Source organism: Furipterus horrens, unplaced genomic scaffold (genome assembly GCF_987537825.1).
Source record: "Furipterus horrens unplaced genomic scaffold, mFurHor1.1.pri manual_scaffold_17, whole genome shotgun sequence".
NCBI classification, from domain to species: domain Eukaryota; kingdom Metazoa; phylum Chordata; class Mammalia; order Chiroptera; family Furipteridae; genus Furipterus; species Furipterus horrens.
The window spans coordinates 9,685,162-9,756,039 of NW_028327187.1; the positions used below are offsets into that span (position 1 = coordinate 9,685,162).

General features: G+C 52.6%; 1 long non-coding RNA gene across 1 annotated transcript; it reads right to left on the reverse strand.

Annotated features, from left to right (window-relative positions):
* Window positions 1–42,705: 42,705 nt before the first annotated feature.
* LOC149990469 (uncharacterized) lies at window positions 42,706–53,377 on the reverse strand. The gene is made up of 2 exons (XR_016508617.1): window positions 53,055–53,377; window positions 42,706–43,811 (listed from the first exon to the last, which is right to left on the reverse strand). It is a non-coding gene; the product is annotated as an uncharacterized LOC149990469 (long non-coding RNA).
* Window positions 53,378–70,878: the final 17,501 nt, after the last annotated feature.

The following is a 70,878-nucleotide window of genomic DNA, read 5'->3' on the forward strand; positions in this document are numbered from 1 at the left end:
TGAGAATGTGGAACAAGTGCAGAGCTGGATTGGAGAGGATTAGATAATTGACCTCATAATTGACCTAATTAGTGAGTGGCTGCGTGGAGAGCCCTTGGGGATGCGGGGCCCGCAGGTGGCACAAAGGGCAGGCAGAATCACATAGGGGCTGTGAGAGCCAAAGCCTGGGCATTTGCCAGCAATGGTGGAGGGAGTGCAGTACAGGATGGGGGCCAGGACATGGGGACACCAAGCAGAGAGGGGTAGGGGTAATGGGAGTCACCGAGAGGACAGGGACAGGGGCAGGAGAGACCTTGACAACAGCAGAATAGCAGCTGTGGGGCCTATGAGGGGAAGGATCAAGATCTGGGGACACCTAGGCAAGAGGAACAGGGACTGAGGACACCAGTGAGGGGAGAGTGCAAGGCCTGGGGACCCTGTCAGAAGGCAGAAAGACAGAAGTCAAGGGTCTGGAGAAGGAAAGGGAATTATTGGGGTTACAGGAGTAGCAGCTGAGACAAACTTGGGAGGAAAGGGCAGGGCCAGGGGCTGTGTGGAGGTTGGTGGGCCAGAGATGGAATCAAAGCACCTGACCCCAGTGCCCACATCTGAGCAATGTGTATGTGCACACATGCGTTTCAGTGCATGGTCACTCGAATCCCATGTGGGGATTCGAGGAACTTAACAGCCTCTTACTGGGAGAAAAGAGGGTTGGGTAGCATTGGGAATGAGGACTGGAACTCCTGGATCCCAAAGCAAGCTTTGGGAAGAACTTGGCCCTTGGGGCTTTCTCCTCAGGATGCATTCTTAAAACAAATGTTCATTGTGTGCCTACTAGATGCCAGAAAATGTTTTAGGAGCTGGGATACATCAGCGATTAGATCTGACAAAGATTCCATGGAGCTTACATTGTAGTGAGAGGAGACAGACAAATAATAAACACAATAACTGAGTAAACCATGCAGTGTGTTAGAACAACATGGTAAGTGCTATGGAGAGTAAAAGGACCAGAGTACAGAGGAGAGGGAGTGCCAGGGTGGGGTGGGCAGTGATCTGCAATTTTAAATAGAGTGGTCCTACAGGCCTCATTGTAAACGCGACAGGAAGCATCGGAGTATGAACATGAAGGAGCGGGAGTGAACTATGAGTTTATCCAGGGGAGCATCCTCCAGGTATAAGGAGAAGCAGGTGCAAAGGCCCTGAGACAGGAGAATGCTTGGTTGCTAGGAAATAGCATGGAGGCCTGTGTGGCTATAGGGCAAGGGGGAGAGGAGGTCAGAGAAGGAATGGTGGGGCAGGAGGAGGGCATATCTTGTGCTGTGGTAAGAGCCATGAAAAGGACAATGGCTTTTCCTCTGAGTAAGATGGGAGCCACTGCAGGACATGTGGCAGAGGGGTGGCAGGATCTGATCTACATTGAATGGGCCTACTCTGACTGGTATGTGGAGACAAGGCCTTGGCAGGGCCAAGAGGGAAAGGCAGAGAGTGGTGAGGAGGCTGTATGATAATCTTGCTAAGACATGAAGGGGGCTCAGCTAGGATGGCAGTGGAGAGACAGGCAGAAGGCCCCATGATCGCCAGCCCCCCACGCTTGCCTGCCTTGGTGAGGGTTAGTCAGGGGCAAATGAAGTGTTCTGTCAAAGAAGAGAGTAGAATCCAGGCCCAGGAGTTCCTGCTTATCAGGGATCTGGCACATTCAGTGCAGATATCCATCTAGGGGTGCTCTGCTGGAAGTTGCTGGTACACAGGGCTTGGTCCTTGGCACTTGGAGGACAAGGAATTTACAAAAAACATGGCATCCCCAGTCCCTGTCCCTGGGAATCTGGCAGTGTGGTCGAGAAGACTGACATACACACAGACATAGAAACTAAGGAAGAGCCTGTCCCCAGCCCTAATGTCTGCTAGGAGCAGAGGGGCAGTGAGCAAAAGAGATTTTTGGAGATGGCTCAGGAGAATACAGGAAGACTTCCTGGAAGAGGCAACTTTTGGACCCACCTACCCGCACATATGCACACCCTCAGATACAAATGCTCATCGTGAAAGTGACTGTCATCGCATATGCACACAACCAACACACACATGCAGGGCTGTGCACACATGGACATTCACTCATGCCTGGCTCCCACTGCCATATACAGGCATGCGAGGGTGTGCACACGGACACTCATGCATGGCTCCCACGGTCACATACACACACGTGGGAGTATGCACACGAAGATACTCCTGCATGGCTCCCACTGCCATATACAGGCGTGCAAGGGTGTGCACACGGACACTCATGCATGGCTCCCACGGTCACATACACACACGTGGGAGTATGCACACAAAGACACTCATGCATGGCTCCCACTGCCATATACACATACAGAATCTTCACCATGGGCCACAGCGCACTCCTAACCTTATCTTCCACCAGCCCCTGCCTCTTTCTGTCCCCACCCCACCCAGGCCACTTTCCTTAAACAGGCCGCCTCGTCCTGCTTCTGCACATGTGATCACACTCCCTCTGCCTGGAGTGATGTTCTTCTCTCCTCTGGCCTCGTTCAACAATCCACGGGCCCCTGCCGCTGCACAGAGCATGCGGAACTGCCAGTACTTGCATGCTCCCTGGGGCCTTGTCGGTTTTCTTCACCACTAGACCCCAAGACTGGTGCCTGACACATGCTAAGTGCTCAACCAATTGTGGAATGAATGCAGATCTTTAAGGAGCAGAGGAGAGGGTCTGATGCGGGTTGAGGGGAAGACAGGCCCAAGGCAAGGTGACCAGAGCAGCCTGGGACTGTTCTCAAAGAGCTGGCATTTTTCCCTCTCCAGGCCTGAAGGAGCTGCTTGGGGCTGGGGGCACAGTAGAGGGGAGGTGACAAGGAGAAGGAGCAGATTAAGCTGCGGATTAATTGAAGGACTTGGCGGCCTGGCAGCACGCGTGCTTCGGGCAGCGGCTCTAATGGCTTAATCAGATTACAGGCCTCAGCACATGGCCTGTCCCCACCATGCCCAGCTCACCCTCAAAAGCAGTCCCCACTCCAGGGCTCTCCAGGCTAGAACCCAGACCTGTGCTTGGGATCCACTCTACAGCCTGGCATCTGGAGCCCCTGTGGTGGTGACCACCCTGTCTGTCCACTTTAGCCGGCACTGAATGAGATTATTCAAAGAGCACAGATCTGCAGTTGAGCCAAAAAGGGCTTCAAAGCTAAGCTCCACAATATCTTAGCTGTGTGACCTCAGGTAAATTATCTAACCTCTCGGAGCCTCAGTGTCTATATTTGTGAAAGGGGATAGTAATACCTCCCTTGAAGCCCTGATGTGGTGATAAAACAAGATGTAAGTGAAAGCACTTTGCAAGTGTTCCTTGTTGCTAGTCAACCCTCTGTCCTACTGGAACCATCTAGCTAAGGCCAGAGGTGAACGAAGAAGACAGAATAATAACAATCGTAAGCAGCCATCCCAGCAATCAACCCATATGTGGCACTTTAAAATTGAGGCAGCACCTTCCTGTCCATGACCTTATTTGATACCTAGGACATCGTAGGAGGCAGCTAGTGGACAATTCACAGCCTCCAATGAAAGATAAGGAAGAAAGCAAGGCCGGAAGAGAGATGATTTGCCTGTCGGTGGCCGGAGCTGTGCCCACAGAGGAAATCCTGCCCACAAAGATCCTGGTAGGATGGTGAGGAACCAAATAAGTTGGGGGCCTCCAACCTGAGCTCCCTGACCAGAGAGCCTGGGGGTGGGAGGGCACAGCCTTGCCACCTCCCCTTTCATGCCAGGCAGAGCTGCGCTGAGGCCCTGGGTTCAGTGAAGGCAAGAACCTCCGATGTGGGGGAGTCCTATGGTTCTGAGGCCCAGGAAACCTTGAATCCCAGGGCGAGGGCTGCTGGGGGTGCTGGAGAGGTGCCCCATGCAAGCCTTCCTATGGGAAAGCCTGTGGCTGTTCTGGAGCGGCCAGGCCCACGAAGACCAAGGCACAGATGAAGGTGCTGCTTTGGGAGCGGGCTGCCTTCCAGCCTCCCTTCTTCTCGCCCCCAGTAGTTTATTAGGAGTAATTTGTTAAGCTGTTCCAACTTGTCAGCAGTCACTTCAATGCCTCTGCCTCCTGCTTGCTTTCTGGGTGGTGGCGGGGCAGGGGGGGTGGGTGTCCAAAATTGTCAGGAGCTTAGGGATAGGCTGGAGATGGGGGAGGTCACCTGAGAAACAGAGCTCTGGAGGAAGAGGGTGTCCAGGCCTCTTTCCACCACAGGGTACCACGTCTGAAGGGAAGAGAGTTGGGATCATGAGTCCCTTGCCCTCACACCCCTGCCCCGCCCAGTTTTGCTCTAGTCTCAGGGAGAAGAGAGGTGTCCAGGGAGAAATTGCTGGCTGGGATGGGGCAGGCAGTCTGGGGGGCCTCTGGTGGATAGGGGTGGGGATTGGGCCTGGAAAGAGGTGGAGCTGGCTGGGGCAGGGGTGCTGTTCTGTGGTGCTCGCCCCAGGGAGATGGCAGGAACTTTCTGTGAGAAGGGAACTAGAGAGGGTCACATTGTGCCAGGCACTGAGCTCCAGGTTTCACTGGAATTAACTCATTTTACCCTCATAGCCTTATCATTTTACAGGTGGGGAAACTGGGACTCAGCGAAGTCCAGTGACTCACCCAGAGTCACTCGGCTAGGAAGTGAAAGGGCTGAATTGGAACACAGATCTGGCCAAGGCCTTCAGAGTCCCTAGGACTGATTTGGATGAAAAAGAAACAAGAAGCTCTCAACTGGGCAGATGAGGGACTCACTCACTTGCTCGCCAGGACTCTGGCCCTGGGCCTTGATTTCCTGCCTCTGTCAGAAGCAGGAGCTGGACTGGAGGATCCTGGAGGACGCTGCTAGCTCTGGTGGTCAAGGGTCTCCCAGATGTGTCTTTCACTCCTCGCCATGACTGGTCTGCCAGCCAGGCAGGGCTGGGGGCAGAAGAGCAAGCCTGAGGAGCTTGAGCCACCGACCAGGTGTGGCTTTGAGCAAGACTTGGCAAGAGGAGACAGGTCTGAGGCGAGCTTTGGCTCTTAATCACCGCTCCCCTCCCTCCTGCACACCCTGCCACCCTCCCAGGAGCTGGGCGCCATGGGGGGCTGGGAATGGGAAGGGCCTGCCTGCCACATCCCCTCGCCCTGGCCCTGCCCCGTGGACTCTGGGGGAAGCTCATTAGCTCGAGGGGCGCCCTGGCCCTCCCCTCACAGCTTGTCACACAATTAGCCACCCTCTCTGTACAAGTTGCTGTGTAATTATTGGGTCTTGGCGGCTTTGGGGCCATGTAATTAGCCTGCCCCAGCCTCCAACCAGCTCTCAGGGTCATTAGTGGGCCCACTGGGGGTGGGCGGGTGGGCAAAGCATCTGCATGACAATGCACACATTGTGGCGACGCTGCCTGCACCCAGGGCAGAGGGGGCAGCTGGTACCACTGTGCGGCCCGGCTCCTGGACACATGTGCCCCTACCTAACTGTCTGCTCAGAGGTATCTCCAAACCTGGCCAGCCATTGGTTAGAAACCCTTTCCCATGCTGTCTTTTCTGTGAGTCTCACCACAACCCTGCAGGTAGGTACTCTGCTTAGCCCCACTTCACAGATGAGGCAACTGAGGCTTAGAGAGTGGCAGGGATTCCCACAAGATCCACCAGCTCACAGATGGGCGAGCCAGGACTGGCTCTCCCATCTGCCTCACTCGTTCACTTTCTCCATGCGGTCAGCCTGGGAGCAGACTGGGTCCCGAGGGCAAGTGTTTGATGCTGAGCTGGAGGTTGCCCTGAGGGGCCTTGCTCCTTCCTCGGAGGGGGACGGTCTCTGGGGGACCTCTTTACCCTGAAAGCCCTCTAACAGACTGCTCCTGGGCCACCCCAGCCTCTTTCCTGACCTTCCTTCAGAAGTTCTGGGATTCTCCTACAACTTGGCAAGACATGTGACTTCCATAAGCATTTGGACTTCCAAGGGAAGAGCCTCAAAGATCCACTTACTACCTCTGACTGTCCAGAAATGCCTTTCCGTCTGTAACCAGTGGCATCCTTGGAGGGCACCGTCCCCCATCCTCCTCCCAATCTGCTTCTCCTGCCTTGAAAGGTCTTTCCCCATCTCACCCTAATGCGCTGTCTGGGAGCCTAGGCTGGGCGACCCTCCATGGGGACCCTCTGTCCCATCAGTGCAGGTGGGAAGGGATGTGGTAAGGATACCTGGATGCTTAAGACACTGCTCCTGCTTCACAGAGGTCTCAAGGGACATTGACCATGGGACCTTGCTATTAAGCTTCCCACTCTGGCCAGTTAGAACTAGACCACTTTGAGTGGGTTCCCTAACCTTGCTGAGCTTCCCAGGAGCTGTTGGCAAGTGCCTGGCTCTGCTAGTGTGGGGCACCAAGTGACACAGTGAGTTCCCTTCCCAGTTCCCAGCAGCTATTGGCCTCCGAAGCCAATCCCATCTCCCATTTCTCCCAGGGCCCCAAACAAAGTCCCCACAGAGCCCCAGTGTTCTGCACCTTGCCCCCTCCCCTGCTGCCTGCCCCTCGTGACCTGCAGCCACCTTCCAGCTCCCCCGGAGCCCTCTCCCCATTTTGAAGGCTGCATTATCCTGGCAGCAGGGAAATTAGTTGTTCCCTTCAACCCCCCTGCCCCACCCTCCCTGCCCCCCTTCCCAGGGCTGGTGACAAGTCTGTGGGACTTAATTGGCTGGCATGAAAGGCAGCACTGACATTAATTGGCTACATTTGGCAGGCAGGCCCCCAGCCTCCCCCTCCTTTCTCCAAACCCCCACTGCTTCCCAGGAACCTTATCAATCCCACCACAGGGACCAAGAGCTTCGAGGCCCCTGCCAATTAGGCACTTTTTGCTCCTTTTCTTCCCCTGATGGGGTTTCCTTAGAATTTATGACACTCTATAGGGCTGAGGGTGAGGGGGTGGGAAACAGGGGATGGGAAGGCTGGGGGGGCATTCCTATGGAGGACAGGCTGGGGGAGGGGAGGGGGGTTGGATGTGAAAAGGACACTTGGGATTAGGCCCTGAAGCTGAAGGGGAGGGGGTCTGTGATGCAGGATGTAGGGTTTGGGGGAAGGGGAGGAGGGCTTTGGCCAGGCCGAGAAGACCGATTTAATAGGCACTGGTGCACACTTGGAGGAAGGTTTGAGAAAGTTTGCACAATTCAGGAACATGGCTAGAGGACAGAGCTGGAAGGCCAAAGACCTGGTCCTTCTTCCCAGCAATCCCTGTGCGCCCTTGGGCCACTCACTTGCTCTTCCTGGGACGTGAAGGGTTGGAGCAAGATCCACGGTCCCCATCCCAAGCCTGTGCCCATGAAGAGAACAGGCAGAAAGGCATCTGAGAGTCAGCTGCAGCGCTTTAGAAGGCCTGTCCTGGGTGGGGGCTGTCGTGACTAAGGCAGCTCAGTGCAGTCACAGCCAAGCCTGTGCTGGCCTGAAGTTTTGACTGATAGCCCGGGATGTCTGTGTCTGTACAATAAAACTAGGAAGACAAATTAATTGTCATTCCACAAATTCTGTGCGCTTGGGAGAATCAATCTTTCAAAGCCCTAAGAAGCTGGTGAAAGAGGTTTCTAGCGATGCTAATGGAGACCTGCTAGCCTGGATGGCTTGGCACAGGTGTGGGAAGAAGCAGGGACTGGGGACCACCTCTTGTCACCCTATGAAACCAATCTTGCAGGCAATACTGCTGCACCTTCCACTGATGCAAGGCCCCAAGTCCACCCAGGGACAGATGTGCTCTTTCGGAAAAGGAAAGCCTCAGGCATTTTGGTGTTGACTAGCAGATCAGAAACTATTCTTACAGGCCCGGGTCGTTTGCCACTGTCACATTGGCCTATCCGTCTCTTCTTCCTTGTTCTTTAAAAACACACCTGCTTTCATATTCATTCCCCTCTCTCTTTCAGGGCACACGTGAACCTCCCATTCTTCTTGCAGTCTTGGAATCACCTCTCCCAACATCGAACTGTCCCTCAATCTTTTCCCTGGCTTCTCTGAACTCTGTGTGCCTGGTGCCCAGGTTTGGCGGCCAGCCCTGAGCGGACTGCTCACTCCCTCCGAGGGCACCCAGCACCTCCCCCTGCCCAGCCAGGCCCCTCTTGTGGGCCAGGATTATGTCCAGAGCAGCCACTGACCTTACCCTCCTCCCTCTGTTAGGCCTATGGTCACCTAGGGCAACCAAGGATGGGGCAGCCATTCCCCTTCTAGCAGCGGGAGCCTGAGGCCTGCAGCAGACTGGAGAGGGAACGCTCACCCCCAATACCTCACCGTTGCTCTGTTTTAATGAGGGATGACTTTCAACTAAGAGAAGAGGGGAAAATAGGTGCTGTGTCCCCAGGTTTTCAGGTCCATCACTCGGGTTTCCAGCTCACTTGAGACTCATTCTGCATTTTGTCTGATGGTCTCATTGCCCACCCTGCATGGCTTGGCAGGACTGTGCAGGGGCCCTGAGGGACCTTGGCAGGCTCCCTTCAGACACACGACTCACCTCTCACATGTGTCCCTTTGTTTCCTTGAACAGATCTTTCCCTTCGCCCAAACTCATCTCTGCTTCGACTGAAATGGCGCTGTTACCACGACTAGGAGCACTACCAGGTAATTACAATAACCACTGTTTGGGAGAGGTGCAGTAATAACCACCATCTGGGAGAGGTGCATACAATCCTGTCTGAGCAGTGTTCTCACCACCTTATTCATATTCGCTCATTTAGTTCTCACAACAGCTCTATAAGGTGGGAATTATTATTATTCATGTTTTATAGACAGAGGCTGAGAAAGGAAAGGTAATTTGTCCTAGGTCCTACAGCTAAGAAGATGTACATGGGGATTTCATATGTAGGTCTGTGTGACTTGGAACTCTGGACCTCTGCCTCTGGGTCGCTCCTCATAGTGCTGGTGAGCAAAGGCTGCTTGGGGTGCCTGTGTGCCAGTTGGGGCACCCATAGGGGACACATGTCTTTTCTTTGTTCCTTGGTCCCATGACACTGATGTCCCTCCAAGGCCTTGGACCCTCTTTATTCCTGTAGGACACCTAAGAATTCTGGGTTCCCTTTGATGATGACTTGTATTCCATCTAAGAAAGTTGAATCTACCCTGCAGATCCTGGGGGGTTGGGGGTGGGAAGGGTGGGGAGAGCCAGCAGAACACACACTTGGCCACAATCTTCAGGCCCCAAAGCTCAGGGACGAAGACTTCAGTGGCCACCAGGGTTGGGTTTTAAGACCTTTAGAGGCCTTAAGCTCTGAACAGACTGCACAGCCCCTGCCCCCCACTGGCCATATATAATTAAAATTAAAAACAATACTAACCCATAAAATACGTGTAAGGAAGTCCAACAAAGTTTTGATTTTTCCCAAGATACTACTTGGATGCTTGAAAAAATATATCAAATTCTTTCAAAAATTTTTGCTCTCTCTCTTGTGTGCGCACATGGACACGTGTGCACTGCTGGCTGTTAGTGGCTTCAACGCAGGCCGCCTGCCGGTCCAGGGATCCAGCCCTGCCTGCTGCCCTCACTCTTGTCACCTCTTTGCCGACAAAGTACTCCATTCTCACCTCCTCTCTGACACTGCTTTTTTGCTGCATTCCTGGCTCCTGAGCCCTGTCCTCCCCTCCCGGGTCCTTTTACCTCTGCTAACCTGCCATCCTGGTGATTGAGACAGACTAGTAATGAGCTAAGTGTCAACCGCTCCTCAAAGCCTTGCTACCAAGGTGTGGTCTGTGGAGCAGCAGCCAAATCACCGGGAGCTTGTTACAAATACAGAGTCCCAGGCCCCACCTGGGCCCCGTTAATCAGAATCCACCATTGCTCAGCTTCACTCCAGGTGTCCAGGTGTGTGTGACAGTTGTTGCTCTAAGTAGTTCGCAAGCCGCAAGGTGGGCTGCCCAGACCAGCAGCACCAGCTCCCCTGGAAATTTTAACAAATCCACATTCGCAGGCCCACCACAATCCTACTGAATCTGACACTCTAGCGGTGGGGCGCAGCAATCTGTGTTTCAACAAGAGCTCCAGGTGATTCTGATGAACTCTCGAGTCTGAGAAACACTGTTGCTCTAAGACGCACCCAGCAAGGAGCTCTTGCAGAAAAGTCTCAGGCCCTTACATTTCCCTAACCCCCCACCAGGCAGGCTGAAGCATTGGAAGGGGACCCTGCAGTGTCCCGGTGATTAAGTTAGGGATCTCGGGAGTGGTGCTAGATGAGTGGGAGATTTTATAAGGCTGCCACTTATTGAGCACCTACTACGTGCTACAGATGGCCAGCCGGAATCATCGACATTTTTTCATCTAATTTATATGCCACCTTGTGGCCTAAAACTCAGCCTACTGCTCCCCTTAAAGGTGAGGAATCTGAGGCTCAGAGGTCAAGTGGAAAATAGATCCAAGTCTAACGCCTTTTCCGTAGAACCTGTGCTGCCCGGACTGTAGTGCTCTGCAAACACTGGGCACTAACTCTATGCCAGGCGCCTTTCTAACTGCTTTACCAATCAATCACCGAATTCCACACACCCCATTTTTCAGATGAGGACACTGAGGCACAGAGACATTAACTTACCTGTCTGAGTCCGCACAGCTAGTAAGTGGGTAGACCTTGCATTCCAAGCCAGGCGGAGCGGCGCCAGAGGCCTCGCCTGAAAACCAGAGTTAATTTGCTGTCCCTTCAAAAGCCAAGTACGGGTCAGGCAATGGGAACAAAAGAGGGAGTTTGCTGGTCCTGACAGGTTTATTGAGGTGGTTTATGTTTGATTTCCCCAATTTCCAGCTCAGCTGTTTCACTGACATCCCCTCCCTCCCAGGCAGTATCAGCCTGGAGCTGCAGGCCCCTCCCCTGCTCACTCCAGTGCTTCTCCCACTGCATTCTCTAGGCTCCTTGGAGTCCTTATAACGATCACCCTCAGATCGGGATGGTTCTCTGGACTTTCTGCCCCACATCCAGTTGGCCAGCCCAAGGCCCCCAAATATCGCGGAAGGCAAGAAATGGCAATCATATGGGTCCCGGAGTCCCCAGGGGACAGGCTTTTAGCTGGAAGTCAGATGGACGCTTCCTCTTGGACCCTCTCCATATTTTGCTCTCCCCATTCTGGTTTCCCATCCCTCTCTCCACTGCACCTCTACATGCCCGGGAGCAGCAGGGTCCCAGCTGGGCACAGGCCCTTGGCTGCCAGCTCCCTGCACTGACACGTGGGGAGCTGGGCTGCAAAGGCAGACAAGCTGATGGGTCCACTGTTGTTCATCAGAGTGTCTCGGACCATGGCCCTCTTCCCAGGGTTAATGAGGTGCTCCCAGCTGACAACTCCGCTGTGACTGATGATTTACGAAGACTTCTCAGAGCATTCTCTCGGTTAATCATCACAACCGTCTTGTGAGAAAAGCATTCTTTCACTGGTTTTTCAGATGAGGAAACAGAAGAGGTTCAGAGAGCAAAGCAACCAGACAGAACTCACAAAGGGCTTGCTTACACGGTCCTATGCCAGTATGGTGCTCGGACAATGCCACCAAAAACCTGACCTCAATTCTGTTTAGGAGATATTAGGGCTAACTTCTTCACAAGTAGAATGGAGTGGCTGGTCTAGCTGAGGAGCCTCCAGGAAAAGGCAGCCGGCTTGCCATGCTTTGTACTGGTCAGCCTCAGGGACTTGGGCAGCCCTCCTCTCTGCTGTCTCTCCCATCCAGCTCGGCTGGGAAGGGGGTTGATCGGCTGCTGTGGTCACACTCCCAGAGGCCAGTCTTGCTTCCCTGATGGTCCCCTTCCCCGACTTCTGGTCCTGTGGTGACTGCTCCAAGGACAAAGGGCTCTATCAGGTGCCACCAAGTCCCTTATTCTTCTCTCCCAGGTCTGTTGTTACCCAGTCACCACCGCGAGGGTTCTCCACAGGAGCTTGTTCTATTGGAAACAAGGCCACCAGCCTCCACCTTTTATGTGAAAACATAGTCCCGTTACCTGCAGATCAGAACCGAAACCTGCTGTCTGCCTTTGGCAACTCTCCTATGGATGCCCTGCTTTTATATCTTTGCCTAGATTGGCTTCTAGGAGCAGTAGGGGGACTGGGGTGGTTCAAGTGCACAGTTGCTGCTTATGGCTCAAGGACCCTTCCATCTACTTCCAATGCCCACTCTTCCATAGAAAGCAACGCTATTTGACCACAGTCCTCTCTTCCCTTTCTCAGCCCCACTGGCCACCTGGGCCCCGCGTTCTTCCTCACTGGCTTCAGCATCCTTCTGGATGTCCCCGCAGCCTGACACCCAGCCGTCTGAAGCTTCTCACCGGCTTGGTCACATCTTGACCTTGGCATTCCTTGGGAAGACTTTAGCTCAGACGTTTCCAGTGCTCAGCTCCTCTGCTCCCAGCGCCTTGGATGACTGTCTCCTTCATTCCTCCTGGACCTAGTCTTGGTTCCAGTGCTTGGCACTGGGCTGTTAAGTAACCATTTGTTGGACAAATGAAAAAGGAAAAAAAAAAAAAAAAAGAATTCCACACACCCCCTCCAGAGCATTTCAGTCCCTCATTTCCATTCCCTACCCTGTTCTTTCAGGCCTCCCTCACCTCCCTGTTTCATCTGCTCTAGATCAGCGATTTTCAACCAGCGTGCTGGGACACAGCGATGTGCCACAAACATTTGTAAAACATGCATAACCTGACTGTTTAGTCAGGGGCACTGACCTCTTTTCCCTTAGATTGTCAAATAAAAAATGACAACAGCCGACACAACAACAGCCGTCCAGTGTGAATGAATCAAAATTACACCTATTTTTTTTTTTTCAGGTTGGCAAAAGATATATTTTTTGATAGGCTGCAGAATTTTCGTTATTAGTTTGTGTGCCATCAGATGAAAAAGGTTGAAAATTGCTGTTCTAGACCCTGGTGCCAGCCCATGACCTTCATGACTTGAAGCCATGGAAGCTTTGTGTACCTTCTGCCGGTTCTGCCTTCTGCTGTGCCCGGCCCTGGCCGGTAACTGGCTCCCGTCCCTTACAAGTTCGCCAGCCTCAGCAGGAGGCCCTTGCAGACGCTGTTGGTCCACAATCTTTAACTCATCCCATAGGGACTGCTGTTCCCGTCTTCTGTGTTTCTTACATTCCAGCCTCATGGCTACACCCCTCCTAATACTTGGCTTCCAATTTTGCTAAGATAAAGGCTGTCCATCTGAGACTCTCTCTGAGTGTCCTCCCTCCCAGTCTCTCTCTCCTTCCACCCTCCCTCCCTCCCTCTCTCTCTCCCTCTCCCTTTCGTCTCCTAGGAAGACATGTCTATCCTCCTCTCCATACCTAACCTCTAACTCCATCAATTATTCTCTTTCTCTTGTATCGTCATCTCTCCCCCTCCTATGAGTGCTATTTCCTCCTCAGCCTACACGGATTTTCAGCTCTCCCCTATCCTTCAAAGAAACCCTCCCTTGACCCTGCCTCCCTCTTAAGCTATCATCCCCTCTGTTGCCTTCCTTGCTCGGTGAAACTTCTTGGAAGAGTTGTCTCCTCGTGCTGCCTCTGCCTCTTCACCTCCCACTCGCTCCTCGGTCTACTGCCTTCTGTCCGGTCTCCCTCTCACCTGGAATTGCTCCTGTAAACGTTACCAATGACTTCCTTGTCACCAAATTGATTAGCCTTTTCCCATGCTCACATCTGAGCCTAGCACATGTCCCCTCTCTTTCACTTGGCTTTGGGGAAACCCAATGGCCCCAAGTGTCTTCCATCTTGTGGCTCCTTTCCTCCCCTTCCTTGCCATACATGGGTCGCTTTTGCGGTAGCATTTGCCTTGGGTCTTCTTCTCTCTCTGTGCTCTCTCTAGGGCAGTACTGTCTACTCTCCTGCTTTCAACCATTCCGATCACATGCCATTATGGATGGTTCGCCCAGATTATTCACTCAGCTCCAGACTCAAGTCCCAAATGTACCTACTGGGCATGTTCATTTTCTGTCAGACATTTTATGTCTGGAACTCAATGGATCAAGCTGAAGTCACTATCTTTTCTCCCAAACCGGCTCTTTCTCTTATTGTCCAGTTTCATAAACGGTACAACTCTACACTCAGTGAATAAAGTCAGAAACCGGGAGTCAGACTCTTTCCTTCCCTTCACCCCTCCATATCCAATCCATCACCAAGTCTTATGTCTACTTCCTTAATATCTCTCTAATTTTTCCTCTTCTCTCCAGCCCCATTTTCTGTTTTGCTTCATTTATCCATTTCTCCAGGAGTTATTGGATTATTTGTGATAGTCACTGTGCAAGACTCTGGGGAAACCATGGTGAACAGGATGGTCAGGCTATCTGCCCTTGTGACACTTGCATTTAAGTGTGGGAAACAGTGAAGAAACAACCAAATAGAGACAGAAAGAGACACAAAGGGAGTAAATAGGGGCCGTGATAGAGAACAACAGGGAGCCTGTTTTAGATATGTTGTTCAAGGAAGGGCTTTTTAACGCGGTGATACTTAAGTTAACGCCTAAAGGCTGACAAAGAGCCAGTAATGTGAAGAGCCAAGGAGTGAACTTCCCTGGCAGAGGGAACAATACCTGCAAAGATCCTGAGGCCAGAAAGAGCCCACGTGCACTAAGGAGCAGACAGTATGTCTGTGCGGCTGAAGTGGAGAGAGTGAGGGGGGCCAGCGGGACAAGACGTGGTCAGAGAGAGGGGCAGGTACCACATTTGGGGGACAATTGCAAGCCAGAAGAAGAAGAAGCTTGCATTTTATTCCAAGCACTGTCCAAACCCACCGCCAGGTTTCAAATTAGGGAGTGACAAAGTCCGATATGCACTTTGGAAATTACTCTGGCTGCTGTGAAGAGACTAGACTATAGCGGGGTAAGAGGGGAAGCAGGAGAGTAGAGAGGAAGCCTGCGTGGTTGTCCACGGGAAGGAAGACGCTGACAGTGGCACAGATGAAGAGACGCGGTTGGAAGACGTACGTTCCAGGCCCGACAGAACCGGTCGGCTGGTTTTGCGTGGGGAGTGGGGGAAGGAAAAAATCAGGGAGGGCTCCTGGGGTTTGGGCCAGAGCAACTAGCGAATGTTGTCATTTACTGAGATGGGAAGAGTGGGGGGGGGCGGGGAGCAGGCTTCAGGATGAATTTAGACTATTTCTTCGGACACATTGAATTTGGGTTGCTCTTTAAGCGTTCAAGTGAAGCTATCAAGTATGTGGTTAGTTAAAAGAGGCTGCAGATCACAGAGGGCTGGGATGCACATGGCCATTTGGGACTTACAGACATATGAACGGCAACCGAAGCCACGGGAATAGATATGCTCACATAGACAGTGCAGAGAGTAGGAGGAGAGAGCCCAGGATGGGGCTCTGAGGGACTTCCGTATTTAGACATTGGATGGAGGAAGAGAGAATAGAGGGGCCATTGAGGTTATGTAAAGCCAAGAGAGTGTGTTCTCACTTGGGTGACCGAAGACGGTTTTTACAGAAGGAGAATGTCACTCAACACTGGGCATGTCTGCTGAGAAGGCAGGTCACAGAGAAACTGCTGATGGAACCAGCCTGTGTGGAGCACCTGCTGGGTGCCGAACCCTGTGCCAAGGTGCTTAACATGTATTATTTACCTCGTTCAGTCCTCTCATCAACTTTATGATGTAGGCACTATTATTATCGCCTCCACTGTACAGATTAGGTAACTGAGTCTCAGAGAGGTTAAGTATCTTTCTCAAGGTCACACAGTGGCTTAGTGGGGTAGAGCCGGGGTTCAAACCCAGGCAGGCTGGCTCCAGAAGCCCTGTCTAAACCACTACACTGGCCTGCCTCTCATAATATTAGCTTCTAGAAGTGTCTGCGCGATTTGGCAATCTGGTAGCTGTTGGTAATCTTGACAAGAGTGATTTCAGTGGAGGGGTGAGGGCAGAAGCTAGAATGTAGTGGTTGACAGATGAATGGAAGGTGAAGAAGCAGAAATGGAGTGTAGATGGCTCTTTCGAGAATTTTCCCTATGAAGCATCAAAACGGGGCCATACCTGGAGGGAGATGTGGATCAACGGAAAGTTTTGTGTTTAAAAATGTTTCCTTTTCTCCTTTCCTCTCCTTCCCTCTGCTCCCCTCCTCACTCTTCCTTTCCCCTTTTCTTTTTTTTTTTTTTTTTTGGTAAGAAAGAAGATACTGAACTTGGGTCTTTGTGAAAGGGAGTGAGTCAGAGAGTAGAAGGAGCTACTCAACAAACGCCCTGGGAAGGTGAGAAGGGTGAACTCCTGAGTGCGGTTTGAGGAGCTGCTCTGATGTGGGAGAAAGGCTTCATCCTTCATTGTGATGGGAGGGGGGGTTGGGATCACGGGGCTATGTGATTTGTGGGCATACAAAGAAGCGTCAGTCTCATGGCACTTGTTTCCTCAATGCATGACGAGGTGAGGTTATTAGCGGTGAGGGGTGGGAATTGGGGAAGAAACAGAAGGACTAGATCATATGCCCATCAATGACCCCTGAGCTATTATAATAGTCCCCAACAGGCCTTCCTGCTTCTGCGTTTCCCTCTGCCCCCCGCCCCCATGAGGCTATCTTACTCTTCCTGAAGATTAGAAAGCTTAAGCCCTGCTCCCAAGCCTTCAATGTCTTTACCAATGTCTTCTCTTTTGCCTGGAAGGCCTTCTCCATGGCCCACCTTGGCCTCTTGAAGCCTTCTCTAGAGCTCTCCAAGTGGATACAGCCTTTCCATCCAGATGGAACTGACCGCTTCCAATCCTTTGTGAGTAACAGATCTGCATGCCCAGACCCTGGCCCTCTTGAGAGGACAGACTTGACCATATTCAACCCTGTGCCCCTTCCGTGCCAACACAGGTCCTGGCACATAGACCCGAAAGTCAGGAGACCAGGTGTCTACTCTCTTTCCCATCCTGCACCTCATTTCCCATCTTTGTAACATGAGTGGATGGGACCTGCTTATTTCTCATGCCTCAGGTCCTGGTGCTTGATACCTCTACCATCCATGAATTTGCCTGACCTTTCTGGAAAGCCTCTGACATTGCCAGCCTGTAACCTAAAAGCTGACAAGCCTTTGGGTGAAGAGGAATGGCTTTTGACCCATGTCAACCTCTGCCTGAATCAGCCCTGCCAGCTAATAATAATAACAGCCAGCAGTTGTGGAGCACTTACTATGGACCACGCCAAGATCTTCGTATGCATTTTCTCTTTGAATCCTCACAACGACTGTGGAGGTCAGATTTGACAGATAAAGAAAGTGAGGTTTGATGAGGTGAGGTAATCAGCTCAGTGCAACACAGTGAAGGTGGCAGGAAGTCCAAGCGAGCTTGGATCCCAATTCAGGCCTGTCTGCTCTTAGAGTTCCTCTTCTTAACCACCCTGCTGAATGCTGACCTCTCATAGCGGTCTCAACCTGGGCTGCACATTACTCACTTGGGGGAGGGTGCTTCAGATTATGGATGGCTGGATCCTACCCACAGAGGCCCTGACGCAACTGCTTTGGGGTATGGCTTGGTACTTGGGGAATATTTCAAAGCTACCTAGGTGATTCTACTGTGCGGCTAGGATTGAGACCACTGATCTAGCGGCCCAGCTCTCAGGTCTGAAGGTAACCCTTACCTGGACCACCTCAGCCCCACTGGATTTTTGGAATAGAGGTGGGAGTGGAACTTAGGATAGAGTCAGGACCTAGGGGCAGGAGGGGGGCTGGTTGATGGGAGAGCTATCTGTAAATGTTCTGGTTATATAGGCTGTAGTGTGTGGAGCTGGGCGAGAATCCTGGGCCATACTTGTGTCCGTTGTGACTTCCTTGCCAGTCTTAGTCATACACAGATCCCAACCACATGGCTTGTCCAGCACAGCACGTCTCTTCTTCACAGGGTTGACTCTCTGTCCAAAGCCCACTCCCCACCTAAGCCTTAAATGCTAAATGCTATCTTCTTCACACTCAGGCCCTGGCTAGAATGTCATTGTCGATGTGGAGTATTGACAATCCTACCACTCTGCTACCAACACATGGTCACCCACCTTCTGGCTTCTTGCCACTGAATCTGCCCCAACGCTGAGCCTGACCAAGGTCAGGGGCCACACTCCATTGGATCAAGCTTCCTGCTCTGGATTCAGGGCTTTGGCCTCAGTTTCCTTGGGGTCTGGCTTCCTCCTTCCCTACTCATCCTGATGGCTGAGATCACAGCATACCTTATGCACAAGCCTGCCCAAGTTAGGACATGGTGAGGTCAAACAAGCTCTTTCCAGAAGACCGAGGTGCTCTTTTGAAGGCAGTGCCAGTCTGGGGTAGTGCTGTGCACCCAGAAACTGGCCTCTGCCTGTCTGTGTGCCAGGGTGGAGTACCCCTGAGGTGGAGAGGGCCTGGTCGGGGGAGGAAGGCTGTGAGCTGCTGGGTGGGCCAGGTGGGTGTGGAGGAATTCTCTGTCCAGCTGCACATCTTTATTCATAATGCTTGATTGTTCCTGGCTAGGGAGCTGATCGTGCTGTGTGTGTTGGGGGGTGGGGGGAGCCCCGGGCAGGCGGTGGGCTCACTCTGCTCCCTTCTTCTGTAACTGCAGTGGGAGTGGGGGTGGCCATGAGCCCGGGGCTCTCAGGCTGCTCACAGCTGGTCCCGATTTGCGGACAATGGGAACTCAGCTCACAGTGCATCCCATCCCAGCCCCAGCTAGGTCTGGGACTGCTTGAAGGCTTGCACAGGAATGTGGGGCGGAAAAGCTCAGAGGGCACACTGCAGAAGAGGCTGCAAGAAAAAGCTCTGCCAGACAGGGGAGTGAAGAAACACAGAGGGAGGAGGCCCGAATGAGTGTGCCGCTGACCTTACTGAGCCTGGCAGGGCCTTAGCTGTGACCTCTACACCTGCATCCTGGAGCCATTAAAGCCTCACTGCTGGGGCAGAGTGTACCAACTGACACCCTTGTGGATCAGGGACTCAGGCAAGGACACACAGAGTCCCTGGCAAATCTGGGACTGGCAGCCAGGCCTCGGGACCCCAGGCCATGCCCCTCCTGCTCTTAGAGCCAACGACTCCCTGTGTTGAAGCCCCAGTGCCTGGGCCAGCCTGAGCCCTGAAACCCCCCCCCCCCAGTTCTACCAGAGAGCACAGGGAGGAGCCCAGGGTGACAGGGACCCCCATAGTCCTGACTCAGCTCCCTCTGAGTGAGACTCCCTCCACCTCCTCTGCCCTCCCACACATGGGGGCCCTTGGGTTGCTCTGAAGGGATTTGGGTCTGGGCTGGGCCAGGTGGGGTGGGGTACTGTGGGGAAATGGAGGCAGGGGGATACTAATAGCCCAACATAGTCTCACCACGAGAAAACAATGTTAAAACTCTGTGTCGTGATAGATGTTAACTAAACTTATTGTGGTAATCATTTCACAATATGTATATGTACATAAATCATTATGCTGTATTCCTCAGACTAATACAATGAATTTGCCCTGGCTGGTTTAGCTCAGTGGATTGAGCGTCGGCCTGCGAGCTAAGTGTCGCTGGTTCGATCTTCCAGTCAGGGTACATCAGAGAAGGAAAACTCTGACTCCAAAAAACCTCCGCTGCCTTGCGGCATACCTCTTCTGGGGAAAGGCTAAGGGAGTAAACCCCGACAGAAAATCCGGAGCCGGAGTCCCTAAGGCGGTTTGACGTTGTAGTCAACACCGGCAACTCCTGCGGCGCACCTGAAGCCAAGCTGTATGGACTCCGTCTTTCCCTTGGACCCTTCAGCTGCGAAGAGAGGGGGGGTCTGCTGCATGGGCAACAGCAGACCCTCCATATCACCCTGCCCAGGCTCTGTAGCTTCAGCTCCACTGGAGAGGACACTCCAGCGTCATCGCAAGATGTCAATTCAACACGGGAGGAGACAGATGCCATGTCACTCCCGAGTCGGACTGCACAGCCATTCTCGGCGGTGCAGATAGACACTTAAGAAGCTACACCATCGTCTCTCGAGACGGACGGCTGCCGACGACGGAATACAATGAATATGTCAATTATATCTCAATAAAAAAATAATAGCCCAACGAATTGAGCATATAGTATGTGCCAGGCACAGTGCTAAGAACTTCGCACACATGATTTCATGTCACCCCCACTGGTACCCTATGGAGTAGGTATGTCATGAACCCCATTTTACAGAGGAGGAAATCAAGGTTCAGACAGGATAGGTAACTTTCTCAAGGTCTTATGACCAGTAATCTGCAGAGCAGAGATTTGAATCCAGGACTGTCTGGCTCTCAGATGAATGTTCTTGCCACAAAGCTGTTTTTTATGAATGCTGTGTGCTCAGAGACCTTTTGAAAGGACATCTTAATCCACGCCTTTGAACACAAGCAGGAGTGTAAATGCCAGCCCCAAAGGCAAGACTGAACCTAAATCTTCCAAAGAGCTGTCAGGAGCTGGGAAATGCCTCCTCTCTCAGGGTGGGAAGAAGTACTATCCTGCCTGGTGGTGGCAGCCCCTTCCCTGGGACAGGTGGGTGGGCATGGGAGGCAGGTTGCAGCTCACAGAGCACAAGGCTGAGCTCAGCCAGGATGGATGGAGCAGACATTCCAAACCTTGGTCTTCTCATTGTCTACACTGGCTCAGCTGAAGTGGTGTGAGAGGCGAGCTTGGCACCGAGCTGGGCTCCTGCCTTGGGAGATGTGAGTTACTAAGAGACCAAGAATTCTGAGAGGGAGAGAGAGAGAGAGAGAGAGATCATTAGGGATACTGGGGACCTTTGTGAAGGCGCAGAGGCCTCCCTGCCCAGGACAGCTTTGTTTGTCACCCAAGCAATAATCCATTAAAGCAGCCTGGGCTGGGGCTGGGGCTGGGGCTGGGGGCGGGGCACGGGTCACCAGTGGCAGGAGAGGAGGGAGCCCTGCAGGCCCCAGCTCCAGGGCAGTGGTACCCTGGTTTTCAGAACAGCTCAGCCCGGTCTGACCTGGGAGGACACAGGCCAGAGGCAGAAGCCTGCATCGCGTGGGGAGCTCCTGAGCACAGTGGCCTCTCTGTGCCCACTCACTCCACCGGGCTCTGTGCAGAGAGGGCTCCTCGTGCTTCCGCAAACCTTGCAAACAGGGGCCTGAGGAGTCTCCTCGTGTGACAAATGTAGAACCCGAGGCCCTGAGAGGGGATTACCTGAGGCCACAGTGCTCCTGAATTGCTAAGACCAGATTGGAAGCCGGGCCATGACTGGCCTTAAGGTCTGGAAGCTGTGGGCACTGGAAAGAAGGCCAGGTTTTCCTGTCTCTGTGTGACCTGCCTCAGCAGGGCCAGGGCAGGGCTGAGCACTGGGAAGGGGGTATGCGGGATGTGAGGAGAGAGAGCCCTGTGTGTTTGCGTGTCTTGCTGTGGGTGCGTGCATGTCTGTGCGTTTCTGTGTTTCTGTGTGTGTCTCCCAGGCGGCTGTTCTGCTTCCTCAGCAAGCCTTCCCTGCCCCCTCCACTTCGTTTCTCTTTCTTCTTCTCCTTACTCCTCATTGTCGTCTTCTCTTTTTTAATGAGACTTAATTAGCGTCGAGTTCCTCCTCCAGCTCCCTCTCCGCCCCCTCCCCGCCCCTGCCCTCCCCTCCCTCCTCTCCCTCCTTCCCGAAGTACAGGCCAAGCGATCTGACAAATGCACTTGAGAACAAAGCGCCAGGCTAATTCGGGGCCTGCTCAGGAAGCAGGAGCTGAGCTGAGATAATGGGTCTGAAATAGCCCAGCATGATTATGCTTCCTCAGCCTGTGGCCAGGCGGGTGCAGGCTCAGGCGGGCAGGCGGGTGGCGGGTGGACGGGCGGGCGCCTGATGCCTCTTGCCTCAGTCCTTTGTGGGACCAGGCCCCGTCCTGTTGCCTTCCTTAAAAGCCCTCCAGATGCCCCGGGGGGTGATGGCTGTGCTTCAGCACCCAACTCAGTCCTCTTCTGGCCTCCAAAGAACTGCAGTACCTCCCAAAGGCTTCCAGACTCCGGCAGGCACAATCCTGGCTCAGCTAGGGCCGCACACTCAACCACAGTCACCACCGAACAGATTGGTGACAAAGCTGCGTCAAGAACTCCAGAGGCCAGCACCCCTCCACCTTTCATTTCAGTTCGACTTGCTTGGTCATGCTGTTCAATCCCAGCTCAGTGGGCGGGCAGCGGAGAGGCAATTCAGAGCTTGGCCTGGGCCCTCGGGTCAGGGCCCTCTGGGGGCTCGAAGACTGAAGGGAGATGGGGCCTCCCAAGGTGGCCAGAGGAAAAGGGGTAGCTGGGTCTGTTCTGGCATCGCGAACAAGGACATTAGTATGGTGTCCACCAGAGGGGTGGGTCAGCTGTCACTTGGATATCCTCTGCCTTGGCTTCCTGGAGCTTGTCTAGAGCTGGAAGCCAGACTGAGGGAGGAACAGTCAGGAGGATGGGGAAGGATGAGTGGGAACTGCTCTTCGCAGGCCAGTGTCCCATTCCATCTCTGCCCCTGCTGCCATACCTTCGTCTTGGTCCAGACAAGGCCTGGGGCCCCGCAGTGACAACAGTCATGGGGCTTCGCTCTCTGGCCCAGTTGTCAAGTTCACTGCCCTCCTCAGACCCAGTGCACAGTGACTTGTGTGTGGACATGTGTCCATTTCATTTAATTTCATTCATCCACCCAATATGCATATCTTAAGCTCCCCCTGGCACCAGGCTCAGTGCCAGGCCATGGGGACTCATAGGCAAATCAGACAGAGGCCTGCTCTCAGGGCCTTTAATCTGGTGGGGGTGACAGACAAAACCTAGAGACACAGTGCAGTGTGATCTGCATGGTGACAGTTGGAGTCCAAGAAGCTATGGGAGCTGAAAGGATGTCAAGGCAGAGGTCAGGGAAGACTTCACAGAGGAGGTGACATCTGAGCTAGGCTTGAAAAGCTGAATAGGGCTCTGCCAGGGTAAAGATAGACGGGGCTAGAGACTTGCTCCCTTCGAGGCACAAGGGAGGAACTGGTATGTGAAAGTGCTTAACAAATGTGTTCTGCTGTTCTAATGATTATTTACAACCTTGGGATCCTGGGGCTAGAAAGAGGCAGAAGAACGGGAACTGCGGGGCTGGAGAATGGGCCCCATTTTCACACAGACTTGGTGGACCGCTGCCCGCTGCCCCTACCCCGCAGACTGGGACCTGACCTAACCCAGGGCCGAGGGCTCTCTCCACAGCCCTGCAATACTGGCCTCTCTCTCTTCCTTGATCAGCTCTCAGCCCTGTCCACACCGATGGATGTCTCTGGTCCTGTTCTCCAAACAGACCTCCAGGCCTCACATCTTTGGTTTTTACTTTGAACTTCATTTCCGAGCCCATGGTGCCAGCCTGCCCTCAGCCCTGCACCCCCTCCCTAACCACCGGAATCGCAGGGATGATCTTGCCAGCTGCGTCTTTGCTTTGGAGGTGGCCAGCTGCGGCGAGAGCAGATTGCCTCGCTTTGGTGACTTTCTGTCTCTTGAGCTGTTCCAGGACTTGATAGAACCTTCCTGGTTTTCCTGCAGTAAGGTCTCTAAAGTAGCCCGTCCAAGCTTTCTGAGCATGCGTTAGAGGGCTCAGGCTGTCTCCTAGACATCTTCCGTGCAGTTGTCCAGGTTGTGAACTGCACAAGGGCGTCTGGCTGAGGGTATGAGTGGGGACTGACATCCAGCCTGCCTTCTGTTTACACTGGTGCAGGGTGTGTCTGCCTACAGGGGGTGCACTTTTCTAATTAGCACAAAGGTGCTGAATGAGTGGGAGGGGCCCTGGCTCCCCTCCCTTGAGTCCCACCCCCTGACAGAGCCCTGAGGGAAGGGGACTGGAGGTGATGAACTCTGCAAGGCCCGCCCAGCTGAGAAACCTGCGTTTGTGAGTTGCAACAAATATCTGCTGAGCAGAGCCAGCTCTGGGACAGAGGCCATTCCGGGCTGTGCAAAGGGACTGAGTGAGGATTACTGAGAGGAAATGAAAATTGGGGATGGCCCTCAGGGGAATTGACTGCAGATGATGTCAGAAAGGAGGCTGCCTCTGGAGGGGCGGCAGGGAGGTGTGGGAAGGAGAGGGCTATCTCCACTGTCCCCAGCAGCTAAGCAGGCAGCCACATTCAAGGCTCAGGGCCCAGTCAGCCCACCTGGCTTTCTGACCCCAAGCCGCCTCCTAGTTCTCCTGACACCTTGGGAGCTGAGAGGGCACATTTCTGTGGAGGGCCCCCAAGGACCTGGGCTGGGAGGACAGGGTGGAGGGAGTCATCCGGACAGGGTCTGACTGCCTGGTGGTACATTTCACAGCATGCGAAAGGGCTCATTCTTCCAAATGTGTCACTATCAATTCTCTCAGCCACGTAGCAAGGTATTGGGTTGGCCAAAAAGTCCATTTATTTTTTTTTTCGTAAAATTAAAGACGCATTTTTCATTTTCACCAGTCACTTTATTGATCTGGATATTTTGAGCATGTCGGCTATCTCCTGCTATTGGCTTCTAGTGCGAAGAGGCTGGGGCGCTGCTAAACATCTTCCAATGCCTAAGGGAGCACCACAGCAAAGAATTATTTGTTATTTGTTCAAAATGTCAACAGTACCAAGAAACTTTTAACATGTTTGATCAGTCACGGCACCTTCCCCATAAAGCGCACAAATCTTTTTTTTGAGTTTCAGTTGTGTTTTTATCTTTCTTGATATAATAAAGCACAATATGCTGAAAATGTTACTTATTTTCTTCCATGTTCAATATTAAAATGGCTACACAAAAATTCACCAATTAAGTTTTTTTAAATGCACGCTGATATGACAGCTGTCACAATACAATGTAACAAAAGTGTTTCCAATGAACTTTAAGACAACTAAGCACTACTAGAGCCATCTTAAGGGAAAAAGGAAATGAACTTTTTGGCCAACTCAGCAGGTGTTCTTATTCCCATATAATAAGTAAGGAAACGGAGATTCAGGGAGACAGCCAATAGTGACCTGCCTAAGGTCACTCAGCGGTAAGTTGCACAACCTGTGTGTTTGAGCATCACTCTGCTGGGGGCAGACAGGAGCTGAGGGCCCAGCATTGCCTATTAATGGTCTCAAAAACTCAAACATTCTGTTTTGGAACGATTAGTTTCATTTTCAAGAATAAGAAAACTGAAGTCACACAAGGCTATTAAGTGGCAGAGTTGTGAGTGGTGGTGTTGGAGTGGGGCAGGGAGGCGGGAGTGTTTTGAGAGAAAGAGAAAATGTCTATGTGCATACGTGTGTGTCGGGCAAGGGCCAGAATGCGTCATGGGGCATCCACGCCTGCTGCGCAGAGGCACAGAGATGGAAAGGCTCATATGGGTGTGGCTTTGGGATGGGTAGGGACGGGGGTGGCTAGAATGTGGGTTTGGTGATATGGCTAGAAAAGGTCGTGCCATGGAGAAGGGCAGGCTCCCCTTATCGAGATTGGTGCCTGCATTCGAAAATAGCTCTTTCTTCTCTCTTGGGAAGGCTGGGCTTTCTCTCCCAGCTCTGTCACTGAGTGTCTCCCGCCCTCTCTGGAGGCTCTGCCTGCTCCCAGGTCCCCAGCTGGAGCCCCCAGCCCTGCTCCCTAATTCCAGCAGGGCAGGCAGCGTGCTCGCATGCCCGATTGCTTCTCCCAGCGCACACAGGTAATTCATGTCAGCTTCTCTTCCAAGCGCCCACCCCCAGATGTGTGGCCTTCCCCTTCCCAGCAGCCAGAGGCCAGTTCACCCCACCCACACGGGCGGCCAGCTGTAGCCCCTCATTTCCCGGGGAAGAGAGAACTAATAAAGGACAGTCTCTGAGCCACAGACCGCCCCCCCGCCCCCGGTTCTTTCTTGCCACAGCCGCCCCATAAAGCTGAGGGGAGAGATATAAAGGGAGCAAGTGTGAGTGGAGATAGAGTTTCCATCTGAGGAGAGGAATGAAAGGTGGGGATGTGTGGCTGGGGCTGGGACAAGAGCGGGCCAAGGCTGGGGCTTGGGCAGAGATGGAAGTTCCCTATTCATCGCTACTTTGGCCCCTACGCCAGCTCCCAAGGAAGGGAGAAGTGTAATATGGGTCTGAAACAAAAGGTGGAGAACATGCCGAAGATGGCAGGCCTGGTGCAGGCAGCCTTTCTGCTTTTCCTTGCCTCCCCTGACCCCTCTCAGAGTCCAGCAGGAGAGTCAGGAGAATCAGGAACCTGGGCCTCTGAGTCCAGCTCCAGGCCGACCCAGAGTGACCTTGGGCTGCTCCTTAGTCTTCACTGCAGGTCTCAGTCTCCCCAACTGTAATGGACCCCACCAGACACCCTGCAAGTCTGTGTTAGGGCATGTTGTGCTCCATGGGAACACATGGAAACCCTTTGTTCCTCACCTCTGAGGCCCGGTACAGCCCTTGGGAGAAGGTGGCGTCTCACAGGAGGGAGTGCCAGCTGCTGTGGGATGTGTCGAGTCTGAACTCTGCTGGAGGTATGCCCTCTCCCGTCCTGCCCAGGAGAAGGAAGTGAGAAAATCTTAGGCTATGAAACCCCCCTGTCCACTTACGTGGCTCCTGGTATAACATTCAGTTATTGATCCAATCCAGCAATTATTTACTGAGTGTGTGCTGCGTGCCAGCCGCTGCTGCAGGCACGGGGCGTCGAGCAGTGAACAAACGGAGCTGGCGTTACAGTCAGAAGACAGATGATGAGCAGGCAACTGCTCTTCTATAAACCAGAGTTTGGGGGTGAGGGCAGGAGGCAGGGTTGGGGGCTCTGGGTCATGCCAGGAGAGCTCCTTCGTGCCATTACTCTGAGAGGGGCCCATGCCCTTCTCCCACAGCAGCTTTTATTTTTTTATTTTTGGCCAACGTGGGGCCATTTGGGGCTGGGTTCAGAATTGAAGGGTAGGATGCAATGATCAGTCACTCATATCTGGTCCTCGGATGCGACCACCCTTGTATCCCATGCACTGAGCTCAACCTGCTTGGGATGGACCCACCGTTCCCTGGGAAGGCAGCCTAAGCTGGCCCTGGAGAAGACCCTGTGGCCAACACCAGCCTTCCCAGTGGCAGAGTGCCTGTGGAACAGGGCAGAAAGAGCACTAGGCTGGGGGTGGGATAACTAGGCTCTAATTCCCTCTCTGCCATCTACTCCTTAGCAGACAGCGGGCAGGTTAATGATCCCTTACCTCGATTATCGGGAAGGTGGCAAGTGTGATATCTGAAAGACACTTTGCAAAAAGGAGAGCCCTCACCAGATGTTACAGTTTATTCCTGTTTGTCTTTGCATTTCCCTGGGTTCTGGCTCAATGTGGGACCTCAGTGTTTGTTGACAAAGCCTTTGCATTAGAGAGCACCTCCCTGCTCCTTTGCCTGGCGTGGCCACGGTTCCGGGAACACAGTAGGGGTGGGACAGTCCTGAGTGGTTGACCTTTGCTCAACAGTTTTTACTCTCGCTCTAGATCTGTAATTGACTGGCTATATGTCCTAGTCCAAGGCCTCTGACTTCTTGGAATGCAAGGCTCTTGTCTATGAAGCAGGAAGAAGCTTCTCCTGCTCTGCTTCCCAGATGTTTCTAGTGATGATCAATCAACTCAGATGCCATCAGAGCCATTGGTCAATTGTAAAGTGGGGAGCTGATGATGACACCAATTCCCAGGCCCACAGAACCGATGGGGTGCCAGCACTGGTCTCCCATCCCAGAAGCCTGGAAGGTTTCATTGGGATGGTTACTCCTAGGGTCTGACTCATGAAGGGCCTGACACCGGGGAGGGGAACTTCCCAAGCACCTAATGCCATTAGTACCCGTCCCTGCCCCAACTTAGCCTGGCCCCGATGCCCCTGCTCATTCTAGGGAGGGGTGAGGTGATGAGGTGACAGTCATCCTCAGTCCTTTATCTCAGAGCAATGAAGAGAGGAGAGAGGAGAGAGAGAGAGAGAGAACGATCCGGAGACTGAGAGCGAGGATCCCCCAGCAACAGAGAGAGGCAGGAAAGTGGGAGAAAGAGAAACAGTGTGAGAGAGACAGAGGGAATCGGAGAGACTGAGACAGGGGGACTGAGCAATAGGCGAGGGTGACAGACAAATCTGGGGGAGACTGATCTTGTGTGAGAGAGAGAGACGGAAATCTAGGCTTAGAGACTGGGAGAGAGAGGAAGAGAATGGGAGAGAACCTGCAAGACATTGGCGAGATGGAGAGAGGGCGAGTGTGAGTGCAGCTATAAACCAGAGGCAGGAAGCTGTTCAGATAATGTTCCTTCTGCTGTCTCCCCACTGGGGGTAGGGGTGGGAGTTAGGGGGTACAGGCTAGGGGTTGGGGGGAAGCAGTTTAGGCAGGGAACAGCTGAGCTCATTGGGTTAAGGGAGGTAGGTGGGGTGAGGTCAGCACCCCAGGGTCCCAGATTCCTCAATTCAGGAAAAGCCCCTAGGACTTGTCCCAGCTCCCTGTGGCCCCAGAGGGGTGTGCATCCCTCTAGGGCAGAGGCTGCAGGGCTGGGGGATGGGAGACAGCCCTGACTTGGACTCCCTGGGTTCTGATTCCAGCTCTACCACCACTTAGTTTCGAACCTGGTGTTGGGGTTTTTCCCATTTGGGGGCTTCGATAGGCCTTTCTGTACAATGGGTGTGTGCGTGTGTGTGTGTGTGTGTGTGGAAGATTGGGGTGGGGATATTGAATTTAATCATCTTTTCCAACTCTACTGTTCTAGGATTTGTCTAAGGAAAGGCAGGGGAAGATAAGATCCCTCAACTTACAGAAACCTGCCGGCAATGAATTTTGTCTCCATACAGTTTGTTTATTTATTTATTTGTTTGTTTGTTTGTTTGTTTATTTATTTTGCTGTAGAGAAGACTACGAAACCATATTCCCAGGCTCTGGAAGGAAACCCAACTGGATGTCTGAACACGTGCGGGGTACAAGGAAGCTTAGCTGGCCAGGATCATTTCAAAGACCTTGCCAGGCTGCTTATAGGAGTTTTGAGAGTTGTTGGGCAGGGACTGGGCACCCCAAGGGCTGTGCTGCCCCCAGGCAACCTGGGGGCCTGGCCACTGTGGGGCGCGGTGTTGCTTCTGTCCTAGCACTTGAGAGCCTGGTCTACTGGGTAAAGGATGGTGGTAGGGGCTGACGTTGGCTCCAGGACTGGACCAGCTGGGGAGTGGTAACGGAGCCCAGTAGTCCTGCCATGCTGCCTGCAGTGGGGACCCACAGAGATGTTACAGCCATGCCCCGGGTGCCAGGGACCTGCAGTGTGGCAACAAAGATGACAGAACGTCTGCCTGGCTGGTGGGTTGGGGGAGACGTGGGGTTTGCCCCCCGAGGGCCCTTTTCCACATGCTCGGTGCTTTCTTCTCCACACCCCATCTTGCAGGCCTGCCCTGCACTCCCATTCCTACTCCTGCTCCCATGCCTACAGTGTACTGGGAGATGGTGGGGGTGGGGGAGGGCGGCCTGCTGGGCTGGAAGACCTGCTCACAGCACTCTCATTTTCCACATTGATAAACTGAGGGCGCAAAGATGTCCCAGACACATCCTCCCCTTTCTCTTAAGTGCTTAAAAAGGATTTCTGGTTGAGACTGAGGGACACACCTGGCGCTTGCTTATATCCTGGCAGCTTTGAGGATGAGGATGCCAGTTTCTTCACCCTTGTTCTTGATCTCCCTTGAGGGACCAAAAGAAAAGATAAGTTGGCTCTATAGCAAAGACAGAGAAACATGATATCACAACACTTATCCCAGTGGTGAGGCGTTTGAGACTCAGAGAGCCTGGACGACTTGTCCACGGTCACACTGCTAGTGGAGGCATGGCCATGGTCCTCAGGGTATCAGGCTCCAAATCATCTGCTGACTCGCTTGTTTGGTTTGTTTCTTTTTGTCTCCCTCATTTTGGGAGGGGAAAGGGGGGTGATAAAAGTCATACATACTCGCTGCAGAACGTTTGAATACCATAGAAGAGCATTACTAAGAAAATATCACGTGTCATCCCACTAACCAGGAAAGTTGCTCTTCACTTTTCGGTATCTTTTTTTTTTTTTTAGATTTTATTTATTTATTTTTAGAGAGAGGGGAAGGGAGAGAGAAATAGAGGGAGAGAAACATCCGTGTGTGGTTGCCTCTCGTGCACCTGGAACTGGGGACCTGGCCTGCAACCCAAGCATGTGCCCTGACTGGGAATTGAAGCAGTGACCTTTTGGTTTGCAGGCCGGTGCTCAATCCACTGAGCCACACCAGCCAGGGCCACTTTTTGGTATCTTTCTAGTCACACCCCCCCACACAGAATTCTTTATATATGAAAGCATACTGGCCATTTTTTTTTAAATTGGGGTAAAAATCACATAACATGAGACCTACCCTCTTGACAAAATTTTAGCTGTACAATGTTGTTAATATAGGAACAATATTCTACAGCAAGACTGAAACTCTGCATGCCCTTCCCCCAGGCCCTGGCAAGCACGATTCTACTCTGTGTTTCTAAGAGTTGGACTATTTTATATTCCTCTTATAAGTGGAATCATGCGGTATTTGTCTTTCTGTGACTGACTTATTTCACTCAGCAGAATGTCCCCCAGGTTCACCCCTGTTATGGCAAATGGCAGGCTATCCTTCTTTTTTTCAAAGACTGAGTAATATTCCATTGTGAGTGTGTATGTGTATCACATTTTCCTTATCCATCTATGCATTGATGAATGCTTAGGTAGTTTCCATCTCTTGACTATTGTAAATAATGCATGGGGCTGCAGATATCTTTTCAAGATTCTGACTTAAATTCCGGATATATACCCAGAAGAGGGATTGCTGGGTCATATGCTAGTTCATTTCTAATTTTTGGAGGAAACTCTATACTGTTTTCCACAGTGACGGTATCATTTTACATTCCCAGCAACAATGTACAGGGTTTCCTTTTCTCCACATCCTCACCAACAATTGGTATTTTTCTGGTTTTCTTGTTGTTATAATGGCCATTCTGACAGCTGCGAGGCAATATCTCACAGTGGATTTGGTTTGCACTTCCCTGATGACTAGCGATGTTGAGCATCTTTGCATGTACCTGGTGGACATTTGTACATCTTCTTTTAGCCATTGTGTGTTGTGACCTGAGTTTCCCATATATGGCTGAACCGTAAGCCTTTCCCCATATCATTGAATACTCTTTACAGTACCCCTTACCTCACCCTGAAGACAGGGACCTGAGCTTGGAGACCCTTGAGGTCCTCCCAGGCTTCTGCCGGTGCCTGGTGCATAAGCAGGTCCACGGCATGGCAGGGGTAGTAGAGAGGGGAATAAATCCAGGAGAGGCCCTGGAGCAATGATGGCTGAGTGTAAACTTTTGGCAGCAGATAACCCTAGGTTCGAGTCCACATTTTGCCACTTCTAGGCTGCCTGGCTTTGGGCCGGTTAATTCTTCTCTGAGCCCTGGCTTCCCCATCTGTAAAATGGGGATAATCGTGGAGTCCATTTCATGGCCTTACTGTGTAGCCTCACTGAGCATGTCAGGACTCAGGGAGCACGCCAGGACATAAGACATGGGAAGTCACCTTGTGAACCTCAGCTATTATTATTATGGGAATGCCGAAAAGCCTGAGCAAGTTCCTTCCTCTCTCTCTGACCCCAGTTTCTTCATGTGTACTATGGGATATTGCACTGGGTGTCCCCTTTGAGCTCTGGTTGTCTAGAGGTGGGAGGAGGGTGTATGCTAGCCACAGAGGAGCTGGGCACTCCTCGGACTTCCTCGTCTTTGTGGGCCTCAGCCCTTTCGTCCTGCAGACCCTTCTCCCCTGGGGCTGAGGCCCAGACAGGCTCTCATGTGGCCCTGGCCTCTGGTGCGAGTTGGGCTAGGCTGAGCTGCGCTGCTATAGTGAGCCCTTCTGTGGGCCTGGGTTGCATCTATCAACACCCTGGAGAATGTAAGCATTTTGATTTTGATGCCTTTTGGGAGAGTCACAGGGAGAGGGAGGCTTGTTCCCCAGAGGTTGGGATTGGGCAAAACTGGCCTCATCTTGTTCCGGCTTAGAACCAGCTACTCAATTTGGCTTTATACAGAGACAGCCTCTACTATGGGGTTTCCATAGTCCTTGAGGTTGGCTCTCTTCCTGCCTGCAGGAGGGACCCAACCACAGGAGGACCTTCTGAAAAGATTGAATCCAATTCTTCACATTGTACAGATGGAGACACTGAGGCCAGGAGGGGAGAGAGGTTTGGTCTGCATTGCTTATCTCTTCTACGTTACTGGTTAGGGATTGAAGAACAGTTCTGTTCCAGCTTCCTTGGAGATTACAGATTCATGGGACGTAGGTTAGATAAGCTGATGAACTTCCCAGGAAGGCATTAAAACTCATCTAATCTTACAGTGTCAGACCGTAAAGAAACTGAACAGTTGGAAACTATTCTTTAGCCACATAAACTTCACAGCTTATGGCCTTGGTGGGGAACCCAACCCCTACACCCTCTTCCAGTAGCACCTGTAGACACACGTGCAAAGGACCCTGGAACTGAGCTCACAAAGAAGGAGTGGCTGGCTTGAGGTCCAATGAGGAGGCATGGACTTGCCCATTTTGGTGTCCCTCCCAGGATACACACTGTGAAACCAGGCATCTTTGGCCTGCTCCCTACCTACACACGAGCTCTCTGGGTACCAAGGGGTACCAGACCTGGGAGATGGAGTACCAGAGCAGTTGGGAGAACCTCAGCCCCAGACCCTGAGAGCTGTGGCCCCCTGCCTCCTGACCTATCCCCAGGAGCAGTGACCTGAGACCTTTCCTAGGCAGCTCCTATATGCCCAGGAGTTGCCCAGATGACTGCGCCTATAGTCCTTAGGCCACAGGACACACTGGAAGGGGAGGGTCAGCCCATCCAGCCCTCGCCTCTGCGGTCCATAGCTCCTTCTGAAGTCCACACAGGTGGCATTGGGAACTGCTGCCATGAAAAGCCAAGGCTGGTGTGTGTGGGGTCACAGGCCCAGTCAGGAAGCTTTTTATCCCTCATTCAACTTCATTCTGCTGCCATTTGTCATAATTTCTGCTTGGAGGCCAAGAGTGGCCAGCTTTTCTGTCTGTGTGATATCAGAGGAGAAAGAGCTAAGGCTCATGTTACGTGCCAGGCATTAGGCTAGGTGCTTCTCTTAAAAGATCTTATTTACCCCTCAACCAACCCCATGAGGCAGGCATGCTCATCCCTCAGGCAGATTTAACAGCGGGTGCACAGAGTGTACCGGGTGTACCAGGCACACTCCCTGGGCCCCGACTTCTGAAGGGCCCCACAAAACCCCAATTTTACACTTTTTTCTAATGACACCAAGTTTGGTTTCATTACTACGCTGCATAAAATATGGTTAACATATATTTTTATTTTCCCTGTCTCTTTCTCTTTCTTTTAAGGGGCCCAATATTTTCTTCTGCTCCCAGGGCCTCAACCAACCTTAACCCGCCTCTGGTCATTGTCCCCATTTTATGGCAGAAGTAACTGAAGCCCAGAGAGATGTACTGTTACCTTATAGTTGTACGGTAAGTAAGAGTCTGGCTGGGACTGAGCATAGCTAGGTTGGCTCTACCCCAGAGCCTATCCTCTTTCTGTCGCTCCTACGAGCCTCTCAGAGAGACTTAGAAAGCTGCTGGACATTGGGGTAGGGCTGGGAAAGGAGAGGGCTGAGGTTGGGTACCCACCCCTGTCTGGGGCCCCTGGCATGCTGGATTCCCTTTGAACCCCTCCTCCTCCCTCTCTATCTCAGCTCTCAGACCTGGCAAGCAGCATGGAAGACAAGGGGCTGGGAGGGGCCAAATGGGGCTGGGGGACAGGAGATGTAGGGCTGGAGGATGCAAAGAGCTGCCCCCAGCCCCAGAAACTCCCTGATTGGCCCCCTGCCAGTGGGGCGGCTCCAGAGAGACTTTCTGGGAATAGAAAGAAATTCATTAGCGGATGTGCAAGTCCCAAACCGATTAGCGATTTATACTCTGGGCTCAAACAGCAGGTGGCTTAGGTTTATTATCTGACTTAGCCCAAAGGCCACCCAGTTCCACCCCTCCCTCCTTCTTTCCCTTCTTCCTACAATCCATTGTCAGGAACAGATCCTCAGCCTGACTTGTCCTAGGCCCTTAATGTAATCCCCACACAGTTCCCAGGAAGGTATGTGCTGTGTATGGTGGTGGTGGGGACTCCCAGTGGCAGGGTGCTGGGGTTACCTCATAAATGGCAGGAGGTTTCTAATCTGAGCTTTGTCCATTCAGGGACCAAAGAGGATTTAATGTCCATTTTTGGGCAGAGCAAGAGGAAAGAGAGTGGGGTACTATAGCAGGAAAGATAGAGGCTAGATATCAAGAGGAACTTCCAGAGTGCAGAAGCTTTGATTCCTGGGCTGAGATAAATACACTGCTTGGCTGTGGGAAAGGCATTGGGATGGAAATGACACAGGCTGGGCCTGTAGCCAATGGGAACTTCCCCCACAGAAGATGCCACTTAAAAGTGTTATTAAACCCTCAGGACTTTTAAAGCAGAGAACAAGGTAACTATGAACACCCTTTAAAGCGATATTGAGAGTTCCCAAGGGAGCTCTGTGTCTTTCTCACTCCCTTTTGCCTTGGGATGGAGACGTGTGGCTCCCCCGAACCCCCACCCCACACCCACCCCCCACACTGTGTCTGTGATCAGGGCCGCCATCCCCTTCTGTATCCTTCAGCCTAGCCCCCTACCCCCCATCTTGGGCTCTGAGCCAAGGGACCAGCATTGATTTCTGAGCTACTCTGTAGTGAAGACAGAGGGTGGGCCTGGGTCTGTCTGTCTGTCTCAGCTGAGTTCTACCCCCTGGGCGGCTTCTCTGGAGAGTCTGTGGTGACCTTGAGCTTCCACCTCTAATCAGCAGCCTAAGTCAGGGACTGAGAACATTCCTAGGTGCCATTAGCTCTAGACCAGTAGATAGGAAATGAAGTGAATTGACTCCCCCTTCATCCTGCCCCCCCCCCAACAACCCCCAGTGGTGAGCTCTGGGCTTGCAGATACAGGTGGAAAAGACGCTCAGCTAGCCCTTGCCGAGCTTCGAATGTTACTTTCCCAACCCCTTGGACTTCGAGGTCAGGGCAGGAGACTACAGAGTCTGTGTGGATTGCTGTTTCTGTGCGTTTGCCCCTGCAGGAAGTTCTTCCTCATGTCTGACCTTAAGCTTTCCAGCTGTAACATTTTTTTCTGGTTCTGTCAAGGGAATCATGAGGCAAAGATTTCTCATTTAAGATCACACTGTGAGTGGAACTTAGAAGACTGGGAAGCACGGGCTGGACCAGGAAGCCTGAAGGGGCTCTGAGTCTGCTGGGGTGGGAGCTGAGTGGCTGGCCCATTCCTCCTGGCAGCTCTTGAGGTTCCTGCTCCAGTCCCATGAAAGAGGCCTGGTAGGCCAATGGGAAAGGGCTCAGAGCAGCTACTTCCTAGTTGTGTGACCTTGAATGGAGCCAACCCTAGATCCCTGGTCATTCCCTCCTGGTTCAGGGTCTTGTCACTCATAATCTCTCTTGGTACCATTAGTTCTGCCTGCTACTCAATTATTCAACCAAGTGCTGTGTGCCCATCCCAGAGTGAGGCACTGCTGGGGTTGGGGGCGGCACTGACAGGAATGTGACCGAAGAGGCCAGGCCCTACCCTTCAGAGGCTCCCAGCCCAGCAGCCCTTCCAGGCCTCACCTCCTCTTTGATAAACAACCTGGGCTGGGTGCTCCCAACCCAGCTGAATCAAGTAATTAAAATCTCTCCTCTTCCCCTGACAGATGACCTCTGAGGTCCGTTCCAGCCCTATGATTCTATGATTCCAGCTGGGGGTATCCAATTAACCCTTGTCATGCTTGGCTGGGCTTCGTGAGCTGTGGAGTGGGAAGGGGCAGGGGTGCGCACACCAGGACGCTCTGCCTCATTCCACCCGTCCCCCTCCATCCCCATCCCTGTCCCCTCCATGCCAGGGCGGCGCTTATAAAGCCTGGGACCTGGAGTCAGAGTGTCTGAGTAAAGACAGGACTACTGGTAGATGTGGCTCTCTCCAGCCTGGGCCTGAGGGCGAATGGTAGACCCACTATGGTTTTGCAGGATATCTGCCTGGCTCTCGGTCCAGGCCCAGGAGCAACGTGTTCCCAAAGGAAGACCTTAGAGGGCTTATGCTGAGATAGGGAGAGCTGGGAGCCTTGGAAGCAAGATCCCTGGCCAGTAAACAGGCTGTCTAGAAGGCTAGAATCTTGGGTCATGTCTCCCCGACCCAGTGCCAGGGCAAGGCAAGGCATCCTCCTCCTGGTGGTATATTCTGCCCATTCTCTAAGGGCATGAGATTTGGGTGAGGTCCGGACTCCCCTCAGGATCGTGGAGAGCCATGGATTGTCAGAGCTGATGTGGGCCTTAGAGACTGCCATAAACAGGCACCTTATGGGCCACTTAAGACCCTCAAAGTATTTTCTTTGGCTCACACAGTGCCTACATTAAAAAGGAATTACCTGCCATCATTTAACATTCAGGAGATTTTTACATAAAGATCCAGATTTATAACTTCTTAAAAATCCAAAGATCTAGTAACACCAGGCCCCCATTTTCACAAGACAACAACTGGAGCCGAGTGGCGTTTGTCCCCTCAGCCAGGGCACATACTCTGACTCTCTACATACCCCTGCCCCCCGCCTTGAGTTTGCCTTTCGTAGGAACAAATGGGAAAATTGAGGTCCAGAGAGAAAGGACGCCACTTGCCCAAGGTCACTTAGCCAGAGTGGAGGAGGAGCCAGAATTTTGGCCTGCTGGCCAGCTGCATACTCTTTCCCATGCACCCTACTCCCCAGAGCTCTGGAGAGGCCACAGGGCCCTCTGCCACTGCTCGCCCCTCTATTCCCAATGCCTGGTGGCTGCAGTGGCCAGGCTTTGTCTGATTGCCTTGCTGCATAGCCCCTTCGGTTCCCCGGGCCCCAGCTCCGGCCCAGGCCCCCTTCGGGTGAGAGCAGAGACGCTGCAGGGTCTCCACAGCCCGGCCCCATCTCCCGCAGCTCTGAACAAGAATCTCATTAAGTGCAGGGGGCGGCAGCCGCCGGGCCTGGGGCGGCCTGACCACAGAGCTGGCTTCCTTCTGCAAACAGCCGCTGAGGCTGGGCAGGGGCTGGGGCTGGGGCTGGGCCTCGCGGCTGCGCATGTGTGCGTGCAGTGGGCACTGAGGCCGCCCCGTCCAGCCCACCTTGCAGCCTCTAAGGGTGCTCTTGCTTCCTTCCCTCTGACCGCCCCAGCCCTGTTCCTATCTCCCCACTGCTCCTGCTGCGTCCATCCCTTTATTTCTCTCTTTCTTCTGCCGCCCCCCACCCCCCGCCCCCGTCAGCCTGGCTCTGTTTCTGTCTCTTTCTGTCTTGGTTTTGTTATCCTCTCTCGCTCAGCCCCTCATTCTTTTTCGGGGTCTGTTTCCCTCTGTCTCCATCTCGCAGCATCAGCATCTTGCTGCTCCAGAGGGACCCCGTCTTAGCTTAGCTCCTGTCTCTCTGTCTCCACCTCGGAGCTCCCCTCCTGTCTCTCTTCCTCAGTCTCTCCAGCTGCTCGCTCTCCCTCACTCTGAGTCACTGTGTGTCTCCCTCACTAGGGCTCTCTGGCCCGCTTGGAGCCTGTGTCTGAGGCTGCCCCAGGATGCTTCTGCGGAGGTTTGCTGTGCTGGGTAAACATGGCCCCAGCAGCAGGATGTGAGGAATTCTGCTGACGGCGCTTTCCTCGGGGGCTGAGGAGGGGCAGTGTGAGCTGCGGCAGCCAGGGGCCCCAAGGAGCCAGCAGTGTCCTTTCTGTACCCGCAGCCTGCCTTCGGAGCCTCCCAGCCAGCTCAGAGCCGCCCCCGCCCCCCACCTCCATAGCTGGTAAAAGGGAACAGGCCTCGAGGGGCTGCTCACCCCGGGCCTAGCCCACTCATCAACACCCCCCATCACCCACACCATCCACACACTTCTCTCCAGTATGTACGGCCTGAAGCCAAAGAAATGGAATTCAGTGCCGTGTTTGTCCTGGCCTGGCCTGCCTAGGCTCCAGGACAGAGGCCTTGGGGAGGGAAAAGAACCCCAGAGGCCCTTGAAGCAAGGTAGTGGAGGCAAGAGCCCCTTCGAGGTCATAGCAGCCATCCTTCTCCTCCCAGACAAGAGCCTGCCCTTTGCAATGAATCGTTCTGTATTTAAATCCTCATCCTCAGAGGGGAAGTTTATTACCACGCCACCACCACCAATTCTGAGGCCTTATCCCAGTGTCTGTCCAAATGTTCCTACAGCAAACTGAAATTCCTTGTCCTGAGACTTGGACAGAGTGTGGGCATGCCAGTGATGTGTATGGTGTGTGGGACACGTGGGTGGTATGGTGGGTGGGGCTGGTACCCCAGACAAAGTGGAGGGAGGATCATTTATTTGGGGGGGGTGAGAAGAGCAGGGGATGAGACAGGATGCAGAGACCTCAGAGGAGAGACTCGTACAATGGTCTGTGGAGAGACTATGGGTGGCAGAGGGGGCGGAGGGGGAAGGCCCAGTGGCTCAGGAAAAGCAACCGAGTGACATGAGCGCAGGAGGTTTCCTGAGCAGTGCGAAAGAGCCTTTCGGACTGAAGAACGTAAGTGGTGCTGTGCAGTTACATGGAGAAGCGGGAGGGTCTTCGGAGGGAGGCAGCAGGGCCTGCTTCCAGGAACAAAGTCATCTAACACCTACTCTTAGTGCAGCCAAGTCCTTCCGGTTCGCTCAAGCTTGTCCAGATTTTACCACTGGAAGTCTCACATCCGGAGAAGCCCCTCCGTCCCAGGTAAGCCAGGATGGTTGGCCACCCTACCAGCTTCCCACCCGCCCGCCTATCAGGCAGTGAGGCTCATGTCAACCTCACAACAACTCTGCGGGGAATGGTGGTGGAGTGTATGTGCCCCATTTTACACATGAGAAAATGGAAGCTAAGAAAATGGAAAGAACTTGCTTTAATGGCACACAGTGGGTGGCGGGTTTGAAGCCAAGGTCTATTGTGTCATTGCATTGAGTTGTTTTAGCCTAGACTCAAGGACCTTCAGGGACAAATTTAGTAAAGCCCACTACCTCATCCCCTACACACATTCCAACCTCAGTAGAGGTTCAAAGCCTTGGCATGAGATGGTGTCGTTTGGACCTATTGCCCGAATCCACTGAGCTGGTGCTGGGAGTGGGGGTGGGCTAGAGGAAGAGGAGCCTGGTCCCCTTCAGCCCAGCGCTGACCAGGGCTTGACCAAGGATTGCCACCTGTTGGTTTTTTGGCTTCTCCCCCAGCTGGGGACAGGACCAGCTGCTGGGGGTGGGTGGGAGGCGGAAGCTGGGGGAAGTGCTGGGGGGTGGGGGCTGGGGGTGTCTCCAGGGCCTTGCTGGGTTCCTGGGCTCCAGGTGGTGGGTCCAGGGAGGGCTGGCCCAACATCTGAGAGCAGGCTGGGGGCTGGGCCCCAGGAGTCCCACACTGCTGGTCAGCGCCTCCGGTGTGCTGGGGTGTGAGGAAGCGGCCGCAGAGCAAACAAACAGAGCCTGTGAGGACAGGAAGCAATTATGGACCACCCGGCCTAGGCCGCTCAGAGCAGAGGGAGGGCAGGCTGAGGCAGGGATAGGCCGCCAGCTAGGTGTGGCCTGGGGCAAGGCCAGGAAAGCCTACGAAGAAGTTCCAGACTGGTGGGATTCTGGGGAGGCCACAGCAGGTGTCCCCCCGCCTCTGAGGGACATCTCTCCTACTTAGAAATAACGTCAGAGGAGGGAATGCATTGGTGGGCATGGGGCGCTGGTTTCTGGTCAGGAGGACTTGGTCCAGCTGCGCCCCTCATGTGCTGTGTTTAAGGCCCGTCCCTTCTGCTCACTCAACCTTGGTGTTTCCATCTGTATAGTGAGGTGGCTGCAGTAAATGATCTGCAACAGTCCCTCCGGTTTTGCTACTCATCGGTGCCCTGGAATCTCTGAGAGCTAAGGATTTCTTAGCTAACAAGGATTTATTGAGTGCCAGCTGCATGCAGGCGCCGGGGCTCACCGCTGGGGTTGGGAAGAGAAAAGTTTAAGGCCTGGGTTCTGTGTTTAAGGAATAATATTATCTTAAAAAATAGTATGGACATGAACAACAGGGTGGGGATTGACTGTGGGAGGTGGGGGAGGTGGATGGGGCAGTGGAGAGCAACGGGGGGAAAATTGGGACAACTGTGATGGAACGACAACAAATTTTAAAAATGAAAAAATATAATATGTATTAAATATGTTTACATAGGCTGGGAGGTGTATTGAAATCATCTCAATGACTTTCCTCCCAACTCTTGTGAAGTAGGTACTTTCATTATTCCCATGTTACAGATGAGGGAACTGAGACTAAGGAAAGTTAAGTGACTTGCCTGAAATTGCATATCCAGACTCTCACCGAGAGCAGTCCTACTGCAAAGCCAGTGCTTGGAACCTCGATACTAAGTCCCTTTGCTGCAGATGATAAATCAGTAACTGCCTGCATCCTCTGTGAGGTGCTCTGCTATTCGTTAGTTCGTTTCAGCCTCACCACAGCTCTGTGGGCCTGGTGATATTATGGCCACATTACAGTCGAGTGGATTGAGGCTCCAAGGTGGAAAGGCTTCGCGGCCCTCCTTCCATTGCCCCATGTGTGCTGGGTTGCAGCTAAACTCCCGTGTCCCCACACACTGGCTGCTGCTGGGCTTGGGTGATAGGCAGGCAGCATTGGGTCCTGTGCTCCTGCCTGGGTGTCTGCACCCTCCCCTTTAGTCCCCTCTCCAGGGGTTTTTGGAGCACCTATGAGTCCCCAGGTGCTGTGCTAGGGGGGTTCTGTGCAGTAATCTGTTAATCCCAGAGCTACCACATGAAGTAAATTTGAACCCTCATTTTTAGATGAGAAAACAGAGGCTCAGGAGCTCCCAGAGAGCCTCCGGGCATTCAGGCCTGCCTTCCTCCTGGGACCCAGTGAAGGAGCTGCAGGGAGGGGCCTTGGGGTCTTGTGCTTGTAGCTCCATCCCCTTCCCAGGACCCCCTCAGTGAGCTGCTCAGCCAAGGCCAGATCTTCCTCTTCACTCCCAGAAATGAGGCCATATCCAACCTCTCTCACAGCCCCCTTCTCCCCTCCCTCCGTGGCCAGCTCTGCTTTCTGACTTGCATGGAGATGCAGGGCTGAGGGCAACAGGAGCTCAAGTTGCAAGTGCTCTTGTGCTGCTAGGGGGCCTTTGCTCATAGGTACTATAGGAAGCTCTGCTACCCACGTGACCCCAGTTACTCCTCACTGCAGTCCATGGAGGTAGAGCTGGTATTATCGCTACTGTTCCCGTTTTCCAGATAAGGAAATTGAGGCACAGGGAGTTAAATGGATTGCCCACGGTCATCATGTGGTAAGTGTCGGAGCTAGCATTCATACCCAAGCCAGCTGGTGCAGAGCCCCTGTGCTGAGCTGGCGTAGGAAGACCCTTAGGTGCCATCCTTAAGGATCATGGCCTTGATCCTGAGGTCCAAGGAAGCGACTGAGGGGCTTAGCAGAGGACGTACGTAATCTGCTTTGCCTATGGGAACAATCTGTCTGGCAGCGGTGAGGACGGGACCTGGAGTGGCGGATGAGAGGCGGGGACATAAGCGATAAGGCTGCAGTAGCTGGAATCTCAGGAACAGATGATGGTAGCCTGACTGAGGGCAGTGACAGTGGCCATGGCCAGAAAGAGGCAGAGATGGAAATGTTTGGGACGTGAAAGCAGAGCCACTGCTTCCTCTGCTCCTCCTGCCAAGCTGTGTGCCCTGTGAGCATCTGCCCTCGAGAAGGTATACCCACTTCTAAATAGAGGCATATGCAACGTGTGTGTATGTGTGTGTTTGTGAGAGAGCGGGGAGAGGGAGGGAGAGAGAAGGAGATGGGTCTGGAGAGAGACAGCAAACTGTTGACAGTGAATCTGCTGGGGAAAGACACAGATGGGGAGACTTTCTGTCATATGCACCTAGGCAACATGTACATTTTCTCACAATGACCATGCTTAGTTTTTAAAAGTAATAGAAGTATTCTTAAAAGGAATAAAACCTTAATGCTCAGGCTTGGTGTGACTATCAATTGAGATAATGGACAGCACTTTGCAAATTGAGGGGTTGGGATAACTGGTTAGTGATCTTCCCACGCCTCTTGTGAACAAGTGTCCCAGGGTGCGTCATTCCCAGGCACAGAGCCCTAGCTGGGGGAACCCTGGGAAGCAGGTGGTCAAATTCAGCTGCCCTGGGCTCCTCAGGGTTGCCCTGATCCCTTCAGCCCCCTGGGGCCAAGCAAAGTTTGCACAAACGGGAACTTTTCTGGTAGGCCTTTGCTGGGACCCTGGAGTCAGTGACAAATTGAATGGGATAATAAGTTAATTAAAGCTTGTCCATATGTGAGGCATCCCAGGGTACAGGAAAGAGGCTTGGCCAGGGAGTCACACAGGGTACCTGGACTCCTGAGAAACCTCAGGCCAGTCCTTCCACCTCTCTGGGCCTCAGTTTCCTCATCCATACAATAAGGAGACTGGCAGACCTGGTCTCTTAAGACTGTGCCAGCACTAACGTTCCAGGAGTCTCTAATTAAAACTGTCCCCTGTGTATTAATCTTCTTGTCAAGTTTTAATTAATGGCTGATGAAGCCAGAGCAGGCACCAGCTGCCACCCCCCTGCTGGGAGGCAGGGGACACCCACAGGATGCTTGACCTGATAATCACTGCTAAGTGGCCTCTATCTCCATCTCTCTGCCCGAGGCCTCCTCTCATAGCCCAGTGCTTTTGCCACTATACTACACCGCCTAGAGTTTGAGGGCTGGTGTGTGTGTGTGTGTGTGTGTGTGCATGTGTGCACACACATGTGTCTATTTGATGATGGTAAAGAGTAGAGAGCCTTCATCTCAGATCTGCTCTTAACTAGCTCTGTGATCTTGGTTTGTAACTTAACCTCTCTGATCTTCAGTTTCCACCTCCATTAAATGGAGATAGCATTTGACTACAAGTAACAGAAAAAGAAAACAAAAAACCACTCAAAATGTCTTTTACAATAAGCATATTTATTATTCCACAAAGTCTGAAGAAGAGTGCTCCCATGGTTGCCTCACTCAGCATCAAGCGCTCTGGTTCTTTCCATTCTTCTGCTCCACTGTCCTCAGCTCTTGGCCTTCTCCTTAGGTCGGCCCGCCTTGGTCATGAGGTGGCTGCAGCAGCTCTGAGTATCATACTCTAATTCAACAAAATCCAGACTGGTCAAAGTTAACGATCTTGCCTTGTGTCCCTTATGTCCCCTTTGAAAACCAAGGCAGCCTTCCCCAGAATTCCCTAGCAGCTTTCTGATGGGCCAGAAGTGAGTCACATGCCCAAGTTGAACCCGACCACATGGCAAAGGAGTTGGCCGTATCATTGTTTACATGAGTCTTCTCACCCCTGGCTGTACATGAGAATTTCCTGGGGTGCTTTAAAAAAATACCAGGGCCCAGACTCTACTCCCAGATCAATTTAATTTCTACATGTGGGGCCTGATTTCCAGTATATTTTAAAAGTCCTCCAAGTGAGCAAGGGAGTGTCAGATAGGCTTAGATCAACCAAGATTCAAACCCTGTAGCCCAGCCTCCCATGCGCTGGGTCTGACAGAAAAGGGGAAGTAGTGGTGATTTGTTGTTAGGTACTCAATATCCAGGCAAACCCTTTTGTCCGCTATTAGCACCAGGAGAGGGGTTTGAACCCATACAAGCGCGTGTCCTCCAGAAATTGCTTTCCAGGAAAGAAAGGCCTGGGGAAGCCTGCAATGAATGAGTAATTTGGATTTTTGATTGGGGCCTATGGGGGCCCTAGAATTGCTCAGTGGCCTTTCCAATGCCTCTGTTCCAGAAGAGGCATGCTCAGGGACAGGCTATTAGACACCTAAGCACTGAGGGGTTTGCAAAGTCTGTGGGTCCCACCCAGCCTGGTCCCCAGACTCCTGTCCGCCTTTAGGCCCTGGATCTCCCATTTCCCCACTTCCCTCTGCTTTGCATCTGGCTCCAGGTCAAATGTGGATTTCCTTTCAACCAGCAGGTCTGAGAGTGTCCATCTGTGGAGCCGGAGCTGGAGCCAGAGGCCGTCCACCAAGGAGCTCATCCATCAGCTGAGCCCAGGCTGGAGCTGAGAAAGAAGACCACAGGGTCAGGCCACCCAGGGTGTGGAGTGGGGAGGGGCCTTTCTGGATCCACCAAGGAGGTTTGTGCTGACTGACATGGTCTGAGGAGTTGGGCGATCAAAGATGAGGAGTGAGGAATTCTGGATCTAGTCCTCTGAGTACCACTAACTCTTTGTGTGACTTTGAGTGTGGCCCCGCCTGTCTCTGGGCCTCAATCTCCTCATCTGTAGCATCAAGGAGAGAATCACAGCGCCATGGACTCCTGAGGCTGGAAATAGCCTTACTGGCTATCTAGTCCCAATTCCCGCCCAGAGCTTGAGTCCCTCGCACAACATCCTGCAACGTGATTGCCTAAACTCTGCTTGTATATCTCCAGTGACAGGACGCTCACTTCCTCCAATGGCCTCCTGTTTTATCTCAGCATAGCTGTCTGTTAGGCAGTCTTCCTTTGGTTTCCATCAGTGGGTTCTAGCTTTGTCTCCCGGGTCCACACAGCTCATCTTCCCTGTGATAGCCCCTACCAGGTCTGAATTCAGAGTTCAAGTTCCCCTGAGTTTCCTCTTTCCCAGGCTAAACACCTCTAACTGTTGTCACAGAGCCTGGTCTGTGATTTTTTAATGTGTGGGGCCCATAATTGGACACAGTCCCAAGGTAGGGTCTTGGCAAGGCTGCAGAGGGCCTCAAGACCATCTTCGTCCTTCCATACACAATGGTTCTTGCAGTTGAACCCAAGGTCCCCTTGGCCTTATCACCTATAGGGTCTCCCCTGGCCTGTAAGCTCTGTGAAGAGAGAGCACTTTTCTGATTCCTTTTTTTAAAGATTTTGCTTATTTATTTTTAGAGAGAGGGGAGGGAGGGAGAAAGAGAAGAAGAGAAACATCAACGTGCAAGAGAAACATCCATCGCGTTTCCTTTTGTATGCTCCCAACCAGGTACTGGGCCCACAAGCCAGGCATGTGCCCTGACTGGGAATTGAACCAGTGACCTTTCACTTAGCAGGATGACACTCAACCCGCTAAAGCTATCCAGTCAGGGCCTGATTCCTTTTTGTTACCCCAGGACCCCGCCCAGGACCTTGCCCAGAGGTGGCATCACAACTTGTGCACTGAGGTAGCTGAGAACGAGGGGCATGTCGGGAATGTTTGCATGCACACATGGGCCTGCAGCTTGAATTAAAAGAATGCGCTGGGCCCTGGAAGGGCCTAGATTATCCAAATATTTTCAGGAGCCCCCTCCCGCCCCTGCACCAGCTACACTGGCCCAGTGTGTGGGTCTGGTGATACTGGTGTTCATCAGTGCCTAAACCCCAGGGAGCTGGTATCTGTATCTGTGACCCTCCTCCACCAGCCAGGGCTTGTGGGAGCTGCGTGTCTCCCACAGCTCTGTGTGCAGCTCGCCAATGTCATGTACGTCTGTGTGTGGCTGCTGGAGGTATCCCCCAGTGCCTAAGAGGCGGGAGGAAGTGGCTGTCTCCCGTCCATTGGCAGGGGTGACCTGGGGATCTGTCTGAGGCAGTAGGAAATGACTGTGCCCCGTCAGTCAGCAGGGGTTTTCCTGACGGGCTGAGGAGGAGCGGGGTGGCGGCTGAGCCCTATCACTTGACAGGGGGTATTCCCAGCTGTCTGCATGAGGAGGGGAAAGCAGCTGCCCTGGTCGGCGCCTGGGGCATCCTGGCCATGCCCGCTCTGACGTGGCCCATCTCTGTGTGTGTGCGTCCTCTTGCCACTTAGCTGTCATTAGCCCCAGTCACCACAAGGGAAGTTGGCCCTGCCACAGCTCAAGGTCATGGGAAGGACACTTCAATTATTCCACTGTCATCTGCTTGGGTCCCAGTGGAGTGGGCAGCCACTGACTTCAGAGCTGGCTAGAGGGAATGTGAGCCAGGGAAGGGCAGGGCAGATGAAGGGAAGGATGGAGAGGGCCACGGGGGGGACCCATGGGCCACTTGAGCACAGGGAGCCAACAGAGACCTGTTCAGACACAAAGCCACAGATGGGGCACTTCCAGAGCCAATTTACGAGCTGCTGAAGTGGCAAAGGTGAGCATGGGTTTGAGAATCAGACACTTGGGTTCTAGTCCTGGTTCTGTTGCTTCCTAGCTGCCTGGCCATTTTTCTCTGCTGTGGAACAGGGATGTGGTAAAAAGCTCCAGGTCAGGCCCATGGGGCACACCCAGAAAATGGAAGGCACCTCTTGCTGTAAACTCTCTCTGAGGCTACCCAAGTGAGGCAGATGGTGGCAGGCAAGACTGGGGACAGGAAGGGCACTGGGAGGCTTCCGCCAGGTTTGCCCCGAGCCCAATCTAGAGTCTCTTTGCTCTTGGCTCCTTCCCCTTGGCAGAGAAAGCTCGTTGTCATAGGATATAGGAAGGGGCTGCAGGGGCAGGGACCAGAGTCCCTGTGAGTGGCACCATGGCTAGCTCTGGAAATTCTCAGCATTCTCCACCCATGGGATCTTTCTAGAAACCCAGCTAGGGTCTGAAGGGGAGAGCAGGTGTTGGTACAGATAAAGGAACTGAGACTCTGTTTAGTGACTTGTCTGAGGTCACACAGCTGTGGGATAGACACAGGATTCACAGCCACCAGAGCATAGCCACTGTCCTTTTAATCTTCTACATCATTATCTTCCTTCCTCCTACCCCAGCTCAGCATCCCAGGCCCCTGTTGTGACAGTCTGACTACTCAGGATTTCCAAAACACTCCCTGCATTTTCCTGCCTCCGCGTTTTTCCGCACCAGGCTCCTTCGGCATGGAATGTCCACCCCACCCTGCCCCACCCCACTCCTTCCACTCCCACCCCATCTTTTCTCCTGGGCCCCTGGAAGTCCTCCTTAGTCTTCAAAGCTGTGATGCCTCCTCTCATTCTTGAAAGTTGAAGGACTTCCTCTGCTCCCAGAGGGCTTCGTGGCGCTTGAGTCTTATGTCACTAGAACAAGAGATCTTGGAGATGGTTGAGGCGAGCCCTCTCTGCGCACTGAGGAGGAGCCTGGGAGAGCCAGAGAGAGAACGGGCTCCAATACTTTCCTGCTTTCTCCCTAACCCTTTGGTCACTGTTTCACAGTCTCTGTCCTGTTGGACACCATCAGGGCTTTAGATCTTCCTTCCCCTTTCTTCCCCTGCTCTGTCTCCCCACGCCTCTCCTCTTCTTTCCTTCTTTCTCTCTCTAGGGGAGCTTGTCTATCTATGATGAGGCCGTAAGGGCAGGATTTCTGATTGCCTCCAGGTCATCTCCACCAGATGTCCCCTACTCGTTTCAAATTCCAACATGTCCTACCCAAGTCCACCAGCTGCCATTCTCTCTAACTTGACCCTTCTTACTGTGTCCCTTTTCTCAGTGAATGGCACCATCATGTCCCCACCAGAATCCTGGAGGCATCCTCCCAACCTTTCTCCCCACCACACATGACATCCGATCAGCCACCAAATCCTACCTCCCTCACATGCTCAATCCACCTGCTTCTCTCTAGCTCCATGGTTTCCACCTCAGTCCAAGCCTCATCATCTGTCACTTGTGGTTACCACCTGCCCCCAGCCTGCTTCCTCTCTGCCCCCCAACTGCCAGCCTGTTTACCCACAATGTAGTCAGAAGGACTCCTGCAGAAAACAAATCAGACCATGTCACTGCCATGCTCAGAAACTCCAGGGATTGAGAATAAGTTCAAGAGCCTAGAGGATTTTCCTTCACTTCCCTCCTCCCCTGTCATGCTGAATGGGCCAGGCCATCTTCTACTCCTGAGTTCTTCCCAGGCTACAGCTTCTTCCCGAACATTTGTCCTTTTACCCTTCACCTGGCCAACTCATCCTCAGTCTCCGGGCCTCATCACTCTACATGTGCCCTTTAAGATTTGGTTGAGGTGTCACCTTTTCCTGGAAAACTTCCCAGACTTTTCTTCCACTCAAGTCTGGGTTAGATACACCCTTCCTCCTGCACAGGGACTCTGATCCCCTTTCACCATTCCCTCTGCTGCCCTGTAGATCTATCAGAATGTGGTTCAGCATGCACTGTAAATACTTGGGTACTTGTTTATTTCCCCCACAAGACCAAGGGCTGGCCAACTACAGTCAACCGACCAAGTGTAGCCATACGTAGCCTGTTTTTGTAAATAAAGTTTTATTGGAGCACTGTCGTGTGTATTCGCTTACATATCATCTATGGCAGCTCTCACACTAAAACGGCACCGTTGAGTTGTTTTGACAGACCCCAAAGTCCTAAACAATGACTCTGTGGCCCTTTACTAAAAAGGTAGCTAACCTCTGCTCCAGACCATGTGCCCCAGGACGGCACGGACAGTTTCTGTCTGGTTCTTTGCTGGGCCCGCAGCACAATCACTGGTGGTTGGCGGATGGCTAAGAAACATTTGTCAAATTGCGCTTGTAGTATCTGGTCACAGAGTACGACTGTGGTGGCCAGGATCCCTGGATCCCCAAGTCGGCTCTGACCTTTGGTTTCTCAGTTCTGCGTCCCCAGGGGACAAAATGAGGTTGGATTCCCTGTGTGTTCCCAGCCTTTCTCAGAACAAGGCCAGACCCAGAAGACAGAGAGGCTGTGTCACTGCTGACCATCTGAAGGACTCAGGGGAGGACAGCAGGACCCTGGTTTGAGGGGGGCTTCTTCCCTGTGGAAGGTATGCACTCCCACTTCAAGGCTGTGTCTGACACTAAAGCAGAAGTTCTCATTCAGGGACAATATTGTCCCCAGGGGATATTTGGCAATGCGTGGAGACATTCTTGGTTGTTAAAGAAGAGGAGCCAGAAGGAGGTAGCTGGTAGTGGCACCTAGTAAGTGGCACCCAGGGGTGCTGCTCAACACCCTACTAATGCTCCCCTTTCCCCATAATGAGGATTATCTGGCCAACATTTTCCATAGTGCCAAGCTTGAGAAATTCTGCTCTAAAGCCAGGGGTGAGATGAGCCTGATGCTTGGGCTCCAGCCTAGATCAGTGAGAACAAAACCTGTGTGCTGATGCCCAGGCATTGGCACTTGTATAATCTCCACCGGTGATTCTAATGTGAAGCCAACACTGAGAACCTCTGGGCTAGAGCCTATTCCCCAGGAAAGGTTTCCAAGGATGAGCCTGCACATGGCCCCGAATCACCTGGAATGGTCTTTGCCTCACGCATTTGACCCCACTGCCAGGCCCTACGCCCTGGTCATTTTGGCAAATCTGGCTGCGGCCCTCATGGGGTATCTGTGAGCACTAAGGGGTCAGCACAGCCCCTCTTCTTCCCCTTTCCTCCCCTGCCCCCCTCTGCAGGAGGAGGGGTGCTGGTGGAGCAGGGGGGCTGGGGAGCACAGCTGGGATTCCAATCACCTCCGACCACAAAAATCCATATCAAGCCATCTTTCCCCCTTCTCCCCCTTCCAAGCTGGGCTGTAGAGAGAAGCACCCCCTTTCTGAAAGCAACCCAGAGGCCCCAAGCTGATGTAGAGAGAGGGGCTCAGTAGTGTAGATGTTGGTGCGGAGGGGTGGGAGCTCCTAGCATCCTGAGCTGGCTCTAGCTTGGGGGGATGTGTGTGAAGGTCTCTACCTCTTCAATCTGATCAGAGTCTGGGCCCAAGCAGGCTCTCTGGGTGAGACGAGGAAGGCACTGGAAGGCTGACAGGAGGTGCATTTCCCTGCCATGGGACGAACATTTACACCTCCCTCGAAAACACAACTTCACAGGGGCTAACCCAGACTGGCTACACATTTGTTCCCTTCCTAATGTGGAGCTGAGAATCCATCCCATAGAGAGCGGTCTTCCTGTCCTGGGAGAGCCCTCCCCCACAAGCCTCCAGTCCTCTCCTGGGCCACACAAGCCACCTCCCAGCCTATGCAGTTCCCGTGAATGCTGCTTAGCCACCCCAGTGCTGGGAGGAAGGGAGGCCTGAGAGAGCAGGGCAAGGCTTCCATGGGATTCCCTGCCTGACCAGAAAGACTTCTCTAGCCCAGAAACCACTGGGATTCAAGATTGGAGAGGTCACAGTTCAGCAGGGGCTGACAGTGAGAATGTAAGGAAGCCAGTAAGCTAGGCCAGATCTGGCCTTCAGGGAACATTCCTGGGACCTAAGCTGGGCAGCCATTGTCAGAGGGAAAGAGTGGAGGCACAAACAGAATGAAACGTAGAGGCACATTCATGCTGCATGGAGTTAACTTTGGTGGGGGTTATCTGCAAATCACAGGAAAGGCCCCTGTGAGCACCTGAGCAAGATGCTAAGTGCCCGGCTTTGGTGAGGGAAAAGGAAGAGGGCTAGAAAATAGCAACCATGTGACATTGGAGTCAAACCTTGAAGCATAAGGGAGAATTTGCAAAATACAAGAGGAATCAAGTGGGAGTTCACAGCGGAGACAAATGCCCCTGACATCTGCCGTGTCTGGGGCATGCTGCGTCGGGCCTTGAGGAGAGAACACATGTGTGAGCAGACCAAGGATGGAGCTGAGGTGGGGACAGGCGTGTTCAGAATGGGAGGGTCTGTGTGCCCCACCAGCTGAGAAACATGGCTTTATCCTGAAACCTATGGGGAGCTATGGATGGATATGCAACAGGGTAAATGACACGATCAGATTTGACATGTATAACATTTCCTCCCCTTATGGTCGGAGGCTGGATTGGGGCATGGGAGGGTCAGAGGCCTAAAGACAAGGAGCCGGGGCAATGGTTGGGGTTTAGGCCCATGTGGTTGGTGACAGAAAGGGTAAGGGGTGGCAGAGGGATCGTGGAGTTACACTGTTTGAATGTCAGCATGAGGAAGACTGTGCAATCTTTCAGAAACTCACATCACAGATTCACTCGCTTGCTTACGACATTCTAATGGCTCCCGACGGCTCTTCGGATAAAGTCTAAACTCCTTCCAGAGGCCTTCTGGACCCAGGCGCCCTGGTACCTAGCCATTTCTCCAACCTGGTCTCCTAGCAGGCAGGCCCCCACCTCCAGATTCTTAGCTTCGGCTCTGTGCACAGTCATTCAGTTGCTCGGAAGCTGCACGCTCTCCCTTACCTCCGCCCTTCTCATGTCGTTCTCTCCCTGCTTTAATCCAGCGCTCACCCTATTCGCCTTCGCCCCCTCCTCACCCAAAGCTGGCAGACCTACGCACTGGCCTCTGGTCTGCTCACCGTTCAGGTCTCAGCTTTCCGGGAGGTCCCCCATGATCCCCGCAACTCTTATGGGCTCCCTTGGCCCTGTGGACTGCCCCCACCTTGACCCCTAGTACCCTGGATGGTGATTTTCTGTAAGCCGTGGGATGGTAAGGATCATGTCTAACTTGTTCACCACGGTCATCCAGCTCCATACACAGGGCTGGCACATGTTTAATAAATGTCAAAGAAAGGAAAGGAGAGGGTACATGTCTAAAACGATGCTCCATTGATGGATGGTGATAACAGTCGTAGAGACAGAGGATCGGTTTTATCTGGGGAAGGGTCGGGTAACATGAGTTTAGTTGAGACCCAGTGGAGCTGGCGGTGGCTCAGGGTCACCTCAGAAGACATGCCGAGTAAGCTGTCAACTCTGTGGGCCTGCAGCTCAAGGACCAGTTTGGGCTGGACCGCTCTGCTGAGAGGTGAGAGCTAAAGCTGTGGGAATGAATTTGAAACTTGATGTTTTTGATTCCTAAGTAAACGGCCAGCCAAGAACCAGTCTATTTTGAAACACCGGTGGCCAAGGACATGAGAGGAAGGGGTGGAACTGCCCCAGCTGTCACACAGCTCTGCAGGGAGAGGGCCCTGGCTAGGGGGCCCGGGTTGGGAAGGAGAGCTGGACAGAATAAAGGTCCTTCTGGCTCTCTGTGCCCCTCCTCCCACCAGGTGCCCTCAATGATCCCTGGGTTCAGCCCTCTGGCCGGAGCCTTGTGGAACCCAGTTTGCCGTGAGGCTCCCATTTCCATAGACTCACTGACACCCCCTTCCCCACCGCCTCTTCCCTGCCCTAGCTGGCCTCTGTAACTCAATGCTCCTTCTCCTTCCTTCGCTGGGCCCAGGAACCCTGCCAAGCATTGTGCTTCCTGGCCTGGGGATGACTCAGGCTTCCCTCTGCAGCACCTCCCCACCCCCAGCCCCTGAGCCATGCCATAGGCTGAGCAGGGAGAGGAACCGAGGGGCAGCCTGAGTCCAGAGTGTTGGGGAGCTGGGCCCAGGCCCTTGTTCCTCATGCTAAACAGGTGGCATCCACAGGGACCGGGTGTCAGGGCTGGGGATGACTGGGACATGTCCTGGCAAGCTAACATCAGCGGTCCAATGGGATAGTACTCCAGGAACCAGAGGGCCAACGTGTACCTATGAAGTTGTAAGTTCAAGCCCTGTTTTCAGCAAGCCAGGCCTTGTCACTTAAAGCCTTAGAGTTTTCCTCTGAAAATGAATGAGCCACTCAAATGTTTTAGGAGCCACAGTACTGGCATCATATCGTAGTGCCGACTCTTCCTTGCTGAGTGACCTTGGGCAAGTAAGCCACATTCTCTGAGCCTCGGTTTGCTCATCTGTACAATGGGGATAAGAATAATACCCTCCTCTCAGGCTCATTGGGAGGATTAAATGAAACAACATGTGGAAAGTGTTCTGTAAACAGTCAAGGGCTGTGACAGGAGGGCTGTTATATTTATCTGCATGGCTAGGATGGAAAAGAAGAAGCAGGTGGTTCTCTGTTTTTCTGTCATCGGGGGCACATGCCCCAGTTCTTTCCACTTGACACGATGGGATTCCTTGAGGCCTCAGCTCATGGAAGGTCAGGGCTTGGATCGGTGGTTGCATATTTTGCTGAAGGACCTTCAGCAAACGCCTTGACTTTTCTGAGCCTCACTGAACTGTATTCAGAAGGGCAAAGAAAAGGAGAATTTCTCTTCTCCCCTCTCCCCTCCCAACCTCTCTCCCTTTCTATGGCTGGTGTGCTGATCAAAGGAGAGGTTCACGTAGAGGTGAGGCCCCAAAGTGCAGTGCCCTTCCCAGATGTGCTGGGGGGGGGGGTACAGAAGAAATGTGGGCATGTGGAGGGCAGGGCCAGGGCTGGCCTATGTGTGTGTGATCAAAGGGACAGGGTAGGGTGGGGCAGGGGGAGGGGGTGAGTTCTTGGCATTGCTGAGGGTTTAGTGCATTCTCTTGGTTGCCTGGATGCCTTGGTATTCCACCCCCCCACCCCCAGTGTTTATCACAGGCCCATAGCCCCCACTCAGGCCTAGTGTGAGTGAAGGACAAGCCGTTCACCTGGCCGCTGGTGGCTGAGTATGTGAATCACCTGCCAGGCCAGCTATCCAAGCCCTGCTTCATGATCGCCACCTTACCTCGTTGTCCTGCGGGCTCCTGGCCACCAGCTTCCTGGACTGACGCATAGAGAACTGCACTGGCGGAGAGCGGCCTGTGGCCCAACTGTGTGAGGCGTCCCACTGTCCACTTCCCGGCACTCGGCAGTCTCCAGTGTACGTGAGGAGCGGCTAGTGCTCTGGGTGGGTCTCAGCCTCTCAGCCCCTTGGCTCAGGGCAGCCGCTTCTGTGCGGCAGTGTGGGCGTGGACCAGGCTGGGTTCCGTCCCGGGCCGGAGGAGGTGGAGAGCAGCTCTGCAGCCCCGCGACATCCTCCAAGGGAACGAAGATGGCGGCAGAAAGAGTGGCTTTGTTTTAAGAGGAGAGGGGCACAGATGCAGCCCCCCCCGCCCCGCCCACTCCAGTAGCCTGGGGCCTCTGAAGGCCAGCTCAGCCAGGAAACTACCTTTTGAACAATGCGCAAGCCAGCCTGTCCCCAGCCTTACTTCTCATCCTTGGTGGCAGTCCTGGGGCAGACGCCTTTGAACCATTGTTCCCGGGGACAGCTCACCAGGGTCAGGTCTAGGCCAGGGCAGGGTCCTGAGCCCCCACCCACTGGGAGGAAGCACATGATGTCCCAGACAAGCGCCTCCTCCAGCTTTTGTTCTTGCTGGGCAGGCAGTCACTCAGGATGCCATGGCTCGGGGGGACAGGGGTTGGGGTAGACAGTGCTCTGTTTTATTTCTGTCAGAAGGGTTTCTGAGGGGTAAACTGAGGAAGGGAGCAGAAACTTCGCCCATGACCATGGCAGAATTGGAATGGCACCGCCAAAAAGGAAGGGACCCCAAAGTGTGCTTAGTTATCCTCTAGATTTTCGGCTGCACAGACGCAGGGACTTTGCTTCGTTCTGGGCTGTATCCTCGGTGCCAAGAACAATGCCTGGCACATAGCAAGTGCTTGAGAACTCTGTTGCCGTATGACCCCCTCTGCTTTCCCAGCTCATGCTCTGTCTCCAGGATCAAAGGCTGCTAATGCTCAGAGTGTTCTGCACTCACAGACAAGCAAGCCTGGGTTCCAGTTCCATCACTTTCTGGCCAGATTACCTCAGGGACTTAGTCTCCCTGTCTGTAAAATGCAGAGTTCTTCCCACCTCCGAGTTGCTCGGGGGACTTGTTGATGGCTTCGGGAGCTTCCTTGGCACATAGTAGATGCTCCTTAAATGTTGGTTCTCTCACATGTTCTTTTCACTGAGCCTCATCTCATCCAGGCTAAACAACTCAGCAGCCTCAGACATCCCTTATTATATCAATTCATCCCTACAACAGGCCCTGTCAGGTGTGATTCTATCTACATCTCGAGCTTACAGATATGGAAACTGAGGCCCAAGGAGAGAGATTCTGGTCCCATAAGTAAGTGCTAGAGGCAGGATTTGAATGCCATTCTGCCTGGTTCCTGGCCTTTTTCTCTAATGGAACACTCACACCATTCATAAGAGCTCATGTCTGACTTTCTCGCTGCGTGTGACCTCAGGCCTCTTGCTGCATCTCTGTGAGCCTCGTTTTCTTCAGCTGGCCAATGGGAATAATTACCCTGACTCCCAGGCCTTGGCCTTGATGACAACCCAGGGTGGTTGGCTATATCAGGCCTTCTCTGCCCTCCCCTTGCTTCTCTCCGAGTGACTGGCAGGCGACATGCTGGTCACCGCCATCCACCCCAGGCGTTCCTGCCAAGGCGCCTGGAACTGCAGCCCCTTCACTCTCTTTCCAGGAAACATATCTGAATGAAAGTGAGTGAGAGGGGCATTATTAGAGGGATAACATTGGGTCAGCTCTAGTTTATTAAAACAGCACTAAATCATTTTAAAACCTATTATTAGAAACAAATGACCTCCAACACACTGTACAACTGATTGTGACACACCAATGGGTCACGACTCCTCAGGGATAAGGGCTGGTGTTTCTGATAGGTCTTTTGCAAGCAGTGATTAGTATTGTTATAATAATGACCATTGTTCCTATCTTGGGGGGCCATGTAATACAAAGGTTCAGGTGCCAAACTGCTCGGGTTCAAATACTGGCCCTGCCACTTCCCAGCTGTATAACATTGAACGAATAGCTTAACTTCTCTATGCCTCAATTTCCCCATCTATCAAATGAGGATCATAATAGTAGTGTCTACTTCCCAGCGCTGTTTGAGGATCAAATGAGACGACAGAAATTAAGTTTTTAGCGTAGTGCTTTGTTCAAGCGTCACCAAGCTACAACCTGCAGACCACATCTGGCTCTCTGTGTCTTTTTGTAAATAAAGTTTCATTGGAACACAGCCAGCTTAATTTATTTGACTATCATGTTTGGCTGCTTTTGTGCTGCAATAGCAGATTTGAGTAGTTGCAACCAAGACCATGCTTTCTGGTTCCTTATAGAAAATAACTATCAACCTCTGTGTTAGTTCATAGACGAATCGCTCAATAAATGTGAGCTCTTGTTATTTCATTTCATTCTTCTAAAAGGCCATTAATTGTAAACACAGAGGCATAAGTCCAGAGAGGGGAAATGACTTGTACAAGGCAACACAGGTAGGATGGTATAGGATTGGGCGTGGAATCCAGGCCCCTTGACTCTCGGTCCAGGGAAATTTCTAGTACGTGACTTTAACCCAGGGATTTCCTCATACTTGGAGTCCTTGGGCTCAAACTTCTTCCTTCAAGACCTAGAAGAAGCTGGCTTAGCTCCAAGGCCAAGGGATGCCAGCTACCAAGCCCGGGGACTCCCTTCCCTCCCTGTGTCAGAGGCTCTGACAGTCTGCTGGCACAGGGCAGCTTCTTTGCCCCATGCAGGCCTATCAGGACCCTTCTCTGCTGCCTATCCTTGGGTCCATTGCCCTGGTAGGCCGTGCTGGGGTGGCAGCCTTGCTGGGTGATTAATGTTTCTGTCCCGTGCTCAGGACTCTTATCTGCTTGCTGGCCTTGCCCTTGTTCTTGTAATGGGCTGGTTTAGGTCATTTACATTGCCTTTGCTCTGCTCTCCTGTCCAACAGCAACTACGACATAATTACGTTGCTTTCCCTTATCATTAATCCTCTCAAACTGCCTCGTTATCTTTAATTTCCTGTCCATTTCCCTTATGGGGGAGCTAAGTGGAGCTAAGTCAGGTCAAAAGTGGTGGGATAGCGTGGGAAAGCTCATAGATGCTCACCCAGGGCCCCTGGGGCCCACATAGGTAGCCAGAGATCCAGAGCCTATGAAGGCTGGTGGGACACGCCACTTCCCTGTTTGAGCTTCCTCTGTTGCATGATAGACAAGTATAAGTCGTTGGTAGGGACAGGAAGGAGCCTCTGAGGTCCCTCTCACCCAGCTTGGGCAGTCTGGGAATCTTGAGACATAATTTCAGTGGGCTCAGTAACCTCCAGCCTCTCGACCTCCCCTCAGTACCTGTACCAAATACTATTCCTGTCCCCATTGTCTTTCCCAGGTTACATGGCCCCAGGAGTGGCAGGCACAGGACTAATTCAAGCTAGAGTGTATGTGTTCTGTGTCTGTGTGCATACGTGTATGTATAGGCTCATGCATATTCCTGTGACCATGGACTCCCTTTGACATTGGGTCTGGCAATATGGTAGGCATTCAAGACATGCTCATTCTCTTCCTCCTTGGGTGACCATAGTGCCCAACACTGGGCAGAGCTAGTGGGTGAGAACACACTAGATAATCAGTCAGTGCTTATCAAATGACTAGACTGACTAGGTGTGTTCTTCCTGGGAGTCTGTTCCGTGTGTGTGTGTGTGTGTGTGTGTGTGTGTGTAGTGTATGATATGTGTGCAATTTGGGTATGGGGTGTGTGCTCTGTGAGCAGGTGTACTACATATGCTTGGCATGTAGACATGAGTGTGCATTGTGTGCTGCTATGTATATTTACGTGGGAGTGGGTACAGGTAGGAGAGTGCAGTAGAGTTCAGGGCACAAACTCTGAACTAGACTGACCTGGGTTTTTTTTTTTTAAGTTTTTAAAAATTTTATTTTTAGAGAGGGGGAAGGCAGGGAGAAAGAGAAGGAGAGAAATATCAATTGGTTGCCTCTTGATGGGTTGTTTCTCACATGCTCCCAGCTGGGGACCCAGCCCACAACCCAGGCATGTGTTCTGACTTGGAATCAAACTGGTGACCCCTCAATCTGTGGGATGATGCCCAATCCACTGAGCCAAACTGATCAGGGCTGACCTGGGTTTGCATCCCCACTGTGCATTTCCTCATGACATTATCTTGGTCCCTGAATTTATCTAAACCCCAGTCTTGTCACCTGTGAAAAAAAAGGGGGGAGGCTGCACAACTATCAAACTCACAGGGATGTAGAGAGTGTGAAATGTGCTAATGCAGGCAAAATTCCTCGTACATGACCTGGCACATGGTGAGTGCACAATAGATAATAATTGTTGATAATGATGACAACAATGAGTACGTGGCAAGCTTGGCTGTCAGGGCCACAGGTGCCATGTGAGAAGTGCGAGCATACGCGTGTGCATGGCCAAATGGGACAGACTATGTGAAGAAAGACCTGATGGAAGAGACTGGAGGTGTTGGGCAGACCCTGGGGATGCCAGACTGGAAGGGAACTCCAGAGAGCAGGAGCAAAGTCCATAATGCGCACACAGAGGAGGCCAAGAGAAGCCTAGACCTGGGTGTAAGGATCTGATGACTTAATGAGCCTCTTCCCCTCTCAGCAGCAGGATTAATGGGATGAAAGTGGGCAGAAGACAATTTAGCTGGAGAATCAGGAAACAGCCCCCGACAGGGTAGCCTGTCAGCTTAAGAAACAGTCTTTCCCAGGACCCTCATGGTTCTTATCCAAGGCATTTCAAAGCCCTACCTGTCCAAGAGAGGGAAGGACAAAGCTGGGGAGGTGGGGAGGAGACAGCAGGGAGAAGGGAACAGATGGTGGAGGCAGGCATGGGAGGAGGCTGGGATGGATGGCAAGTTTGCAGGGAATACTGGAACAAGGGGTTGGAAGAAGACTTGGGGTTCTGAGGTAAAGGGAGAGAAAGGGGTCCTCAGTGGGGAGGGGAGGAGAGGGGAGGGGAAGACAGTGACACTGAGGAAGCCACCCCCTGTCTCTCTCTGAGTCTGGTGGCATCTTCTTTAGACCAGGTGTTGCAGCCTTTCAGTGAGTCCCAGGGGCTGGTTCTAACGCTATTCCATGCTCCAGTGACTAGGCTCATAGTTATGAAAATAGAAAGTAACCCAAACTCTAGGGTAATCCAGGGACACGTGGATGTAGGAGATACTTCTCAACCAGGGACTGAATCTAGGAACCAGACACCCGACAGCTCCCTAGCTCCCCTCTGTGGCATTTCCAAACTACCCCCATACCCTCTCTTTTGGCTTCTGTCTCTCAGGACATCATATAGCCTAACCTGGCCCTTAGTCACTTCTGAGGCTCAGCTGAGGCTGATCTGCCATGCACTCTGGGAGTTGATGGCTGGCTACCCTTATCATCTGCTACTGTAGGTCTGAACTCTTGTTCTGCCTCCCTGTACTCTCCAGGATAGACCATCACCCCTGAATGGGGAGACTTCTTTGGCCACAGTTGAGATGGACACTTGTGGACCTCCAAATTCTCACACTTTTGGTCTCTGCCCCCATCCTCTTTACTTTCTGCCTGAATACCTATCAATTGTCTGTGGTCACTTGAAGTCAAGAACCACAACAATATCTTTCATTAATGATAAAAATGGTCATGGTGATCATAATATTACTGCCAATGAAGACAGTGACATTCTCAATGGTGGTAATGAAGGTGACTGTGGTGATGAAGGTAATGGTATAGATGACAATACAGGTGATGATAATAGAGGTGATGATAGTGATGGCACATGTGGGAATGGCGATGGTGTTAATGCACTTAGTAATGGTAATAGAGGTGGTGATGGTGATGATGAAGGTGAAGGTAATGATGCTTGTGTTAGACATAGAAATAGAAATGGTGGTAAGGAAGAGGATGAGGGTGATGATGGTTGGGGTGGTAATAGTAGTGATGATGATGGAAGCGGAGATATTAATGTAGAGGTAGCGAAGGTGGTGATGGTAAATGTGGTGCTTGTGATATTAGAGATGGGAATGATGGTGGTGATTGATGGAGGTGTCAGTGATGCTGAGAGTAATGGTGGAGGCAGTGGTGGTGACAGTGGTAGCAGAGGTAATGGTGAAGTTGGTGATGTTAATGCTTGTGATGATGATAACAATGGCAATGGGGATGGAAATGGTGGTGGCAGTGGTAATGGTGATGGTGATGAAGACTGGAGCAATTGACAATGGCGATGGCAGTTACAATAGCCAAGAGTCTGATAGGTGTATTCACTAAATCTATTATTTCCTATATTACTCCTGATTTTTCATCCAATACCCTCCATCTCAGCTTCTTCACCTTACCTTCCATCCTTCACTCTTTCTGGGGGATTAGAAAATTGGGCCAGTCAATAAACATACTCTGCAGCTGCTGGTTTCCAGAAGAATAGCTGGGTCCCCTGGGCTCATTTATTGTTGGGAAAGTCAGAATTTAGGCAGTGACTTTCCCATTTCCACTGAAGTCAAAACAGCAGAGTCTTGGCACCAGGGACTAAATGGTGAGGAATGCAATGCAATGCTAGAGAGTTACCTGAGGAAGGCTATGGAATGTCCTACCTTCGAGATGGTAAGGCGCAAAGCAAGAAAGAGACCTCATTGGTCGGCATGAATTATGCCCAAAGGCAGGGGGATGGATATCGTGATTTCTGTGGGCCAGGACTGACTTCAGGAGTCTGACTCTTTGCCTTACTAGGCAGGGAAAGGAGGTGGATTTGTCTACTGCAAACTGGAGTTCTGTCTGGGAAGCTAATGGTGAGGGCATGAGAAAAGTTGGTTTGGGAAGGGAAGAGGCAATGCAATCTGGTGGTTTAGAGAAATGTTGGCATTCTTGTCCAGATTCCTTGTGGTTCTGAGTGGGAGGTGACCCAGGATGTGGGCCTCTGTCGCATTGCCTTCAGCTCTGCATCTGCCAAGAGGCCGCCCTTCAGGGCCATGGCTCCCATCCCCCAGCCAGGCTGTGGTAAGAGGAGGGAGAGGAAGGAAAGAGGGAGGGACACTGCTCACAGTTCCTGGGAGGAATCTGCTTTCTCCCACAGACTTTTGGAGTGCTTACCTCCCCCAGAAGTTCTCCTTTGCCCTCCCTCTTCTCCAGTTTTTGGTTTGTGAAGGCCCCTCACAGAAGCCCATGAGGGACAGGCTTCCGTAGCAACTCGTACATTGCCTTTACCAAGGCAAGGGTCACATGCCAAGGGAAGGGGGGCACAGAATGTTGCAAAAATAGAATAGGCTTTAGAATCAAAACCAGGGCCAACTTCTAACTCCATTATTTAATCACTCTGTGACTTTAGACCTACAGGGTGCAACTTTGTAAAATGAGGGCCTACCTCACAGAATTAACTTAAATAATGTTTGTCATGTACCTAATATACTACTTGGCACCTCGTAGTTGTCTAAGAAGCATTAGTCTCTGCCAACCCTCCCCCACCACGTCGTTCAGAAACAGAGAAAGTAGGCATGGCCTAGTCCTCTTACCAGGCTCCTTGGGCATAGACCCTTCCCATCTCACTGTGCTAGCTGAGCCTCCTTCTTCCCTCATTCTCCATGAGACCGGGAAAGTCTACAGAAGGTTAAAGGGGCAGGCACCCTGTCGAGCCTGGGTGCTAGGTTTGGAGTCAGAAGACTCATTACTGGTGTGACCTTGGTCATTGCTTAACTTCTCTGGGCCTCAGTTTCCTCATCTGAAAATAGGAATAATGACCCCTGCTCTGCCAGCTTTGCAGGGTTGTTTTGAGGCTTAAATGATCTCATGCTTTGGGAAGTGCAAACTGCTGAGCATGTGAGTGTTATTAGCTTCATCTTGGAGGGAGGGGAGGATTCGTCTTTGGAGACGAGGCTAGTGCCCCAACTCAGGGGGGGGGTTTCCCCTTGAGGATAGCAGAGCCATGGCATTCAGGGGTTCAGGGTCGCTGAGGACATAGAATTGGAACCCAGCCATGAAGCCATCCATGTTCAGCTTTGGTGGAATGGGACAGAAGGCATTTGTGTCCTTTGGCATAAGTCACATATAAATATGTCAATTATGGGGTTTGAGTCGATTTCCTGGGGACTTCTTGAGCCAGATGACCACCTCAAAAGGCCAAAGGCCTCCCTCCATTTCTTCCTCTCATCTTCTGCTTCTACTGAGTTCAGAACTTGACTTTACCAGTGTCTGAAGCTGGCCAATCCTCCTCCACTTGACATAGGAAACTGGGCCATGCCCTTCCGAGTGACCTGAAGTCAGAGTAGGGTTTTCTCTGAGATGGCAGTTCTGATGGTGCACAGATCTTTATAGTACCCTCTGCCTACATGATCGTGGGCCCAGTGTCTGAGGCCTGAGGGTCCTCACCAATGGTCTTCTTCTTTTTCCCACATGTCCTTTTTATCCTTGTTTTTCTCATCAACCACCCATTCTTCTTTCTCACAGGAATGGTCAACTTCTTCACTCTTTGAGCTTTTCATCAGTGGGTCCTCTTCTTCACCGATGTCTGTTTGTCCACCCCTATTTCTGGGCAACAAGGACACTCGTGTGCGCCATATACCCCAGGCTAACTAAATAGCCTCAAAGCGCATTTCTTTGTCCTTTGCTCCCTGTATACTCCTACCCCAGCCTCTCATTTCTCTTCAAAAGCCTCATTTCCAACCCCCCATGCCAGCCTCTGGCTCTGGCTCCTCCTGTCTCCTTTCCCAATACCTGCCTCCTTCATTTACCTGAGGGTGGGCCAGAGGCACCTGCAGACGCTCCTTCCACCCTTCCTTTTCCCTCTGCCGCCTTCTTATCTTTCCATCACAGCACCTCCTTTTACCTTGTGGCCCAGCTCCTATATCCCACCCGCGCTGCTGTTGCATTCCTGTGCCCTGGACTGTGGTCCCCACCATAAACAACCTGAACCCCACTCACCAAGTCGGCTTGGGCCTTGCCTGGCCCCCACGCACAAAGCTCAGTTCAGTTGGCCCCTTGCTGTGGGCGTCCCACCACGGCCAGCTGCTGCCTGCCAGTTCATTGGTGGGGACCACATTCCAGCCATCCTTGGAGCTGAAGTTCAAACGTGGACCTCCTAGCATGTGTTTGATCAGCTGAGGCCAAACCCAGAGCCTTTTGGAAATGGTGTCCACCAGCTCAGCTGTGCTCTGGAGCCAGGGTCCTAAGGCACGCCTGGCATGGCGCAGTGGCCAACACATGAGGAGGGAAGGAAAGGCAAGGAGAGGAGAGCTCTTCTGTCTCTCTCTCTCTCTTTCTCTCTCTCTGTTGTGCTGTGAGGGCTGGTGGTGATATATGTGTTGTGTCACTATGTCAGAAACTGCCGGGCGCCACTGAGGCGTTTGATGGGCTGTCACTGTGTTGTGTGAGCGCCATGCACTCACTCTGTGTGTTGTGTGCTAGAGGTTGGAGGGCTGCCATGCTGTGGGGGTAGTGTGTGTGTTTGTTGTTGCTGTGTCCTGTGTGCTCCTATTGTGGCTGTGATGTATGTTGTGTCTGTGGTGTGGGGTCTGGTGGATGCTATGATGGGTGTGTTATCTCACTAAGGTGGGAGTTCTATCGGGGGATGCACCACACTTGGCTGAAAGTGTGGCATGGGTGTGCTTGGAAAGTTAGGTATCATGGTGCTGGTGCATAGTGGGGACACACTGTGTGTCACTAGGTGTGTGTGTCTGTTGGGAGGCTGTGACCTATGTGGCTGGAGGTTCATAAATCCAAAACCCAGTTCCCAGCGTCTCTATCTCAGACCCAGGAGTCTCCAATTTCAGGTGAATCAGGGCCAGATTCTTGCATACATTTTCCCACTTCCCACCCCACCCCTGCCCTGCAGGAGAGGCCATCCTTCAGTTCCTGTGGTTTAATCCAAACCATCGGCTGAGCTTCCCTGACTACTTGGCTTATAATGACCGGAGTTCGGGAAGAGGTAGAGGAGAAGCAGTCGGGAGAGAAGGAGGGGGAAGGGAAAGAGGAGGAGGAGAAAGATAAACAGGAGGAGAGGGAGGATGGAGCAAGGAGAGCCAATTGGAAGGCTTGCCCAAATACCGGGACACTATTCTAGGCCCTGGAGAGCCTGTAAATCCAACTGAGGTCAGCACTCCTAAGGCCAAGTTCAGGGGGCCACAAGAGAGTCGATCAGGTGTACATGGTTTAATCTGGGAAAGCAGAAACACCTTCAAGAGGAAGAGATGTTTGAGCTGATGTCTGAAGGTGTAATATGTGTAAAATCTCCTCTGGGTTTCTGATTCCAACACTTGGAAACCTTTCCACTTACTTTCTTGGTTACCCAGGCTCAAACTGAGGGTGTTATCTTTGGATTATTCCTCTTCCCCCACATCCAATCAAGTTGGCAACCATTGCAAGGGCTCATGCATTTAATCGTTTAATCAACAAATAGTTATTGCGCCTGGAATCTCCTAGGCATGGTGCCAGGCCCTGGGAAGCCATGAGCAAACAGGCAGGACTAGGTTCCTGCTCTCATGGATCCTATCTTCTCCTCAATGCTCCCCCAAGATGCTTTGGGTCAGGCCTCCACCGCTCCCCCCAGCTCCAAGCTCACCCCTCAAGTCCACCATCCTCACCACAGCCAAGGGAGCTCACAAAACCTGTGTTCATTCAACAGATTTCACTGTGGGACTACTGTGTGCCAGCTAGAGTTTGGGGCACTTGGAATACATTGGCAAACAAAACGAAGATCCCTCACAGAGCTACCTAACAGCGCGGGAGGAGGCGATGAACAGTAAACAAGAATATAAGGAGTAAATTATATAGTTTGTTAGAAGGTTGTGTGTGTTTTAGAAGAACCAAAGACAAAAGTGGCAGGGATCAGGGATGCTAGAGTATGGGGCAAGGTGCAGAATTACTCAAGGTGGTCAGGGTTAGCCTCGTTGAAAATGTTGAAAAGGGGAGATTTGAGCCAAGACTTTAAGGAGGTGACAGAAATAGCCATGCAGATGTCTGAGGGAAGAGCATTCTGGGCAGAGGGAACAGCCCATGCAAAGACCATGACGTAGGAGCATGCCTGGCGTGGTTGGAGAACAGCCAGGAGACCACTGTGGCTGAAGTCCAGTGAGCCAAGGGGGAGTAGCTGGAGATGTTGGGGGGTCGGATTGCAGGTGGGTTCGGAGGCCAATGTAGAGACAATAGCTTTTGCTCTGAGTGAGACGGGGGAGCCATGGGAGGGTCTCGACCTATGTTGTAACAAGATCTCTCGGGCTTCTCAGTGGAGAATTCTGTAGGGGGCAAGGGCAGAGGCAAGGAACCAATGCGGGAAGCTACCACGGCAATCCAGGCAAGCTCAAATGGATCAAATAGGAGAGGGTCTGGGGTGGGTTTTGTTTGCCCTAAAAACATGGGCAGGTAGGCAGGGCCAGGGAGATATCATTACCACTGGCAAGCAGAGGAATGGCCACAGAAAGGCTGGCCAAGCAAGTAGGCCTGAGCTGTCTGTGGACCATCCACAGGGGCAGGGGAAGCCCTAAGATGCTGTCTGGAGCCTTTTCTGCTCAGGCCAACCCTCTAGCCCCATTCCAGCCTCTGAATCCAGCCAGTAGCGCTGAGCCAGGTGAGCATATGGGGCCCTTGCTAAGCTGCTGACTTATATACACCTCCCACAATCCTGTGCGGTAGATGTTCGTAGCCCCAATCACTGCCACTTAAATGGTGCTTACTATAATGCCCACGCTTATTCTGAGTTTTATGTGCATCAGGGCATTTGATTCTCATGACAGCCATCCTATTGTTATCACCCCCCTTATACATGTGATGAAACTAAGGGATAAAAAGGGTAAATAACTTGCTCAAGGTCACAGAGTTAGTTGTTCAAAGACAAGGCTGGCATTCGGGCTCCGTACTTTGTGCCCTCACCCTGTACACTGATAGGAACACCAAGCTCAGAGATGGGAGTGACTTCCCAAGGTCACACAGCAAATCTGTGGTGAAGCTCATATTGGCGCCAATGCACCTGACTCACAGCCCAGCGATTCCTCTGACGGGCGCTGCATTTCCCCAGCTTTCCGCCCTCACCCTCCAAGCTCACACAGACCCTAAAGGTCGACTGTTGTCTTTAGTCTCCGTCGTCATTTTTTGCAATGTTGTTTTGCCTCACCGCCTTGCCCACCTGCCTGTTACCCAGCAGAATCTTAGAGCTTCCCCACCAGCCCATGCCCTGAATGGCAGAGGCCAGGAAAGGAGGCTGAGCTGCTGTCAAGTGGGTGGCATTTGCTGGAGGCGTTTTTCCGCTCAGGCGGTGTCTTCGTCCCCCAAAGACTGAAGGAGAGATGTGAGGGAGGAGCGCCGTGGGCTGGGCTGGAACAGGCCCTCCCAAGCCTCCCTGGAAGGGACATGTGTGTCTGTGGGGGTCCACACGTGTGTGCGCTTGTGTTTCCATGTGTGTGTCTGGCTGGACAAGGGTGTTGGGGAACGGTGTGTGCAGGAGCCCTCATATGTGCCTTTCCGGGTGTGTGCGTATTTATTGATGTCTGTGTGTAACCACAGCTGGGTGGGAGAGTACATGTGAGCGTGTGTGCCTGGGCATGGGTAGGATAAGAGTGGGCGGCGTGTGTGTGTGCATGCATGTGGGATGGGTGTGTAGGACTCAGGAGCACGGGGCTAACTGCTGGGCCCTTCTACTGATCTGGCTGTCCCTCGCCTGCCTTGCCACCTTGGCCACACCTGTTGACCCAGTTCTGTAGCCCACATCAGAGATCACCTGGTTCTCAGCTTTGTTTTCGAGCCTTCGTCACTCCCTGCCTCGCTTTTGGCCTCTCCCTGAAGGCCTCCAGGCCCTGCCCGGGGAAGCAGAGACCACCGTGATGGATGTAAACACACACTAGTCCAGTCCCCTGAGAAGCAGCGTGATGGTGTAGGTGGGGGCTCGGTCTCGGGCATAGGCTGCCGCCATCAGCATGGCACGGCTTATTCATGTTGAATTGCTCCCACAACTCTTCCACTCTCCCCATGGCACAGATGGGGACTATGTCTGTTGACGTGTAATCAGGCAAACAGAAACCACCCTAGGTTTTTCAACAGAAGGGATTTCATCCAGGGATTTAATCCGGGTATAGCACAGACTCAGGAGTGAGACAGTCTGGCGTCAGGTCCTGGCTCTGCTATTTACTCACAACTTAGCCTCACTGTGCTTCAGTGCCGTCATCTCTGCGCTAGAGGTGATAATAACGGTATGTAGCTCACAGGTTCGTGGGGAGGGTTAAAGAGCCAACATATGTAAAAGTGTTTAGAGCAGCGCCTGGCACGTAATAAGTACTGTATGAGCGTGGGTTGTTATTAGTAGCTGTAAGTTATTAGTAGCTGTGGAGCAGAGACGCAATTTCTGGGTTTTTAGGATCTGCCCCACCTTAGGCAGGCACTTTTCTTTCTCTGGAGCTCCACGTGCCCCAGCATTTGGTCAGGAAATCCTTCCACACTGCCACGATAGTGGCAGAAATAGGCAGCTTGGCTCTGAGACAGGGCCCCTCACCCTCTTTTGCCCAGAGTACTCTTCTCATTCAGCTTACAGATGCACATGCACATCTGGATGCACACCAGAGGCTCCGCCCTTTCCAAGCGTGGCCCCAACCCTCTAATCCCAGCCCCTTGGAACATCCCTGCACACCTGCAACAGCTCATGATTCACAAAGGACTCACCAGCCATTAGCTCATTTGGCAGGCATGACAATTCCGGGAGATCAAGATTGTAAACCTCTTTGTTCCCTCTACAGACAGAAGCTGCGTCTCAGAGAGGTTGAGCAACTTGCCTGGGGGCACACAGCTAGTAGTGGCAGAGTCAGGGCATGAACTCACATCTGTGTGACTTCAGGCCCACATTCATAACCACTCCAGCCATGGCCCCTGAAGTTCTGTGGGCTTCTCTGTCTCCCCCTCAGGGATATAAGCCCCTGAGAGCTCTGTGTCTCCTTGCCCAGCAGTGCCTGGCACAGAGCTGACTGCCCAGTGGGATGTAACCCACAGGCCAAACCCAGCATAGCGATACGTGTTGCGTAGCTTGAAGAATGTGTCTAGGCAGTTTAAGATTAATCACCATGATTGCAAAATAGAGCGATTTTATGTAAAAATCCAGAGGTCCTCCTAAAAAATTCAGGAGCCCTGACAACCTTGGGCTGGAGTTCCAACATGGCAACAAGCGACTGTATTCCAGGAGCCACTGCTCTTGGAGATGGGGCACATGGTTGCCATTTCACCCCAGGGCACAGTACTTTCTGTTGTCACCCCAGCAGTCATCCCCCAACCTGCTTGTCCCATGGCTTCCTGGCACTTGTTCTATTTCTTCACTCTTCACCTACATCCCTTGCTTGGCCTGAAATGACATTAGAGCCGGTGCTTCCTGAGGCGGCGTATGAACCCAAGGGAAGCCCTGGGGCTGAGGGAGCTGTCTATCCACATGAGCTTCCCATTATCTCTGTAGTCATTTATCCCCCAAGCTGTATTGACTCCGTCTTTCCCTTGGACCCTTCAGCTGCGAAGAGAGGGGGGGTCTGCTGCATGGGCAACAGCAGACCCTCCATATCACCCTGCCCAGGCTCTGTAGCTTCAGCTTCACTGGAGAGGACACTCCAGCATCATCGCAAGATGTCGATTCAACACGGGAGGAGACAGATACCGTGTCACTCCCGAGTCGGACTGCACAGCCATTCTCGGTGGTGCAGATAGACTCTTAAGAAGCTACACCATCGTCTCTCGAGACGGACGGCTGCCGACGACGACATTTATCACCGGCCCTTCCACCCATGCCTCTCTCTCTCCACCCCATCTAGCAAGGGAGGCAAATCTTTATTTATGTTGCTCATAAATAAAGGGTTCTGGGGTGGCAGAGAATGGGGCATTTCTTCTGGCCAGAGTGAAATCAGGGAAAGCTTCCAGGAAGAAGCTGCATTTGAGACTGGATTGATCGGCAGACTTTGGATGGGTGGCGATGGGAACAGGAGGAAGGCTGGAATATGCAGCAGGAGCAACAAAGACAGGGAGGTGGCCATGTCTGGATTGGATACTGGTTAAGTGTGACTGGATCTTGGGATGATGGAGGAGAATGGGGGAAGGGGAGATGGGAATGAACATTTGTGAACCTCTCATCTCTGGAGACTCCTAGTGCCTGCCTGTTACCCTGTCAGGGACACACATGCTGGGACTCAGTTCTTGCAGCAATCCTGTGAACCTTGACTATGAGTAAGCTGTGAGGTTCAGAGGTTAGATCATTTGCCCAATCCAGGTCTGCCTCAGTATTGGGAGAAATAGGGCTGGAAGCCTGTAGAACACTTTAAGTAGGCAGGTGGCGGGCTCTGTCTTGCCTCCTGGACCATGGGCAGGTGGTCTAAGGGATATGGAACGGGCATCTCAGTGTCCTCTGCCTTCTTTCCTCCCCACAACTTACCCTTGCTAAGTCCTTTGACCCCCACTTCCCAAATAGCTCTCTATCCCCACCGCTTTGCCCCACACCTCTCATCTGGATCACAGCAGAGTCTCCCACATGGTCCCCCTTCTCCTATTCTCCCTCCCTTCCCATCTGCTCTCCACTGCAGCCAAAGGGAACTTCCAAAAGGTCAGAGCTGACTGTGTCCCATGACCCCACTCACACCCACTCGTTTTCTGGGAACTCTCCAAACAGTTCCCAGGCAGCTTTTCCCTCTGTCTCGATTGGCCTTTCACTCCTCCACCCTTTCAGTGCTGGCATGCTCCTTATATTCTTTCAGACTCAGTTCACGTGCTGCTTCCTCCTGGAAGTTTTCCCTGACTGCTCTCCTTCGCCTTGTCTGAGTCAGGGGGCCCTCCCCTGGCCTCCCAGAGTCTCCTGGGCTCGCCCCCACCACGCCCCTTTCCCGTGTACCATGTAACAAAAGCACCTTCCTTCAAGGTCTCCTACAAGCCTTGACATTCATCCCAGGCAGGGCAGAAGGCCAGTACAGTGCAGTGGTTAAGAGCCTGGACTCTGGGCTCAGACTACTGGGCTTGGAACCCTGGTGCTGCCAGTGAGTAGATGTGTGCACTTGCATATGCCCCTCTGCTGCTCTATGCCACAGTTTCCTTCTGTAAAATGTGGATTCTCATAGCACCAATGTGCCAGAGGGCTTTTGTCAGAAAGGAAGAGGAGAGTCCATATAAAGCACTCAGAGTAATGCCAAGCTTACAGCAGGTGCTCAATAAACAGAGCTATTATTACTCATTTCTGTGTCCCCAGGGCCTGGCACAGACTAGGTATTTGGTGGCTGAAACGGCGGCCCGGAGTAACCTGGGTCAGGGGAGACAGGTCTTCGCGGACGGTGACCTACCTAGAAGATGAGTCCCTCCATAAGCAGCTGGGAAGAGGTTGGGGACAGACAAGGCCCTCAAGGAGCTACTTCAGAGCTAATGGCTGCTGTATGTGGCAGCTCCTATCTGGTCTGGTCGTCAGCCTGCTCCATCAATGTGGTTCAAATAGTCAGCTGACCTCATTAGCCCAAGTCCAGGCCCAATTCTGCTGCCACGCAGTGAGGGAGCAAGCCGCTGGGGGGCCAGAGACTCGTTAGGGCCAGGCCTTCACCAGGGCCAGAGGGCCCACAACGTGATACCAGCTCGGGGCCCAGTCCATGTGTTTCCAATCAGCAATTAGTCTTTAATTAATGGGGCTGCAAAAATGATTGTTTTCCCGTCTGAATGGCGGCGTGGGCAGGGAGCCGGCAGGAACGGCCATCTGGGGAGTGTTAAGCTGGAGTTACAAGAGGAGACATAAAGAAAGGAACCAAACACCCCAATTTGGGCCCAAATCATGGCCCTGGGCAAGCTGCATGGCGCCCAGCCCAGTGGTAAATGAAAGCCAGGCCTGGGCTCCTGGTGGCACCTGTTCTTGCCTAAGCTCCGGCACCCCAGTGGTTCTGAGGATGGCCAGGAGAATATCCGCTGGGGCCTCAGTTTCCTCGGGGGCACCATGAGGAATTCCCCAGTGGTGCTCTGACACACTTGCCCAAGTTACATAGGACTTAGTGGGAAAACTGGCCTTTGGATCATGGTCCCTGACATCCCAGTCAGGCCTCATCTCTAAAATGGAGACGATCATTTCTATTACTTCTATGCTGTTTGGGATGCAAAGCAGTTCTGTCAACTGTGAAGTGATGTTCTGGGTTCCCGGAACTTGGGGCTGCGAACTCATCTACCACTTTCCGGGGGTTCTTGTGCCTGAGTACCTCTGAGCCTCGTTCTCATACCCTCAACTCCCACAGACTGGAGGAAGGAGAGCTAGTGAGGATGGAAGCCACTGTAAGTACTGAGCAACTGCTCAGCTTGTCTAATGTATTATGTCACCGAGCCTTCACTATAGCGCTCCAAAGTAGGGACTTTTATTGTCCCTGGTTTACAGAAGAGGAGCCTATGTTATTGAACAGCTTACTGAGTGGGAATTGAGTCCAAGGAGGCCCCACTATGGAGCCCATGGTCTTAACCACTAACCAAAGGCAGCTTCTCTATCTTGGGGGGCCTCATTCTTGGACAACAGTTTAACCTAAGCACTGTCCCCTAACATCTAGAACCACAGGCAAAGGGCATCAGCTGTGGCTGAACCATTAGCAATAAACATATTCAGTGCTCCCATGGTGTGAATGAGGAGACTAAGACTCAGGGGTGGAGGGTGGGTTGCCGAATTGTATCCAGAATCATACTGTATGTTCCTGAGTATACTGACTTTTAGTTCAAAATCCTGTCCCCTTGGGCTCCTCCCTCTCCCTCATCCTCTGCCATCCTGGTGAGCCCACCTTCAAGATGTGCCTTTGGTTCATCGGCATGTCTCCATCCCTTCTGTGCCTGCCATGGTCAA